A 72,089-nucleotide genomic window follows, 5' to 3' on the forward strand; every position below is an offset into this window, starting at 1 on the left:
AATTTTATTGTTTAGATTTTTAGATTTTTCTTAGTAGTTCAGGTTTTTGCTTTTTATATCTATCTCAAAATTATTTTGTTAGATTATGAAAGACTCTTGAGTTTAATGTTATTTATGGGTTGAAGTTTAATGGATATGAACTACCCATTTCTACTCTTCTCACATAAATTATATTTTGCTTTGTAGTAATATTGCAGTTCAGGGCTTCATTTTTAATAACAGACTTTATGTCTTTTTATTTTCTTCCTACTATCCGATATCCTACTCACTGCCCATGCTGATTTAATCTAAAAATGAATTCTATGTAGTTCTTTTTCTTTCTTTTGCAGTTACAACAAATAACAACAAACAGGGGATAACACAATGCAAATTTATTATCTCATAGTGTTGTTAGTCCAAAGTCCAGGGGGCTCAGTGGTGCACTCTGTTTAGAGCCTGATGAGGCCAATCTTAAGGTGTTGGCTGACCTTGATGGAGGCTCCGGGAAAGCAACCACTCTAGTCTCATTTAGCTTTTCAGAACTCAGTTTCACGTGGTGTTAGGATTTGGGTCCCTGTTTCTTTGATAGCTGTCACCCATGGATCGTTTTCAGCCTCTAGAGGTTGTACACTTTACCTGGCTCATGAGCTCCTTCATCTTCAAAACTACCAATGTGGGTGAAATTCTTTCACACTTTGTATCTTTCTGACTTCCACCTCTGCTTCTTCTCTCCTGCCTCCAGCTGGAGAAATATCTATGCTTTCAGGACTCATGTGATTAGTTTAGACCTACATTAAATGCACTAGCAAAGTCTCTACTGAGTCTAACTTAACATACTCTCAGGTTCCAGTGACTAGGACATACATACCTTTAAGGGACCTACCGAAATCCTTAATCTTAAAACCATATAGATTCATCAAAAAACTTATAATTGTATTACTCTAGTATCTATCCTCTCATGTGTCTCAGAATTCCAATGATTCAGGAAGCTAACCAATTACAAACACCCACAAAATCTAGAAGTCAGGACCAATTGTGGCATAAGCTATGTATCACATCTTTTAAACAATATCATTTTCAAAATAAAATCACTTTTCCTGTAACCCAAGACAACACAAAAGTTAGGCCAATAGTGCTTGATTTGACTGACATAAATAATTGGAAAAAAAAGAGAGAGAAAATAATAGAAAAAGAATGGCTTCATATTTTCACCTTTTCAGTCCTTGTGAAAAGTTGTATAAACTTAAAAATCAAATAAGGCAACACTCCCATCCACAGGTTATATTTTCTATTTCAGTTGTGATTGGGGACATTTTTCATGGAAGTGTCTAACAAATTGTTGTTATATAGAGATGTTATATTTATTTCATAAAGAGGCAACCTACATATTTATTTGTTCAAATGAAGATTTTTATTATTTTAGTGTTTTCAGGCATAATATCATATAATCTGAAAACAATAATATGCATCAACTCCTCACTCTCTATTATTTTATAATGTAATTGCATTCGATGTGCCTAAAAATGTCATACAAAGTGCTTTAAGCAGATATTTTCTTGTTCTTTTGGTTTGAGCAGATTTTATATTATTCTTAGAGTTTTGGGGAGATATATGTAAATTTTATCAAATGCCTTAGGAATCTCTTGATAGTTATTTTTTCCCCTTAAGCATATTAAAATTGATAAATTCTACTAATAGAGATCTCTTTTGCTTATTGGAATTAAAGTATCTTTGTTCGTTGTATATCATCTAGGGAGATTAATTCATTTGGCAATATTTTATTTAGGATTCCTGTATCTATTCTGGAGGCTTCTTTTTTAACTTGTATCTTTGCAGAATTTGCTGTCACTGTATCCAACCCATTTGCTAACGAAATTTTGCTTAAAGTATATATGTGTTTCCTACTTATTCCATGCCCTTGTAAAGTTTGAATTACATGAAAATTATATATTATTTTAAAAGCCTTCGTAATTCAAAGGTGCAGCCCTCTGAAATCATCTGGATTTCAGTCTGGAGATTTTTATCTGGAGAAAGAGCTTGTACCTTAAATAATCCTCTTCCATTTCGTCCATGGCTATTATAATATTAGGATGTTTCCTATTTCATTTTGTTTTGTTTTGACAGAATACTACAGGCTGGGTAATTTAAAATAAATGTATATATTTTTCGGCTCACTCTTCTGGAGACTGGGAAGTCTAAGGGCATGGTGTTGGCTTCTGCTGGACATTTGGTGCAAAACTTCTTATGTCATATATGTCAAAAGGAATTACAGGTGAGACAGCATGTGAGAGAGAACGAGAGGGTTGAGCTCATTTTCATAAGAGTAATTAACTCTCTCAATAACGACATTAATCTATTCAGGAAAGCAGAGCCCTCTCAACCTAACTGCCCCTAAAAGGTCCCATCTCACCAGGTGTGGTGGCTCACGCCTGTAATCCCAGCACTTTGGGAGGCCGAGGCGGGCAGATCACAACGTCAGGAGTCCGAGACCAGGCTGACCAACATGTTGAAACTCCGTCTCTAATAAAAATACAGAAATTAGCCGGGTGTGGTGGTGAGCACCTGTAATCTACTCAAGAGGTTGAGGGAGGAGAATTGCTTGAACTCCAGAAGGTGGAGGTTGCAGTGAGCTGGAAATCACACCACTGCACTCCAGCCTGGGAAACATGAGAGCAAGACTCCATCTCAAAAAAAAAAAAAAAAAAAAAAAAAAATCCCATCTCTCAATACTGTTGCGTTTGGATTAAGTTCTCAACACGTAAACTTTGGGGACACATTTAAAACCATAGTAATACATCATATTTCTTGAATTTTATTGAACCTGAGTACTCATCAATGGCAAAACACATCATTTATACTTTGTAAGAAAAAGATAAATACTGTCAATCAAATATGTTCTTTATTTTTAAAAAATTTCTTATAATGTTATTGTCCATTTAGTGGAAGTTTTTATCTGCTTATGTAGATGTATATCCTATATCTTTTGTGCATGTAAAAATGTAAATAAATGAATTTCATAATTTCCAAAATATCTTCATATTCAAAATCTTTTTTGAATACCTTTTGACCCTGAAACATCTATGCATTTATTTTAATCATATAATATTATCTTCTGGGTGCCTAAGAATATTAATAAATACAGTATTTCTTTACCAAGGTGCTTTCCTGTTGTCAGTAGGGTTTTTTTTTCCAAATGATTGACAAACATTCTGATGCTTTTGTTTCTGGATTTTATTTAATCTTCCAAGAGGTGTCAATGAAAGTTTTTAGAGAACAACCAAGACACACAATTCTTTCTCAAACTTGCTCAAACAGTTGGCTGAATAATAAAAGTAGACAGTGCAGTATTTTAATCACGCCTCTAGGAATAACAGGTAAGTTTGCTCATGCAGAAGGTAATGATAACTATTACAATTATTATTAGGCTTATACTAAACAAACAGATTACAAGATACATCTTGATGGCAAAGATATTAAAATTTGAACATAAGTGCATCTTAGGATTGCTTAAATGCAGTTATTTTGTTTTCTTTAAAATCATGCATTTTCTTGAGATCATCAAATATTTTGTCATATTGTTTTCAATGAATGTTATACATTTTAATTCATGGATTTTCTAATTATCTTTGTTCATCTCTTAAGTTTCCATTGTGCTTATTTGAATTTTACGTGTTTTTTTCTTTTTATTATTTATATTTTAAATTATACTTTAAGTTCTAGGGTACATGTGCACAACATGCAGGTTTGTTACATATGTATACATGTGCCATGTTGGTATGCTGCACCCATTAACTCGTCATTTACATTAGGTATATCTTCTAATGCTATCCCTCTCCCTTTCCCCCACCCCACGACAGGCCCCGGTGTGTGATGTTCCCTTTCCTGTGTTCAAGTGTTCTCATTGTTCAATTCCCACCTATGAGTGAGAACATGCGGTGTTTGGTTTTCTGTTCTTGCGATAGTTTGCTGAGAATGATGGCTGCATTGACCCAGCCATCCCATTACTGGGTATATACCCAAAGGATTATAAATCATGCTGCTATAAAGACACATCCACACGTATGTTTATTGTGGCACTATTCACAATAGCAAAGACTTGGAACCAACTCAAATGTCCATCAATTATGTGTTTTTTCTAAGATAAACATATTTATTTTTTAATTGATTGTTTCAGAAACCTAATTTTGGACTTAGTTTTCAGTTTAATAGTTTGTTTTTGTTTCTGCTTTTTGGTAATTCATTGACTTCTGCCTTTTTACATTAATTTACTCCTCCTGTGTCCTTAGGTTGTTTCTGATGGTTTTTACAGCTACTTGATTTAAACAATTTAAAAACTTATTTTGTATTATTTAATAAAAACATTAAAAGCTACATATTTTAACTTTCTTAACTTTCTGTTTTGATGAAAATTTATTTATTTTTATTCATAATTAATTAGTATTTGAAAAAACTATCTGGTGCAAATTATCTTTGAGGTACATAATTTCATGTTTTAGTATGTTTAATTTACCATGTTTGGGGAATTATCATCTTCTCCTTCAACCATGAAGTCAAGTTATTATATGGTGAAGTAAGAGAGAACTCTGTCTTCTGTGACTTTGGATGAATTATTCAATCCTTTAATATCTTTTTTAAGGTAAAATTGATACTAATAAAAATATTAAATAGCATGATGCACAAAAATTGCTCTATAAACAATAGCAATTGTTATTTTTTGACTTTATTATATGTGGAAGATATTCATTCCTGCTTTCTAGCTCTGATGCTGTGTTTCTCTTGACTATATAGCTATTTGATAATTTGATTAGGAATATAAGATGTACATAAAAGGGAGAAAGTTGAAATTTGTAGTTTAGTTTGTCATTTAGAACTAAATAGAAAACTTGCTTACATATTTTGAGGACATAAATATAGCTTATTGCCTATTGTTTTTAGTCAGATTCTTTCTCCTCTTCCTCCCAACTTTATCTACACTGTTAAAATGTGGAAAGAGACATTAAAGTTCACTTGTTAGTCTCTGCTGTGCTTGGATAGAGTTGGTGATGCAGCAGGTACCCAATGAATGTGTATTGATGATCAAAGCAGTTAAAACAGTAATTTTCGTCCTCAGCATTCATACTGTGGTTGAGTCTCAACCTAAATGAATAGTGCAGTAGAATCATTGCCTTCTCAGGCCTGTTTCTAGGAGGCATGTGAAACATATCAGAGTTTCAACCCTGTTCCCAGTAGACAAGTATATAGATCACAAAACACATTCACATGCCCTTCTAGTTGTCAGTCTATACAAAGGATCTAAGAATGGAATAGGCCCCAAAGGCAAAACGATCTTCTCATTTTCAGTGGCAACTAGGGCCAAGGTTGAAGCAGACTAACAGATGTGGTACAGGGCTAGTGCAATTGTCTTCTGGAGAAAAAGAAATTTATTTTCAAGACTTGTCAATCACCCTCATGAAAGCTATATCTACTCTTCTTAAAAGAAAACAATATCAAACTAGGTGATTTTCAGATATTCGGTTTTAGAATGACCAATTTTCAATGAGTTTGAATATGTGTAATTCAACCAATAAAGTAGCCATAGCCTTAGGAGAAGATGTTATTGTGTGTGTAACTTTGGTTAAATATTACTTCAAATACTGAATACTTGCAAGAATAATACAGGAAAATGTCTTATACATTTCCACTCCCCACAAAATAACCAGTTGTTTACATTTTGCCTCATTTTTTAAATCGTCTCTGCATCTGCATATGTGTGCGTGTGTGTGCGCCTGTGTACATGTACACATATTTCTGTTTAAAACAATTTCAGTGTACAATTATCACATTATAAACATATACCACTAAATATTTCTATTTAGTTTTAAAGAAAAGGGTATTCTATCCTATTACCAATGTACTATTACCAAAATCAGAAAATGTAGCATTAGTCATAACACTATCATCTAACCCACAGTCTATGTTTATTATTTTTAAATTTGTCTCAGTTTTGTTCTCTATAACTGTCCTTCTTTGATTCAGGAACACACATTAGATTTAGTTTTCATGTCTTCCTATATTTTTAATCTCAACATTTATTTTGCTTTCCTAACCTTGATAATTGTACAAGGTCAACTGCTTTATAGAATGTCCCACAATATGGGTATATTGGTCATATCCTGATTAATATATTTAGTGTTTATATTTTAGGCTGGAGAAACACAGAAATGTGATACTTTCTTTCTCATAAATTATATCAGAAGACACATCATATTACTACTGCTACTTTAATGATTTTGTTAAGGTGGGAGTCCAGCTCATTTCTTACATGGAAATTTTGATTTTTCTCTCTTGTAATAAATAATTTTATTACATAATTGAGACTATGTAAACATCTTCTTTCTAATTCAACTTCTGTCAACTAATTTTAACCATTGAGGATTTCATATCATTTCTAGTGTAATTATTAGTTGATATTCTACTGTAAGAAATATATTTCCCTTTCTCCCTATTCATTCATTAATTCATTTATTCATGAATTTATATTAATATGGTCTTATGGATTTCTATTTTGTGTAATGGATCATATTTTATGGAATTATTATTTTATTAAAGATGAAATTGCCCTATATTTGACCAATGCTTGCTGTTTCTAGCTGATTTCTGTTTTCTTCTCATATTGCCTATCTTCTAAGCTTTTTCTTAAGACAGCATTCATTATTATCCTTTTATTTTCATCATTTATCAATCCCTGCTCCAACATTGAAAAATTTGACCCCCACTAGAAAGTCATGCCAACAATACTGCTGTATTATAGGATAGGATTATTACCCTGGCTTCACTACTCCCCATAGGAGTCCAACTAGCATTTATTCACAAGGGATCAAAACATGCTAGTAGAGAAAAGCACTTACCTACAAAGGAAGATAGTAGGAGAAAAATAAAGAAAAAAATGATCTTCAAAACAGCTAGAAAATAATTAACAAAATGTCAGTAATATGTAAGTTTTTGGCTATCACTAATTATCTTGAATGTAAATGAATTAAATTCTCCAGGCAAAAGACAGAATAGAGTAGCTAGGTGCACAAAGAAACAAGATTAAACTATATGCTGTCTGTAACAGATTCGCTTTATCTGCAAAAACAAACAAACTTAAGTGAAGGAATGCAAAAAAAATTAATGCAAATGGAAACCAATAGAATGGAGGAGTAGTTATACTTATATCAAAAAATATATATACTTTAAGTCAAGAAAAAAACTGCAAAAGGAGACAAAGAAGGTCAATGCATATGATAACAAGCCAATCTGACAAGAGGATATACAGTTGTTACTATACATTAACTCAATCTAGAGCACCTAAATGTACAAAGCAAATAGTAAATAGATATAAATGGAGAGACAGACTTCAATAATGGTGGAGGATTTCAACATCTGACTCTCAGCAACAGATATTCAGACAAAAAAAAAATCAACATACACTGGCTCTAAATGGCACTCTAGACCAAATGGACCTAACAGGCATTTACAGGGCATTTCAACCAACGGCTGGTGAATACACATTATTTTTAATTGCATTTGAAATATTCTCTAAGATATATCACATGTTAGGTCACAAAACAAACCTAGTAAATATAAGAAGACTAAAATCCCGCCAAGTATTTTTTTTCTACCACTGTGATATAAAGCTAAAAAAAATAATAATAATAATAGGAGGATATTTGGAAACTTGGCAAACACATGAAAATGTAATAACTGCTTCTTAATAACCAACGAGTTAATTAAAAAAAAGAAAAATTTTAAAAGATTGAGACAAATGAAAGTGAAAATACATATTGTAAAATAAATGGGATGCGAAAAAGCAATTCTAAAAGAGCAAAGTTTGTAACGATAAATGTCTACATTAAAAAAATTCAAATAAACAACCTAACACTGATCCTCCAGTAACCAGAAAAATAAGAACAAATTCAATCCAAAATTAGTAGAAAGAAAGAAATATTTAAGATCAGAGAAGAAATAAACAGTAGCATACTATCCAGAAAATAAAATGTTTTTTTAAAAAGATAAAACTGAAAGAGTTTAGCTAAACCAAGAAAAAAGATTCACATAAATAAATCAGAAATAAAAAAGGGACACTGAAACCTCAGAAACACAACCATAGAAGACTATTATGAACAATGATACTCTAGCAAACTAAATAACCAAGAAATAATGAATGAATTTCTAAACACATACAACCTACTAAGATTCAATTATAAAGAAACAGTACATCTGAAAAGATGAAATAAGAATGAGGAAATTGAGTCAATAATAAAATGTCTCTCATCAAAGAAAAGTCCAGGTTTTTGATGGCTTCATTAGAGAATTCTACAAAGCATTTTAAGAATACCAGTTCCCAAAGTATTTCAAAAAAATTGATGAGGAGGGAATATTCCAAATTCATTCTACAACTCCATGTTTACCTTGAGGCCTAAAGCAGACAAAGACATAACAACAACAACAACAAAATTTACAGACCAATACTCTTGTTGAACATAGATGAAAAAATCCTCAATAAAATGCTAGTAAACTGAATTCTACAGCATATTAAAAAGATTATTTACCTATATCAAGTGAGATTCATTCCAAGGTGCAAGGATGGTTCAACACATTCAAATCAATAAACATGATACATCATAGTAAGAGAATAAAGAACAAAAACACATGATCACTTTTATAGATACAGAAAAAACGTTCGGTAAAGTTCAATATTCATATTAAATTTACAGAATTTACACTTATATCCTTTAATAATAAAAATTCTTAAGAAATACTGTAGAGAAGGAATGTACCTGAACACAATAAAAACCATATATGACAAACCCACAGCTAACATCATACTGAACAGGGAAATGTTGGAAAGATTTCCCTTAATATCTACAACAAGACAAGGATGCCTGCTTTCACCACATTTATTCAGAATAGTAGTGGAATTCCTAGCCAAGGCAATTAGGCAAGAGAAATAAATAAAAGACATGAACTGGAAAAGAGGAATTTAAGTTGTTCCATTTGCAAATGAAAGGATTGTATGTATAGAAAACCCGAAAGACTTCATCAAAAAACTGTCAGATACTGTTAACAAATTCAGTAAATATGCAGGATTGAAAATCAATGAACAAAAATCAGTAGTGTTTCTATATACTCATAGAAAACTATCTTTAAAAGTAGTCAAGAAAGTAATCTTATTTTTAATAGCTGTAAAAATACCTACAAGTAAATTTAAGCGTGAAGGGAAAGATCTCTATTATGCAAATTACAAAACGTTGATGAAATAAACCAAAGACACAAATAAATGGAAATATATCTCTTGTTTATAGCATCTCTTGTATCTCTGTTATATTGGTTTGGACATGGATTTTTGGGATAAGACCTGAACGCACACACAGGTGACAAAAACAAAAAAGGACTAAAGGGATTCCATCAAACTAAAAACTTCTGCACAACAAAGGAAGCCATCAACAGAGCATAGAGACAACCTACAGAATGGGACAATATATTTGCAAAATGTGTATCTGATAAGGAATTAATATCTAAAATATGTAGAAAACTCAAACAACTCGATAGCAGAATAACCAACCAACCTAATTAAAACATGATCAAAGTTCCTAAATAGACATTTTTCAAAAGAAGGCATAACAATGGCCAACAGGTATATGAAAACTTCTCAATATCACAAATCAGCAGAAAAACAAAAATCAAAACCCAAAATGAGATCTCAGCTCACTCCATTCAGAACGGCCATTTTTAAAAAGACCACCTTCCAAAAATAATGTGCTGACAAGGATGTGGAGAATAGGGAGCTCTTACACAACGCTGATGGAAATGTAAATTAGTGCAGCCATGATAGACAGTAGTACAGAGATTTCTCAAATAATTAAAAATAGCAATCCTATGTGATCCACTAATTACACTAACAGGTACACATCAAAAAGAAATGAAATTGGTGAAGAAATATCTGCGTCCCCATGTTTATTGCAGCACTATTCATAATAGCCAATATATAGAAGCAACCTAAGTGTTGATCAGTCTTTGAATCGATAAAGCAAATGTGGAATATATGCACAATGGAGTACTATTCAGCCATAATAAAGAATAAAATCCTGTCATTTGTGGCAATATGGGTGAACCTAGAGGGCATTATGTTAAGTTAAATAAGCCAGGCACAGAAAGACAAACACCACCTGATCTCACTCATATAAGGAAACTAAAAAAAAAAATCGATTCTATAGAAACAGAGTAGAATAGTGGTTTCCACAGGGAAGGAGAAGAGGTTGATCAAAGGATACAAAACAAGATAAGAGGAAAAAAATTCAAGAGATCTATTGCACAGTAAGGTGACAATAATGATGATTTACTGTATTCTTGAAAAATGCAAAGGGAGTGGATATTAAGTGCTCTTATCATGAAAATGATGCCCATGTGAAATAATGCAAATTTTAATTAGCTAGATGTAATGACTCCATACTATATACATATACTTCCAAACATCATGTGTACAAGAAAAATACATATGTTACCTTTATAATTTAGAAAATAAAACAATCGAACAAGTAAACACAAAATATAACTCCAACTAACCTTGAGATATTTTTATTTTCTTAAGACCAGAATAAACCTAAAATAGTTTCCTAATTGTTAAACAATTCCATCACTTAAGCAAACCTACAAACTTAAAGTACTGTAATGGTTAATGTTATAAAAACATCACTTTGAAATTAAAATAGATCTACATAAGCAAAGGGGTATTTTATAGAGTTAGGTATATAAATTTTGCACATGGTTTGTTAAATTTATACATAAATGTTTTATGGTTTTGATGTTATGGTACATAATATTGTTTTATATGTTATTTTCAAATTGTCTATTCCTAGTACATATAATTTTTTTTTGTATATTGTTCTACTATTCTGTGACCTTGCTAAATTCACTTATTTGTTCTAAAGTATTAATAATTGCCTTGTAGTTTTCTTATAATTTTTTAAAATCGTGTTATCTGAAAATAACATTTTTACTTCTTCCTATTCCAAAATTTATGCTCTCATTTTGTTGTCTTTCCTCATTTTATTGCATAGGGCCTTCGGAACAATACAGAATAGGTGTTCCAAAATTAGATAACGATTTTGTCTTTGATCTTAGAAGGAGGTGTTCCAGTTACTATTACTGTTTTATAATCCACTCCAAAATGTAGGATAAAAAAAATATTGTATTACAATCACAGATTTTCTTGGTCAGGAAATTAATCAAGGTACAATGCATATGGGTTATGTCTGTTCTACAAATGTCAGGGGCTTTTGGAGAGAAGACTCAAGGCTGAGGAAAACTCTACCAACAGTGGTTATAATTATCTTGATGTGTTTTTCACTCAAATCTCTGAGTTTAACTTTTAGCTTTGTCAGCTAGGGCCTCTGCTGGGACTGTTAAACTGGGCACCTACACAAGATCTCTTCCTGTTCCATAAGCATCAACAGCATGAGAGCTGTAGAGTAATCAGATTACTTTTCTAGGCCCTCCGTGAAACGAAAGCACAGACTGCATTCAGCAAGGACAACAAACCTTTATGACTTTTGGAAGTAAAATAATATAACTTCTACTTTACTATATTGGTCAATACACTTATATACTGGAACATATTTAAGGGGAGGGATACAGACTTCACCTCTTGGATGATACAGGTCAGGCTGCAGAAAGCATGTGGATGGAAAATGTCACAGTATGCTTAACATATTAAAATGTATAAAGTAAGCTGTAGCTTATTTTACCTTCCCTTCATCATATTGAGATATTTTTCTTCTATTGCTAATTTGTCAAGGTATTTTATCATAAATGCACCTGACATAATCCTGGAATTATTTTCTTTTGTTCCATTGAAAAAGCAAATTCAGTTGATTAGTTTTGAAAATTGTAAATGACCCCTGCATTCCTTGATAAAATCCACTTGTTCACATGATCTTTTTCATATATTGCTATATTTAAATTACTAACGTATTTTAAAGAAATTTTGCACTTAAATTCATAAAAATGCACTGATATATTATTCCCTTATCATATATTTTGTTATCATGGCTCTCTGGCCTTGTAAAATGAATTAGAAATTGTTCCCATCTTTTCATTTTCTGAAATAAAGTGCCTTTAATTTGTTATAATTTCCTTATAAAATACTTTATAGAATTTAACAGTCAAGTCATATGGGCATGAAAAATCTTTTGTGAGAATGTTTTTAATGCAGCCATGCTTCATTTAATTGTGGGGATATATTTTGTCATTATGGCCGGGTGTGGTGGCTCACGCCTGTAATCCCAGCACTTTGGGAGGCTGAGGTGGGTGGATCACGAGGTCAGGAGATCAAGACCATCCTGGCTAACACGGTGAAACCCCGTCTCTACTAAAAATACAAAAAATTAGCTGGGCGTGGTGGTGGGCTCCTGTAGTCCCAGTTACTTGGGAGGCTGAGGCAGGAGAATGGCGTGAACCTGGGAGGCAGAACTTGCAGTGAGCCAAGATCACACCACTGTATTCCCAGCCTGGGCAACAGAGCAAGACACCATCTCAAAAGAAAAAGAAAAAAAAAATGTCATTAGGTGATTTTGTCACTGTGTGAACATCTTAGAGTGTACTTACACAAACCTAGATGGTACATCTGATTACATATGTAGGATACATGGCAAACCCTATTGCTTCTCGTCTATATAAATGCACAGCAGTTACTGTACTGAATACTTTTGGCAATTATAATGCAATTGAAAGTATTTCTGTATCTAAACATACATAAATGTAGAAAAGATTTAGTAAAAATATGGTATAAAAGATGACATCTACACAGGGCAGCTCCATTATAATCTTATGGGACCACCATCATATATATAGTCTATGATGAACTGAAATATCAATATACATTTTTCTTTAAGCACTGCTGAGCTGCATTCCATAAGTATTCATGTTTTATTTTCATTATCATTTCATTGAAATACTTTATAATTTTTTGTGGTTTCTCGTTCGCTTGTAGCTCATTTGGAAGTATGTAATTTGGTTTGCAAATATTTGGGCTTTTGTAGGTGCATATTATTACTTTCCAATTGCATTTTGTTGATGTCAGAGAATATTCTATGCAGAATTCCAAACTGGCCAAATAAATTGAGCCTTATGTTATGGTCTGGCATATGACCTATCTTGGGGAAAACATCATGTGCATTTGAAAACAGTAAGTATTTTTCAGTTATTTTCTGCAAAATACAATATAAATATCAAATAGTTCATAGGGCCTAATTGTGTTATTCAGATATTCAATTTCATTACTGAGAAAGATGTGCTAAAACATTTAATTATAGGTTTGTATATCTATATATCTATATCTACTATTTTCAATTTTATCAGAACTGCAAACCACTGCTCATCGAAATAAAAGAGGACACAAACAAATGGAAAAACATTCCATGGTCATGGATGGGAAGAATCAATATCGTGAAAATGGCCACACTGCCCAAAGTAATTTATAGATTCAATGCTATCCCCATTAAGCTACCAGTGACTTTCTTCACAGAATTAGAAAAAAAAACTACTTTAAATTTCATATGGAACCAAAAAAGAGCCCATATAGACAAGACAATCCTAAGCAAAAAGAACAAAGCTGGAAGCATCACACTTTCTGACTTCAAACTATACTACAAGGCTACAGTAACCAAAACAGCATGATACTAGTACCAAAGCAGATGTATACACCAATGGAACCAAACAGGGGCCTCAGAAATAATGCCACACATCTGAAATAATGCCACACATCTAAAACAATCTGATCTTTGACAAACCTGACAGAAACAAGCAATGGGGAAAGGATTCCCTATATAGTAAATGGTGTTCGGAAAACTGACTAACCATATTCAGAAAACTGAAACTGGAACCCTTCCTTATGCCTTATACAAAAATTAACTCAAGATGGATTAAAGACTTAGATATAAGACCTAAAACCATAACAACTCTAGAAGAAAACCTAGGCAATACCACTCAGGACATAGGCATGGGCAAAAATGTCAAGACTAAAACACAGAAAGCAATGGTAACAAAAGCCAAAATTGACAAATGGGATCTAATTAAACTAAAGAGTTACTGCACAGCAAAATAATCTATCATCAGAGTGAACTGGCAACCTACAGAATGGGAGAAAATTTTTATAATTTATCCATCTGACAAAAGGCTAATATTCAGAATCAACAAGGAACTTAAACAAATTTACAAGAAAAAGACAAACCCAATCAAAAAGTGGGCAAAGTATATGAATAGACATTTCTCAAAAGAAGACATTTATGTGGCCAACAAACATATGAAAAAGAGTTTTTACATTATTTATTTTAAAGCTCTGACATTAGAGCATACATACTTATTATTGTTATATTTTTCTGATGAAGTAAATTTTACTATTACAAAATGTTTCTCATCTCTTGAAATTTTTTTCAATAGTTTATTTTGTCTAATTATTAGTATAGTATATCCAGCTATGGTAGGGATAATAATGGCTTGCCAAAGATGTCCATGAACTAATCTCCAGAGCTTGTGAACATGTAATGACCACTGGGAATTGAGGTTGAGGATGGAGTTAAGGTTACGAATAAATTGACCTTAAGATGAGGAGATCATACTAAGCTATCTGAGTACACCAATGTAATTATAAGAATTCTTATAAGTAAAAAAGGAAGGCATGAGGGTCAGAGTCACTGAAGAAAAAATAGCACTTTTGAAGGTCACGTTGAAATGTGATTGCTGACTTTGCAGCCCAGTGAGAACCATATTGAACTTCTGATCTCCAGAATTTTAATATGCTAAATTTCAATTGTTTTAAGCAACTGAGTTTTTGTTAATTTGTTATAATGATGGTAAGAAACTCACAGACCAGCTTCACTTTTTTGATTGTACGACTTATCGTTTTATTTTCAACCTGTATGTTTCATATTTTCAAATGCATAAAAAACAAATCTTGGTTTGTATACAATTTTGGAAACATCAACTTTATAACTGGAGTTTTTAGCTCTATTACATATTATGTAATTATTCACACTGCTGGATTTAGTTCTTCTATTTTGCCACTTAGTTCTATTTTTTTTCTATTTATCTTTTCTGCTTTCTTTTGGGTTAAACATATTAGTTTTCATATTCTATTTTAATTCTGCTATTGCATTTTAGCTAAAACTTATTGCATTCTTTTATATTTATATTTTTATTTTACTTTAAGTAAATGCATGTGCAGGACATGTGAGATACATGTGTAGAACATGCAGGTTTGTTACATAGGTATATATGTGCCATGGTAGTTTGCTGCACCCATTAACCCATCGTCTAGGTTTTAAGCCCCACATGCATTAGGTATCGGTCCCAACGCTCTCTCCCCCCTTATCCCCTATCCCTCGACAGGCCCCGGTGTGTGATATTCCCCTCCCTGTGTCCATGTGTTCTCATTGTTTGACTCCCACTTATGAGTGAGAACATGTTGTTTGGTTTTCTATTCCTGTGTTTGCTGAGGATGATGGCTTCCAGCTTCAGACTTGTCCCTGCAAAGGACATGAACTCATTCTTTTTTATGGCTGCATAGTATTCCATGGTGTATATATGCCACATTTGCTTTATCCAGTCTATCATTGATGGGCATCTGAGTTGGTTCCAAGTCTTTGCTATTGTAACTTGTGCTGCAATAAACATATGTGTGCATGTGTCTTTAGAGTAGAATGATTTATCTTTTGGGTATATACTCAGTAATGGGATTGCTGGGTCAAATGGTATTTCTGGGTTCTAGATCTTTGAGGAATTGTCACACTATCTTCCACAATGGTTGAACTAATTTACACTCCCAACAGTGTAAAAGCGTTCCTATATCTCCACAGCCTCGCAAGCATCTGTTGTTTCCTGACTTTTTAATAATCGCCATTCTAACCGGCGTGAGATGCTGTCTCATTGTGGTTTTGATTTGCATTTCTCTAATGACCCGTGATGATGAGCTTTTTCTTTCATATGTTTGTTGGCCACATGAATGTCTTCTTTTTAGAAGTGTCTGTTCATATCCTTTGCCCACTTTTTGATAAGGTTGTTTATGTTTTTCTTGTAAATTTGTTTAAGTTCCTTGTGGATTCTAGCTATTAGACCTTTGTCAGATCAGTAGCTTGGAAAAATTTCTCTCATTCTGTAGGTTGCCTGTTCACTCTGATGATAGTTTCTTTTGCTGCACAGAAGTTCTTCAGTTTAATTAGATTCCATTTGTCAATTTTGGCTTTTGTTGAAACTGCTTTTGGTTTTTTAATCATGAAGTCTTTGTCCAAGCCTATGTCCTGAATGTATTGCCTAGGTTTTCTTCTAGGGTGTTTATGGTTTGGTACTTTACATTTAAGTCTTTAATCCATCTTGAGTTTTTTTTTTTTGTAGTAGAGTAGGGGTCCAAAACTTACTGCATTCTTTAATGGTTGCTCTGGAAATTCTAATGTATATTCTTAACTAATAGAACACTATTATTGTAAATACTGTAGAACTTTATGTATTGTAGGGAACTTATAGCAGTATGTTATAGTAACCACCCTTTTAACTTAGACATACACATTACATATACGTAAGTTAGAAACTTTATCACTCACTATAGTGTGATACATATTTTCCTTCAAACAGTTTCATGTCCTTTAAATAATTTTTTAGGCTGAAGAGAAAAAACATCAGTTAAAAGTGTGAACCTATAGAAATTCATAAAAACACTAGCAATGGCAAATGTGCAAAAATATGAGAAATGTAATATATTTGTTAACTTTGTTAATTTATTTTTTAGTTATGTATTTTTATTGACCTTTCTACAAATCCACTTTTTATTTTGTTCTGATTTCATAAGTATACCAGGTCAAGCTGAAGATTTTTTCCCAAACATTATACTTTTCAGTTCTGGGAATTTCCATTTGGTTTCTATTATTACAGTTGCCATTTATATTTGTTAGTGCCCTTTGAAATTCCCCATCTAATCATTCACTAAAACCATATTTTCATTTAGATCCCTGAGCATGTGCAAGAGTTTTCTAGTAGCTTTAACACTCTGGCCCACTAATTTCAAAATCTAGGTCATCTCACTATCGGGCTGTAATAACCGTCTTTCTCTTGACAGTCACATTTTACTCTTCCATCATATATTTAAAATTTATGGATCAAACATTAGAAAATGTGAATGTTTTAGAGACCCTGGGTTCTGATATCTTCTGAAAAATGTTGATCTTCATTCTAGCAGATGCTCAAATTATCTCTTATCTAAATTCCAAACTCTGTCATCCTTGTTGTGGTCAGTAACTAAAGTGCCTCCTTAATTCTTTTAGCTGCTATTTTCCTCTGGGCTCCCAGGTTCTCCTCCGTGTATATGTAAGTAAAAAGTCACTATGGAGTTAGGCAGAGTTCCATGCAAATTTTGTGATGTCTCTCCCTGAAGCTACCTTCATTCTGAGATTTCTTCTTCAATTTCTAAACACTTTGGCAGCCCTGATTTTTGTTTTCAAGCTCATTCCAATAAATGTGTGGTTTTCCACTTGAGTTCCAGCTTCCACTACATCAGAGAATTTTATTATTTAATACCTTAAGGCAATCTAAATTAATGACTACATAACCTCAATATAAAAATACACAGACTAGAAAGTCAGGTAAAGCAATTTAGAGCTGTTGATCATTAATATGGCCAATTTGGTAGAAATAAGCATCTTTAAAAACTGCTTCTAATCTTCCTATATGGCTTCACTTTAATATGTACAACAATTTATAATAAAGTAAAATTTTAAGAATTAGTGGGAAAAAAATCAACTCGTACATTTTTGTAAAGCTAGGTTTTTTCATTTGGGAAGAGGGTGGAAGGCTAGAAAAATGCTTCAATTAAGAAATTTGAGGATTAGAGGACAATGTCTCATAAGAAATCATTTTACTTGCTCAAAAAAAAATGCAATATAGAATTATCATTGAGAGCAAATTGTTAGATTACTTTATTCCACAGGATGCCAATAACTAGGTAATTTGCTCTGTGGTTATACCGTAATTGCCATGTAATTAGAATAATTGCATTTTGGGGATAGGATATGCACTTACTCTATGTTGAGATTTCACTCAATAGTCAGCCTGTGCAATTCGGTTTTCAGATGTCGAAAACCTAAGATTAGGTCAAGATTTCTTATCTTTATGGGTAGACACTTTTCTCATTGCTAAACTGACATTGTTTTGAAAACCTTTTCACCTTCCTAGTTTGAGTGTCCTCACTCTATAGTAACATGAGTCTTTGGTGTTAAATGTACTAAGGGCACATCACTCACTATATTACAGACATTCTTATTTGTTTTCCATGTTTCTGCAAAAGGTCTACTTACATGCTTTCTACTGCCAAATCTGTATATTTCCACTTCGATTTTTCTCTTCAGCTCCAAACCTAAATATTTCAATGTCATTTTCAATGTCCTCCACTAAATATCTAATAGATGTATCAAAATGAACATGTTTAAAATTCTGTATTCCTCTCAACCCACCCTACTCTATCTTTCCTGGTCTTTTCCATAAATACGTTATTAACCTAGATGCTTAAACAAAATATATTATAGATTATTTCTTCTCCTTTTATTCCCTTATATCCTACAACAAATATATATTTAAATATGTCCCAAACCTGAGGAATTTCACCACCTGCAATGCTACTCCCTTCGCTCAAGCCAATTATCTCTTTCCTCAACTACAGGGAGAAGTCTTCTAACTTTTTCTTCTTTGATATTTTCCCTTTTATGTTCTTCTCTCTACCTGAGAGCCAATAATCTGTATAAAATATAAATTATTTCACAAGTAGTATTGTGATATAAGTTATATCACAATACATAATTTATATAATTTTTACTTGTTTTTTTTTAATTAAAAACCTACCATATGTTTCGCAAATGTTGGAATTAGACTCTATCTTCTTAACATAGTCTAGAAGACACTCATAATCATGTCCCCACTAATTCCTTATTCCTCACCTCTTTGCTGTGCACAGCCATAATGTCCTCCTTCAAGCTAGTTATTAGTTTTTAGAACATGTGAACTTGATGTCTATCTTAGCGTCTTTTACTTCTATACTTGCTGCATAATGTGCTCTTAAAATCCTTCCCATTTTTTTCCATTTTAGGTTTTGTGGGTACATAGTAAGGGTATATATTTATGGGGTACATGAAATCTTTTGATACAGGCATGTGATGTGTAATAATCACATCATGGTAAATGGGATATCCATCCCCTTCAAGAATGTATCCTTTAATCCTTTATAACTCTCTTCTTCCCACTTTTTCTTCCTTGAGATGGAGTGTCACTCTGTCATCCAGGCTGGAATGCAGTGGCGTGATCTCAGCTCACTGCAGCCTCCAACCCTCGGTTCAAGCGATTCTCCTGCCTCAACCTATCAAGCAGCTGAGATTACAGGGGGTCCACCACTATGCCTGGCTAATTTTTTATCTTTAGCAGAGATGGAATTTCATGATGTTGGCCAGGCTGATCTTGAACTCCTGACCTCCGGTGATCCACAGGCCTCAGCCTCCCAAAGTGCTGGGATTACAGGAGTGAGCCACCACACCCTGCCATCTTCCCACTTTTTATCCAATTGCTTCATTGAGTTTTCTTTCTTTCAAATGTTTTTTTTTTTTTTTTTTTTTTTTTTGAGACAGAGTCTCGCTCTGTCACCAAGGCTGGAGTGCAGTGGCCGGATCTCAGCTCACTGCAAGCTCTGCCTCTCCGCTTTACGCCATTCTCCTGCCTCAGCCTCCCGAGTAGCTGGGACTATAGGCGCCCGCCACCTCGCCCGACTAGTTTTTTTTTTTTTTGTATTTTTTTAGTAGAGATGGGGTTTCACCGTGTTAGCCAGGATGGTCTCGATCTCTCGACCTCGTGATCCGCCCGTCTCAGCCTCCCAAAGTGCTGGGATTACAGGCCTGAGCCACCACGCCCGGCCTCTTTCAAATGTTAACACATCAGAATCACTTTCACTGTTCAGCCTTCCTGACCTCATCCTCACCCTATCAGGTTTCATCACTGTAGTCTCCCTTATTTTTATTCACAACATTTTCTATGTAGAATTATAGATGTATAAATACAGAGATATATAATTTTGACATTTTTCTTGCTTTTATAAGACTCCTCTACTAGAATGTAAGTTCTGCAAATCCTGAAACTCAGTCTCTATTCCAATGTATCCCCAATTCCAAGCAGAATATCCAATGCATGGTAGATGATCTATGATGTTTCAAAAAATCAGAATGCTTTGCAAAATGTTTTGAGCCAAAATTCCAACAGAGATAATTAATAATATACCATCCTTCATTGAAAAATAAAGAGCATCACTACCCAAATGGAAATCAAAGATGACCTCAGACTTGTTTTGCCAAAAAGTGAAAATAAGAATTGCATGAGCCACCCATGCACATTTTCTTATTGAACTTCTTCTGTAATTACATATTATAAATATATATACATATATTTACACCTATAAGAATGTGTGTATATATACACACACACACACATATATATAATGTTTTAATAATGTTTGTAACTACAAATGTAATTATGTTTGTGGAAAGGGGTTTTGGGAAACGTGAAAATGAGGAGAATTAAGAGGAAGAAAATTACTGATAATTTTAATTTAGAGATAATGAATGTTATAAATTCCTGTATTTTCAGTCATTTTCATGAATTTATTTAGTAAAAATTGTACCGCACTATACACATATTTTAGTCATTTTCCATGCAATTTTATATCATGAACAGTATCTTAGATTGTGTATTCTTGTTTTATTTATTTTTGAGATGGAGTTTCACTTTTGTCACCCAGGCTGGAGTGCAATGGAGCTATCTCAGCTCTCTGCAACCTCTGCCTCCCGAGTTCAAGTGATTCTCCTGCCTCGGACTCCTGAGTAGCTAGGATTACAGGAGTGCGCCACCATGCTCGGCTATTTTTTGTATTATTAGTCGATACAAGGCTTCATCGTGTTGGCCAGGCTGGTGTCGAACTCCTGACCTCAGCTGATCCACTCCCCTCAGCTTCCCAAAGTGCTGGGATTACAGCGTGAGACACCGCGCCCGGCCATTGTATATTCTTTGAAGTACAAGTTTTGATGAAGAGTATTACTCCATCTTATAGATTTCATACACCCATGTTTTTCTGCTCCCTGTATTTTTCTGCTCCCTTATATAGGGGTATTAGGTTGTCTCTAAGTTTTTTATAATGAAAATAGAAATAATATTCTTCAAAAAATCTTTCTAAGAACACGTTTGTGAAAATTTAATTGAAATAGTGAGCTTACTCTGAATGTCTGATATTTAAGTACATGCATGTGGATGTGTATTTTTAAAATATATTATTTTACAATAAACCTCATATTTCTAATTAGCAAGAAGCAAAGATAGATCAATCTTACGAATTTGAGCTTGTCAGAATTTGTTGATTTTCAATTGACTTAAAACTAGTGACAGGACATTGACAAGCAGCATATTCTTTAGAGTTCCTGGTAGTGGGTCTGCGCCTTTTATGCCCCTGAACCCAGCTCACCTGCTGTCTATCATTTAGATGGAAATTTACCAAAGACTGAATACTGAAACAATGAACAACATTCTCTTATATTCCCTATTTATATTCATACATGTCTTACCTTATTTGTAAAAAATCAAAATGGGAATTCTTCTTTCATAAGCCAGTTTGCAATGCTATTTTCACCTTTTTTTATCTCTATAATGTTCTATTTGATTTACACATAAGAAAATGTGAGTAAGAAATAATTTGGTTTCTAGACTCTCAAAGAACAACACTTTCTTATATTTTCTACATGTGCTAAATATGAAACCAAAGTTTTAGACATCACTTCCTCAACTTTGTAAATGTAATTCTAAACCAAAGTCTTGCAAATGAAACGATGCACACAATATATTATGCACACAATATATTATGTGTTTACTGCAGGATGACCCAGAAACGTTTGTTTTCCAAAAACTCTATTGGATTATATATTAGATGATACATCAGTTTTATGCTTTGCACGATGTTTCATGAGTAACAGTCTTTGTTCATCAATATATCAATATTAGCTTAATTATACATGACTCAACATAACTGTGAAGTAAATGAAGAACTAAAGTGTCAACAAAAGATATACAGGAACCCTATCTAGCTAATATATATGTCTTAAACTTTGGGCTATTTTGCAGAATAGACCTTCAAGGGGAACACATACATATTTTCCAAAGAAGTTGAGGAATTATTTTGAAATTGAAACTAAAATTCACCTTTCTAGACATTTGAGGATCTGTTAGATCTTTAAGTTTTGCTTCTTCAGGGAAGGTTTTGACAAGTCACACTTATGACACATTACTAGCAGTTGCTTCTGTATATGATGCCCACTGGCCTATGTTGTGTTCTGGTTATGTGTCTTCCTTCTCATGAATACTACAAAGATGCTGTTTCTCTAGAGTGGCTCAATTACAAGGTAGATCTGCAATTAGGCTGGGTAATATAGAGAATGATGGAAAATTATACTTTCCTTTTCTTACTGTACGGCAAAGACCAACCAGAACATCAAAACCAACCCTTTTCATTGGATCTTCCATTCTCTGAGGGACAGCTTTGGACATCTGAGTAAGACCCTAAAATTTGCAAATCATGGTTTCAGTGACTGCATTTTTATATCGTATATATTTCAAAGAAAAATTAGATATGTCCATTATTTCAGTTACATAACAGATGAATACAGTAAATAGCAATAGTCAAAATAATTTACTGCATTGATTATTGCTTGACTGACCGGCTGACTGAGTTATTCCTTTTTAAAATAGAAATTAATCCAATTAAATGAGGATTTCATTGCCCTAGTGTGTTAAATTAAATTGAAATGTGGGGCCTGTGAGCTTCAGATGTACAGGGAAATGCAGTATTAGTAGTTTATGAAAAAAAAACATAGCGATCTGTCCAATAAAATCCTTACCTCTAACTAAAAATATATTCTACAGTCCTGGTGAGTCTTAATTTACAAATCTACCAAAGGTTTTCACATGTGTTACTGTATTTCCATGACAACAAAAATCCAGAATCAAGTGTAAATAATTAGATAAAATATCAGTCGAGAACCAAAAACTATCTTCTTACATAATGAATGGGCAAGATGAGATGAAACAATGAGCTGCTTTATTATACTGCCAGTATCAATGTAATTAGCCTTTAATTTCGAATGTATTCATCATTTTGTTTAGCTTTCTAATTTATTAAGGTAAATTAAAACCATGGTAATTAAACTTGTAGAAAAGTTAAAATAATTGCAGAATTAGAGATACATAGATAAAGGACATATCTGAGGAAAACCATCAGTTTGAAAAGCAACAACTGCAGTCACTGTGTCTGCTTCTTTTCCTGTCCTACCCATGTTTTCTGCCATGGAACATAAATACATAAGTCAAATTTGTCAAATCATGGAGAAAAGATAATTTATCAAGTTTTATTGACATTTTTTCCTCAAAAAAAACTTTTCTTTTATTTTCATGGCAGTGATAGAAAAATTACTTCCAAGCTATATTTGCAAGGCAACACATTGTGGAAAAATACCTTCAGCCTCACTACTTTTTTCTTGTCTCCTCCAATGACTGATTTAGGCCTCTATAAAGTTATTGTTATGGTGCTGAACAGTTCTGAACTGAAACCATATGGTTAGCCGACCTCCTGGAAAATTGGCCTAACTATGCACTGATCTTTTTCTCCTAGCATAGCCATAGGATCCCAGACAACATTTAGGAATCCTCATGTTGACATCTTCAGCAGCTTCTAGAGTAGGACAAGCATACCAGATATGTCAACTAAATTAATATATGAATACATAGAAATATTACTCATAGAGTTCCAACTGACTCTTAATTTTGCTTAGTTATGAACACTCAAATGTGCAGAATGATTAAAAAACTGACATTAAATATGTCCATCTAGCTACATGCCTTCACTTCATTCATAGTGGCAGATGAACTGCACCTCAGAGGCACCATTATCCCAAAAAGTGACAAAGAGTGAGGTAAGGGAAGCCTCAAGAATCCAGTGCAGACCAGTGTAAGGATGGACACTGAAAGATCTGGAAGGAAAAAATAAAAGCTACATTTGGGGAGATCTTGTGCAGGAGGAGGATGAAGAAAAGAAGAGGACTCCTGTTGTGGGATCCGCCTGAGACACAGACTTCTCTTGGGAGACTCCCCCTATATTCTGTTATACTATCTGATTATATGTAATTTCTGCTTTGTATGTTTGGTTATTATTTTAAATCAAGGACGGTATAATCTCTCCAACCAACCTCAGTGTATGGCAGCCTGGAGCTAAAATGTTTTATTCATGAGTGATCTTTTTTTAAATAAACTATAAAAATGTAAAAAGTGATATATGTCTAATAATGAGTGAACCAATAAACTCACAGGGCAACTTTGCTCTGCAAGTGGAAAAAATTGACTTGGTATAACAAATTGCAGAATTATTAATCCTGTCTGAAACCATTTTTATATAACACCATTTACTTTAATTCTTACTAGTTTGGCCATTATTATACACTTTTGCATTTTTCTTTGTTCTTGTTGGGAGGGAAAGTGGTGACTAGAGTATTCTCTTGAATTTCCAAGGCCTCCGAGCAAGTTGAGGGGAAGACCCTGACCAGCTGGCAAAGGGAGAGGAGAGGCATGTCCCTGGCTGTGGAGCCTCATTTGACGTCTTGATAGACAGAAACCTCCAGTTTTCCTCTAGAAGGATGTTCTTTCTCCAGGCAGGTTGGAAGAGGAGCAAACATGAACACTAAGCAGGTGCGTGCCTCCAGTGGCTTCTAGTAAGTTTATCACCACTTACTGCCAAAGGATATTATTCTATAATCAAATAAATAAAGAACAATCTCAAATCCCTTGGATTTTAAAGGACTTCTTAGCAGGAAAAAAGATTAAAAGACATTGAAACCTTTATTAAAAAGTTATCCTCCTGTACGATGATTGTGTATCAACCATGAATAAATAATAATAATAATAAGTTAGCCTCCTAGCAAAAGATTGCTCACATTAGCAAGGAGAACAAAAGAAACACTGAACACCTACAATGTCAACACACTTTGAGGCAGGGCTATTAACAATGCAAATATGAAACTACCCAAACTTGCATTAAGAAATTAGAATGGTAGAGAAATGCAGCAGATCTGCTGTGTTTTCATTACAAGTTTTAAATGTTTTGAGAGATCTAAATCGCACCCAACTACTTTCAGCAGCATTCTCAGATTAGGCCTCAGATTAAGACTACAGAGGAGTGACACCCTCTTTGGTGAGTGTTCCCATGTGTGCATCAGCAGGGACACATTACACACCCAGAGTGAGAGAAGTGAAACAAGGCAAGAAGACCACAGTCTGGTTCTGCAAGGAGTTTTCTGGAGTGAAGTCTTCAGGCTATTTTTAGAATCTACAGTTATTCTCATATTGCTGTAACCCAAGAAATCTGAGCTACATACTAATGAAGAAAGGGCTGCAAGTAGGAAATAACTTTTCTAAAACCATCACTAGTCCAGATAAGGACAAGTCTGAACTAGAATTTTGGTCTTTTGACTTCATCAGTCTTTCAACACATTCATCACACTCTAGTTTGAGGACAGGTATGTTCAAATCTGTTTGTTCTTTCAGTCACAGAACAAATATTTACTAAGCATCTACTATGTGTTAGAAAGTTCTGGATTCTGGGAAAATTATGACATCCTATGACTTATTTTCTGGTCTAATAAACAGCAAAACAGTAACAGCAACAATAGCACACAATTATATAACACGTTAGGCAGTGAAAAGTTCTATGAAAAAGAAATAAATCAAGCTAAGAAATTTGAGTATCACAGAAAGATTGTTCTTGAGAAATAAATCAGAGAACCTTTAATAAGGAGGTAACAATTTAACGCAGACATGGAAACAGAGAATAAACCTAGTAGTAATTTTGGAGATAAGGTCACTAATCAGTGATAAGTGCACAGATGGGGAAACAAAATGAAACTTGGTTTAACAAAGAATCAATTAGTTAGAAAACTGGCATGGCATGACCTGAGCAGTGTGTGGCAGGAAGTCTGGGGAGATGAGGTTACTGGGTGGTCAGGACCAGATCTCACTGGGTCTTATAGACATTTGTTCTGTGTTTAGATTTTATATTAAGTGTCACAGGAAACCTTGGTAATTTTTAGGAAGAGCTTTGAATGTACATTTTAAAACAGTTACTCTAGCTATTGTGTTGAGAATACAGACTAAGGGATAAAGAATGGAAGTGAAGAGACCTGTTAGGAAGCTGATACAATTGTTCAGGAGGAAGAGAAGGAGATGATGGAAACATATTAGAAAAGTTGCTATGCAGTTGATGAGAAGTGACAGATTCAGGATGTATAATGGGAAAAATGAGCCTACATTATTTGTTCATCGCTTGGATGTGAAAGGAGGTGAAGGTAGTGGTAACAGGGGTTCATCCGAACAACTGTGTGCCTTTACTGGTATATGGATAACCATTTGGAGTCTATTTTAGATATGCTATGTTTCTGATGCTTAGTAGATATCTACATGAATGAATTGCCCATCAGCAAAAATGCTGGATTTCATACACGAGTGATAAGAGGGATTCCAATAATATGTTAGATTATTACCAGAAACATAAATTCAAATGTAGCCAACCTGCACACAACAATATTGACTAGCAGCAAATACTTTATTTTCAGTAAGCAGGACACTTCATTTTTATAGTAACTCAAAGAATGTTCTATTATCATTATTTCTCTCTCTCTCTCTCTCTCTTTCTGTGCTTCCCTTTTTAAACATAGGGGCAAATAGATTGGAAGAAAAATTAGATGGGAAGGAAAATGTGCAATAATATGCTACTACCTCTGGACTTAATTCCCAGTAGGTTGTCATTATAAAATATCTACATGAGATAAATGTCAGTGAAGATTAGAAAAAATAAGGTACTTTATGGGCTTTCAAGTTGGAGATCTAGGCACATTTTGGCTAATTAGCCTGACACAAATGTCTATGGGTGTGATTGTCTATGCGCAATGACTTCACAGGCAATTTAATACCACTTAATCAATCCCTACCTCATCTCCTCTACTTCTCATATACATTGGTAAACCATCTCCCAATACATTTGGGAAACTGAGGCCCAAAACTGATGCCTAAAGGGCCCTAGTGAATACATGGCATTCTGTATATATTACTATTGATCATAATTAATATATTTAATCATAATTTTCTCTTCACTACTTGGTGAGCCCCTTTAGAAAAGAGAATTTGTGGTTTTCTTGTAGGTGTTCCTAGAATTAAGCACAATGACTCACACATAGCATGTGTTCAATATATATTTGTTATACACATGAATAAAAGACACTTGTCCATTATACATTGGCGGGAACCACATTTCGATCAAGACCTTGATGAAGAGAAAGATAACACTACAGTTTCACCAAATGAAACTATCAATTTACTTTCTATTTTAGGATGCAGCATCTCTAATAACTAGAATTGTGAAAGCACGGAGTTTGGCTAGTTCATTGAAATTAATGAGAATTTGCATATCAGCTTGTGGATTACTAGTCTTGTGCTCTTCTTGAAGCTTGGTAGATGGGAAAAATGTTTTAACACCCATAATAGAAATTATTTTGAATGTGTGATGTGTATTGCAATCAGAAATTTGCACTTAGATGGTATATGTTTAATAAACGTATGTTGAAAATGTAAGTGCATATAGAAATAGCTAAATAAGTTAATGGAACATATAATACCATAAATAAGCATTCAAAAACATGCACAAATTGTTAGGGATTTTTCCCTAATACGTGAGAATAATTTAAGGGGAAATATGACATCAGGTCTTTGCAGATATAAAATATTTTTCTGAATGGACCTTGGGTTTGGGTCATTGTCCCATTTCTCTTGTTCTTACGCAGCAGATTAGCAATTTATTTCTGCCTTGTCTTACTGTTGATCAGTATTTTCTCATGCCTCTTGCATTCTGAAATATGCAGCTCCTGAACCCCAGTTATCTCCTTTTTAACAGTGGCCTCTTTGGGTGAAAGGAGATGGAATATTTTACACATACACACACACACACACACACACACACACTTTGCAATCTAATATTACCTATAGTAACATATATTTACAGTTTTATATATATAACATATTTATATATATAAATACTTTGCAATTTAGTATATTACTTATGGCAGGGTTGGTCTAGCTTTTCACAATAGAGTTTGTAGGAAAGACACTATAGCAAATATATTCATGTTGAACAGCAGCCTAAAAGGCACAGATTTTCTCATTTTACTTTACAGCATTCATTTCCAAACAGCTGGGGGAGAGAAACATAAATACCTTCATTTTAATGACTGTCTTGAAAAGGTACTTATTTAACTTTTCTAGAAAGACTAGAGTTGAGAATGGTATTCATTTTCATGAACTGCTGAAGATTTAAGGGTCTGTCTCCCTCAATAGGTTTCATTTTTGCATCTAATATTCTTGTCTATCCTTCTTTGGCCACAGTCGGGGTATTCTGAGGCAGGAACCCAGTTAAACAATTTAAGGCAGTGACTTGCCCCTGGACAGAGATGGTTCAGAACCTTGTACCACCAGCAGCCAAAGTGATTTGCATGTATTTTTCTCTCGATGGAGTGGGCAGCTGGCAGTATCTTATGCATATTAATCTTATATGGCACACTCAGTTTTTCAGTTGCAACAGATGTATTTCTAAAAACCTTTAGTACACCAAGCAGAGAGTAGTCATTTTATATTATTTAAGAAGTAATGATAAGTACTGAGTGATACATTATATTTCTAAACCTGTGTTGAGCAAGTATTAGGGAGTTTGCCCAGCTCGGGGGTTGGGGGGAGATTTAATGCTTTTCTTGCAGCAAAACCAAAATGCTTCATGGTTCTCCAGGTTCCTAAGGGGGTCTTGTTTAAATCCTGGAAATTATTTTTGTCTACATTGCGAGAGGGGAGGAAGGGCAGAGGGTTTTAGTGCTTTCCTTTTTGGGGAAGTTTGTAGCATTTCAAAGCCTTTTGTGTCTCCAGTTTCAACTAAATCAGTATAGCCATAAAAGTGTACCTCCTCTCCCACAAACCTTTACACTGGCTTTTTAAAAAACCTACTGCAGTGTGTAACCTGGAAAATTTAAGACATTTTATGTTTGGACAATGAGCTTTGGTCCAGAGCTTTATAAGGCTAGCAAGGTACATGAATTAGTAACCTTACAATTTTATTGACGCAGTAAGAAAGACGGAGGTGTGGGCCACAACAAGAAAACTCATGACCAAGCTTTAAATTCCTGATTTGGGGATGCCACTCTCACATGGAAGTAAAGCACAGATATAACCTATGGTGAAAATAATATCTTGGTGTTATTTGTGGATTCATTTCTGAACAAACTTTCTGAAGCACTTTATTTAAACTGCATTTTTCCCTCAGTTAGTTCACATCAGTGGACTAAGAGGCATCTTTGAAGGAATAATTAAATGTAGTCTTTTCTTTTTAGTTAGGAAATATTTCCAACATCTTTGAGAAAGGATACGTTTGATGCAACCTGGGTTTTGCTTCTGTTCCTCTCCTGACACTCTGCTCTCCTGTGCCTCTAGATGTGCTTACCCTTCTCTTCCCCACCCCTCCCACAACACACTAATGGAGCACAGACCACATCTGAGATCTCACTTTATCTCATATCTTCTTTATATTGGTTTCTCTCCATGGAGCTCCTTTTCCCCTTAAATTCAGCTCACTCATCACTTCTCCTTGATATCTTCTTAGTCATAATCAAAGGCCTCCACATCAAATACTTATTGATAAACTTCTACATGTAAGCACACAAGTGTATATTTGTAAGGCAGCTATTGTTAAACAAGATCTCAAATTATATCTACATATAGATACATTTATATTCTTCATAGCACTAAGTCCAAGAAAGGACACAGCTTTTCTTTATTAAATAGTTGTTGATTTATAGGATAAATTGTTCTATACATCACTATCATGTTATTATACAAGGAAGGACCATATTTCAAAGCAGGAGCTTTTCTTAACTACAGATGAGGGACATTATTGTGTATCTATGATCTAGAAAACAAAACACTAATAAACACACACAATAATATTTTCCTCAGATTTTTAAAGATTCAAATGTAGAAATAATTTAACTTCAGAGTATGCTCAGATTATGTTATTAATGTCTTGTTTTGCATCATAGAAGGGTACAGTGTACATGTGCTGGTTGTTACCCCCAAATCACAATGGCAAGAGTTACTGGGCAAGCGGAAACATGGTGATTATGGATGTGAGCTATGGTTTACATTGGCAGAGCTGAAATTAGAAAATCCTCTGGAAAGGGAACACATGTTGATATTTATGAATCCTTTCATTTTCCCTTTAACATTGTATCAAATGAGAAACCAGAACAACCGTGTTTCTTGTGTTGCAACATTCAAGCCAAAGGATGGGTGAGTTTAAAATAAAAGTCCTTACCTATATCCTTGCAAGGTACTGGACTGTGTGTGTGTGTGTGTGTGTGTGTGTGTGTGTGTGTGTGTGTATGGTGAGGTGAATGTTGACTTACACATTTTTTAAGCTCCAAGTTTTTTGTTTTTGTTTTGTTTTGTTTGTTTTGTTTTGAGATGCAGTCTTGCTCTGTCGCCCATGCTGGAGTGCAAAGGTGTGATCTTGGCTCACTGCAACCTCCACCTCCCAGGTTCAAGCGATTCTGCTTCTTCAGCCTCCTGAGTAGCTGGGACTGCGGGCATGCACCACCGCACCAGTCTAATTTTTGTATTTTTAGTAGATATGGGGTTTCATCATGTTGGCCAGGCTGGTCTCCAACTCCTGACCTCAGGCGATCCGCTCACCTGTCTCAACTTCCCAAACTGCTGGGATTACAGGCGTGATTTCAGTAGGAAACTCTCACTGAAACAGTAGGAAACTCTCATTGACAGCTCAGAGCTTAATACACACACCGCCCCCCCCACCCCGACAAAACACTTCTGCTCCCAAACAAAGGAAAACCTTGAAATGCACATCATCATCTACGATTACTAAGAATATAGGCAAGAAAAGGAGTCATGTAGAATTGGAATAATCTTGAGGAAAGTATGTGACTAGGATATTATCAAACTGGTTTGTGACTCGTACAAGACGACAGTATAAGCAGGGCTTCTATCATATGGTATCTTCAATTTCATTAAAGGTGTTACTTGGTTAAATTTTTTAAAGCAAATCATGGAGTAATTGTCAAACATTATATTTGCCTTCAGTTTTATTACATTATAAAACTATTGTGAGCCAACATGTTTTCTATTTAAATGCTTTAGTCATCACCAGAGATATCTTGGGAGAAAAATGTCTATTTTCTTTTGAGAAAGATACTTTATTCAAAGAATATATTGGAGGTGGAATCCTGCTGGAACTATCTTAGAAAAGCATTTCTTTTTATGAATTTTTCTGCTGGTAGGTAATCCACAGATCCCTATAAACATTTTAAACATATTTTGACACTTTGGTTCAGAGGACATTACTGGTGTTCTTTGACACAAACCTACCCTTATTTTCCAAGGTATGATATGAGTACTCTTACTTCATGTACTGATCATGACTTTATCTTTGTAAATCTTGAATTTCTGTACTTGCTGCCATCAAAGGTAAGGTAGGTATTAATTGATTGCCTAAGATAACATACCAATCTCCATGTTAAAAACCATATGAAAATTTTAACTTTTTAAATTCAAGTTTTATTATTACTGTAATTGCATCTGATCTTTCATTTCATTTGCATAATGTTGTTATATCCCTTTTTTCAAGAAATGATCATTTTTAACAAAAATAAGTGTGGAAAAAGTATATGTACAAAAAGAAAACTGAAAACAAGATGATAGTATTGAATTTTAATCCATAGAATAAAGTAAATATCCATGAGTTTATACTCATGCATCATAAATGCTAATATTTGTTCATAAATTTTGAAAATGAATAAATGAAGGATAGAGAACAACTCTGTCTTATGGAAGGTTTCCAATAAATAGATGCAAAAGGAAGGAAGGACATAGAAAACCACTGTTGGACATAAACCAAAGTTGAAAATTCTCAGAGACAAGTTTTAAGAATTCTAAAATTAGTGGGCAAGAATTTAAGGTGAAAGAATATATGCATTCTCAGAGTATATCTGTCAATGTATTCACTATAGTGAAAAAGATGATAACTTCACAATAGAGAAACCCAGGGGACACCAGCTTAATAAAATGCTGAAAGTTAACATCACCAGTTCATTGTTTATATCATGAATTCTTTGACATGGAGAACTGAGAAAGACACAACTTAATTTCTGGGGTTTTGTTGCTATAAACACACAATCTCATTCCAATCATAATAAAACATCAGATAAATACAATTTGAGGGACAGTCTAAAAAATAACGGTTCAGTACTTTTTAGTGTCAACTTCCTGAAAGACAGAGAAAGGCTGAGAAACTGTTTACAGGCTGGAGAAGACTAAGGAAAAAATAGTGACAAATGCTCAACCATTACTTCGTATGCAAAAACCGCAATTACTTTTGCACCAACTTTACATGTGGAAGCACATATAGACTCTTGAATCACAAAAATAAAATATAATTAGGAAAAACTGGTGAAATTCAATAGTATCAAGGTCTGTAATTTAATTAATAGTATGATACCAATTCTAATATTTGGATTTTGAGAACTATGTAATGGTTTTATAAGATGTTCATATTAGAAAAACTGAGGCGGGTTATATAGGTCCTCTCCATAATCTGTTAAAACTTTTCTTGAACTTAAGTTTAAAGTAGTTAAAAAATATTGTTTATTTGAACTAAACCATTAGCATAAAAATTGTAGTACTCCATGTGTTTGTATACCTTATACCATTTACTAACATATCATATACATTTGTTTTCATTTCACTGTGGAAGAGCTATCATCTTTCATCAAATTTTGACAGTTGATCTTGAAAGTTTTAAAAATCACTTATCTAATGACATGATAACTATGTTACTTGACTAAGTAGCATGGATTTTTATTCTCTAAGACTTCCTCTTCTTTTCCTCAGCCCTCATCATTCCTCAAGTAATTTCCTATGTCTGATCTTGTGAATGATTAAACTCAGCCCAATGAAGTAACTACAGATCTATTTGTTTTTTTTATTTTGTGAATTTTTCCAAATAGGCAAGAGTCTAAAAATGCATGCAGCTTGAAAGTAGATCAACCGGATACAGAACAAAAATGCTTTTGGTGTCAAAAAGCAAGAAAACTCCACTACTAATCAGAATTCCTAGTATACACTACTGGGTCTACCTCCAATTTGTCATTTAACCATCAAGTCTCTTAGGCCTCTCTACTTTGTGATGCAACTACCAACATCTTGTGACTCTCCAAAGCTGCAGTTTCCTGTCCATGAAGCAGAAATAATACCTAACTTAGAACATTCTATCAAATGAGATAAGGAAAAGCAGTATCTAGCAGTGGTGAATATTCAGTAATATCTGGCTGTTTCTCCACTTGATATTGCCAAAGACAAACTTACTCAGAGACCAAATTAATAAAGGCTCGGAAGACGTTCTAATTCACCTTCAGGCACGTTTGACCATGCTTGGTTGAATGCAAGAGAACAAACAAGCTGTTTGGGTAGGAGGATGTTCAATATTTGGATAAAGAGTTTTCTGTGAATGGTCATTTTCTGGAAGAACTGGGAAATGACGGAGTGCTTGTAGATGGTCAAACTATGATAATGATCCTTATGGACATTTCTGCCATGGCTTGTGATTTCTCAGTTCCCCCTTTGAATCATTCCCTCTATCAGAATCAAGAGAGTAATCTTGGCTCAGGGTGATGACCTTGACAGTGTCATCATCACTAATCAATCAGATGTCATCACAGGTATTGTCCATGAAGATTTTATTCTCATAGTCCTATTTCATTTTCTGGTTGGATGATAGTGATATACACTCCATTGAGACAGCAACTCCCCTAGAGCATTTAACCTCCTGGAAATGACACATTTGATGACTGCTAAGTATCTTTAAGAGCAGTCTTAAGGTATGTATCTTCAGGTTTAAGAGCAGTCTTTCTTTGATGTATCTTCTAGGAAACAAAAGTTTCTGTCTGAAGATCATGAAGAGGCTGTTTAGAAAAATGACGTGGGATGGTAGCTTTACCTTTCAGCAGTAACACTGGAACATGAGTCCCTTGCATTATTTTGCCATGTCTGTACATAACAAAGTCTAGAATGGAAGTGAAATGCTACACACATCTGTCTTTCAGTCACAAATTCATAGAGAGATAACTCATGTGCCCTTAAACAAGTAAACTGGATGGCCACCAAAACTAGGAGCTATGCAATAGACTTCAGAAGTTTCTGAGAGTTTTGATAGCTTCCCCTTAAAATGTTACTTGTCCTTTCAAACTTTTTAGAAGTTTGTAGGTGGTAAAGGGAGTGTAGTTTATAAGTAATGGGTAACACTTTACATAATTTTTATATAATAGTTTCTGTATACTATGTGGAACTATTAGTTGATATAAAACTTTGTCCAAGTTAGAATAATCAGGTTAATAAGCTTTTTAATGACTATGAGACTATAGCTTTTCAGAAAGAAAATGCTTCAACTCATTCAGAGCTTGGGATTTCAGGTGTTTACTAATACATGGATTAATTGAGAAAAGTCTGATAAGGCAGAGTCATAGACCCTGATGGAGATTCTTTAAAATATATATATATATATATCTCTCTATATTTTTTAATTTATTTTTATTTTAAGTCCTGGGATACATGTGAAGAACGAGCAGGTTTGTTACATAGGTATACATGGGCCATGGTGGTTTGCTGCACCTATCAACCCATCACCTAGGTTCTAAGCCCCTCATGCATTAACTATTTGTCCTAATGCTCTTCTTCCCCTTGCCTCCCACCCGCCGACAGGCCTCAGTGTGTGATGTTCCCCTCCCAGTGTCCATGCGTTCTCATTGTTCTACTCCCATTTATTAGTGAGATCATACGGTGTTTGGTTTTCTGTTCCTGTGTTAGTCTGCTGAGAATAATGGCTTCCAGCTTCATCCATGTCCCTGCAATGGACATGAACTCATTCTTTTTTATGGCTGCATAGTATTCCATGGTGTGTATGTGCCACATTTGCTTGATCCAGGCTGTTGTTGCTGGGCATTTGAGTTGGTCCCAAGTCTTTGCTGTTGTAAATAGTGTTGCAATAAACATACGTGTGCAAGTGTCTTTATAGTAGAATAATTTATAATGCTTTGGATATATACTCAGTAATGGGATTGCTGGGTCAAATGGTATTTCTGGTTCTAGATCCTTGAGGAATTGCCACACTGTCTTCCACAATGGTTGAACTTATTTACACTCCCACCAATAGTGTAAAAGTGTTCCTATTTCTCCACAGCCTCACCAGCCTCTGTTGTTTCCTGACTTTTTAGTGATCACCCTTCTAACTGGCCTGAGATGGCACCTGATTGTGGTTTCGATTTGCATTTCTCTAATGATCAGTGACGATGAGCTTTTTATCATATGTCTGTTGGCTATATAAATGTCTTCTTTTGAGAAGTGTCTGTTCACATACTTCACCCACTTTTTGATGGGTTGTTTCTTTTTTTTCTCGTAAAGTGTTGTAAGTTCCTTGTAGATTCTGGATATCAGCCCTTTGTCAGATGGATATATTGCTAAAATTTTCTCCCATTCTGTAGGTTGCCTGTTCACTCTGATGATAGTTTCTTTTGCTGTGCAGAAGCTCTTTAGTTTAATTAGATCCCATTTGTCAATTTTGGCTTTTGTTGCAATTGCTTTTTGTGTTTCAGTTACGAAGTCTTTGCCCATGCCTATGTCCTGAATGGTGTTGCCTAGATTTTCTTTTAGGGTTTTTATGGTTTTGGTTTTAAATTTAAGTCTTTAATCCATCTTGAGTTAATTTTTGTATAAGATGTAAGGAAGGGGTCCAGTTTCTATTTTCTGCATATGGCTAGTCAGTCTTCCCAACACCATTTATTAAATAGGGAATCCTTTTCTCATTGCTTGTTTTTGTTAGGTCTGTCAAAGATCAGATGGTTGTAGATGCGGGGTTTTATTTCTGTGGTCTCTGTTCTGTTCCATTGCAATCATCTCCGAGGGAGATTCTAAGTTTTATATTGAATAGTTTTCTGTCTTTTGCAGGAGTAGGAAAATTCTTAATAATGGCTCTTAATTATTCCTAAGAGTGAGATTCAGTTGTGGAGAATATTCCAGGTTTATATGTTGGCTGGATTCATAAAAGGAAGAGGCAGATGGGAGTGGTAGAAAATTTGTAAGGCAAAGCTCTGGGTAGGAGACAGACAAGGTAGGCCTAAAGGTACAGAAAAAAGAAGTACTGTTGTGTATCAAGAAGTTTCAGACACAGGAGGGTGTGGTTTTAATGACTGCTGTCCCTTGTTTAATATCATCAAAATATTTTACAGAATTTAACTTGGAATTGAAATTTCACTTAGAAGCTTCCGTGTACCAACACAAATTTTACCCATTGGACCTAGGCAATTTTGTACCTTTTTTCCCCTCTCATCTCTCAAAGGAATACTTTCTATTAAATACAATGCTCCCTAGAGCTTCATTGAAGGCCTACTTCGTTTGGTGTTCTCGTTCTCTGGCATTGGTGAAAATCTGACATTTAGAGAAACAGGACAAGGGACAGGATTGTGGTAAAAGTAGGGATAGAGAGTAGGAGTATTTTTTGCAGAGTTGGGGAGATTTTGACTAAGAACACCTCATACAACTGGTCACAATCAGTGTAACGTGGCGTGGTTGTTTGTGCATCTTGTGTCCCAATCTCTGACGTAAAGGCCAGTCACCTCTCAACACAGATCTGAGTATCTAGATCTCAATCTGACAATCTGTATCTCACCCTAGCCCCACCTTGCAGGTTGAAAATCAAAGAGAATGTTCTTTGTGTATTAAGAACAACCTCTTAGAATGAAGTCAGGTTGCAAGGGTATCTCTTCCAGTTTTATTGGTTATCAACAGCAAAGTTTGCCTTCAGAAAGATACAGGTCTGGAGGAAACCCCAAACTTCCAAGTCTGGAAAAGTGGCTAGAATGACAGACTCAGATCTCACAACACACCTCCTTACGATGAAACAGTATTTAAATGCACAGAAAACAAAGGTGAATCACCAAGCACATGAACTCCAAAGGGAACTTTCAACAAATGCAAATACTAGGAATTAAAAATGAATAAAACAGCAGAGGAACTCAGACAAAACAAATAGACCTGGTGAAGACGACTTACTGTTTTGAGTAGTTGAAGGAGTAGCTAAGGTTCAAGGTACCTGTGCTGGTATAGCTCCTGCTCAGGAGCCAAGGTCAGCAGCCAGCCACAAGGAGATATGGCAGGAGCCAAGTGTGGCAAGGACAGAACCGTCAAAGACAAAACGGAGTCAGAGACAAAATTAACAATGGCCTTTTGTTCATAAACCTACTTCCATGGCATTGTCTTTAATTAATTTTGTTTCACAGAGGTGCAAAAGTGTTAGCAAGGAGAATAGGATTTATAAAGCAAACGGTGGAAATGCTGTGATAATCTTAAATGGACAACGGTTCTATTACAGCAGGATTTTTCGAAGTGGGGGAAATTTTCTGATTGGTCATTGGTTGCATTTGGTTGTCCTTGGTTGTCTGTAAAACGGCAAGCAAGCAATTTGGGAACATTTCAGAAGAGGAAAGATTGTTCAATGTTATAGCAGAGGGTTTTCTGTGGCCAACTATTTCCTGAAACAAGTAGGAGTTGATGGGTACTTTTTTGTACTGTCCTAATGGATTCTTTTAGGGGTAGTGGCTGCCATGTCAGATACTTTCTTAATATCCTATTACTGTAAGATTAAATATAGTTACAGGGAAGATGTAAATATCCAGAATCTGAGCTCTTTCACTGAGGATAATTAGAACACACGATCTCTCCTTCTTTAGGCTATACACTTCTTTCCATCTAGATGAACTTGGCACATCCTCTCTAATTAAAGTCTTCCTTTGGATTCCTTTTGATATGAAAAGAGGATGATGATCTGGTTTTCGTGACATCTGATTAGATATTCCTCATATCTTAGGAGTTTGTACAGACTTCTCAAAAAGAGCAATATTACCGAGTTCTGAGAAATCCTATAGCCACAGCTGCCTTGCCTGGATGCCTTCCAGCCTACTTTCAATTAAAACCAACCTGATCATAAATAAGAGAATAAGCTTCTCTAATGTGCTCACTAAATACTCCATCTTAAAGTGATGTACTCTGGAGGCTATATTTCTTGGACAGCATATGCCTTTCCTGAATGATGAAGCCCCCAAGTATAATGTCACAATATGATTTATTCATAATACTATTTTACATTTATTATAATTTCATAAATTTGGGGGACTTTTTTCTAAATAAACAGAGGCTTGTTTAAGTCATTTCCTCTGACAATGTTTAACATAATATCACCTGTCATGCCAAAGAACAATGTATGCGAAGAAAAATAATGTAATTTGAATTATTTTTTCTGTTACTGTTTTCTCTGTCAACCTGATATAACAACTGGCTTTTCCACCCTTATTTAACCTGATAAAGTAGATGACTACAATTAAGATGTTTAAAAAAAATACTCAGGCCGGGCGCGGTGGCTCAAGCCTGTAATCCCAGCACTTTGGGAGGCCGAGACAGGCGGATCACGAGGTCAGGAGATCGAGACCATCCTGGCTGACACGGTGAAACCCCGTCTCTACTAAAAAATACAAAAAACTAGCCAGGCGAGGTGGCGGGCGCCTGTAGTCCCAGCTACTCGGGAGGCTGAGGCAGGAGAATGGCGTGAACCCAGGAGGCGGAGCTTGCAGTGAGCTGAGATCTGGCCACTGCACTCCAGCCTGGGCCACAGAGCAAGACTCCGTCTCAAAAACAAAACAAAACAAAACAAAACAAAACAAAAACAAAAACAAAAAACTCAACTACATCACGGTTTTTGCACCTTCACTGTTGAATTCTGCTTTTCTAGTCTCTCTGTATAAGAACTAAATTTTCACAATCAAAATTGGAGCAGAAACCGACTATGTATCAGGATTCTATTGGGACTGAACAACTCAAAGTCATTATTTTTTTTCCTCATAGAGAACCACGTATTTCTACCTGCCAGTATTTCATTCTTTTAGCTTAAAGTTTTGCTCCCTTTTCAAGTACAAATGCTACTTGCGGAAGTAATAGTTTCAGGGAGAGCATAATATAATAGTTAAGAGACACTCTGCAGCCACACTGTCTGTGGACATAGTTCATTTTCTCTTCCTGCTGATATAAAGTTAGTAAGTTAATCCAAGATCCTAAGTTTCCTCATCTGCAAAGATTCTATCCATCTCTATATGATAGAATGATTGTATACACACACACACACACACACACACGCTTTATGTAAACCACTGAGAACCATAGCTGACATGTAATACGTATTTTTGGCTGGCATTCATGCTCTTTACTGGTGTTTCTAGAACTCCACCTGTCAGGATATACAATGGGATGGCACTTACCTCTCCTTGAATGTAGGACCTGCTGGGTAACTTTCTTTGACTAATGCAATGTGAGCTCTAGTGAAGTATGTCATTTAAAGCAGATGTGTCCTGGAGCCAGTGAAAGAATCTCTCTTTCCATAGCAGTAAGTGTCATGTATGACATGCTTGCTGCATGCTATAAGACCAAAGTGTCCTGGAATGTGGACCCATGATCTGGTTAGTTATCCCAGAGATTTACACAGTGCCACAGGAAACTCAAGAGTTATAAAAACATATATGTATATATATTTAATTATACCACAAAGATTTTATAATTGTGTCACCCCAGTATTACCTAGCCTACTATAGCTAATGTTTTAACAAACAGAAGCTATTATTTTTATATACAGAGTGAGTTTTTTAAAAGAGGGCAAATAGAGAAAGATGTGACTACAAAGTGATAAAATGAGAAATAAAAATCTGGGAACTTCAAACATGAATTTCCTTCATATCAAGATGGTTTCAAGTGCTTGTTCCACTTGTTTTCTGCTCAACTTATATTATCCAGTTAGTAATTAATCTGTCTATCAATAGAAACTGTTGGTTATGTTACATGCACCAAGAAAGATCTTTCGCTTTGCTAGGTTTTATTTCCCCTCTCCTTATGTTCACTAAAATTTCCATCTTCTTTCAGGCTACTTCACTGCTTTCTCCCTGTCCTTTCTTACCAAATTTATATCTTTAGGGACACTCTACATTTGATTTTATTTCTAGGTGAAGAAAATAATGTCCTATTCACAAGCCAGTAATTTTTTACTAGTAATGACAGGGCAAATTCCAAATTCTTCGATATGTTTTTTACAATCTCCAATCTCTAATTTGACTTTCAAATCCTATTTCCAGTTACACCCACCCCACGTCTTCTCATTTAAATTCACAATGCTTGTTACAACAATTTAACTAGTGATAGATGAGTTATAGTCCATTTTGTGCTAACCCTTGTTTTAATGTCATATTGCCACATATTTAACTTTACTATCTAAGTAAACTGTTTCAATACAATATCACTTTTCCTGTCTTATGCTTAGCCAAAAACCATGTATTTAAGTGTGTTTATAATTTTAAAAATATATGTCACACATTAAGTAATTGAACAAATAAATGAATAGGTTAATTAATAAATAGGAGAAATAATGGATTTAAATTTTTTTATAAAGTCTGCTAACCACAATCAAAACATATGTATCAGTCATAGTATTGTCATGTACTCTGCCTGATTTGAAGTACATATCATCATTGAAATTTGCATCACATTCATTTTTTTTTAATTAGGAGAAATTTGGGCAATATTTAAATGAAGGAAACTCCTGAAATGGCTTTAAGGTAAAGAATTTAATAAGAAAAATCACTGACTCTCAGAAATAGAAGGTAAGAAACAAGGGAAGATATGCTTTTTAAAGTTTCAACACATAAAGTTAAATCAATTCAGACTGAAGTATGTTCACTCACCCTCTAGTCATATACTTGCATATATAGCAGCATGGCAAATAGAACCTAAGGCCTTTATTTCAGGCTGGTGTTCTCTGAGTGATACAGTATCTTCTTCTGTAACTGTTTTTCAAGTTCATATTGTCGATTATATTTGCCAGTCAATAATTTATTTGATTTAACTCTGTCCTAAGCAGCTAATATGGAGAAATTTTATTTCAATTTTATTGATCAGGAAATACATATAAGAGATCAAAGTCTTTGCCGGAACATCCACGTGTAACATCCACTGAACATCTTAATTGTTGCACGTGGTATCCTAGAACAGACCTATTATTTGTTCTACTTTGTCATTATACCTTACTTTTCATGACTAATTTTATCCCTCTCAAGGATAAAGGGAATAAATTTAGCTGAGGGAAGAGCAAAATTCAGAATGGAGGGTGCCCACAATGGCCATCATTCTAACATTTCAGAAATTAACTACAGAAAGGACAAATTCTAGGTATTGTATTGTGTGTTTGTATTGCATGATTGTAATTAATGTAGACCTTTTAGTTGAATTTTTCTGTAGAAATTAATTCCCAGCTGTTGGCTACCTAGGAGGAACCACCATGGCAGCCTCTACGGTGGTAGCCTCTCCATCTCACAAGGAACCCATGTTAACTCAGTAGCCAAGCAAGACAGAATGAGGAAGGCAATTTCTGCAGCAGCAAATGTGATAGAATACAATCTGAAGACAATGTGAATAATCTCTCTCTGAATCAGTTACGCAACTGTTCCTATTAGCACACGTAATTGAGGGGGATATGCATGCAATGAGTGAATATTTCAACACTGAAATTCAGATATTCTCAAGTTACACTGTTTTGGAATAAAACAATATAACAACATAAAGTTACCAGCACATGTATAATAAAGAATAGTTAAATACCAATTAGACATAAAGATTTAACTTGGACTTCTGGAAATCTCTTAATACAAAGCATTTACTCACAGATTTTGAAAGCACATTGAGGAACGGGAAGTAATCTGTTCATATTGGTTTTATAGACTAACAGAAAAAAATCACTCTCAACCTGTCCTAAAAATAGGACCTTTAGACCACAGGCATTCAAAAAAAAAAAATTTATGACTTTCTTTTCGAATTTTCTATTCCTCTATTTGTCCTTTTACCTTCAGTTTATAGGACTTCAAGTTCTTGTTTTTCATTGATTAAAACTAGGTTAACATCATTTTAATTAAGAACACTGTAGGTAAGAACAATAAAAACTCTCATCATAACACATGGAAATGATTAACTATAATTTAGTCAAAAGAACTATGTTTTAAATAAATATTATTCTACACCTTTAAAATTCAGAGATTTATTTATAATTTTTTAATTGGAAAGTTCCACAGGGCTTCAAAAGTTTAAAAAATAAAGAGAGAAAAAAGAAAAAGCAACAGCTCAAGGATTATTTTGCATAACATCATACAACAAGCAGGTGTTTGCAAGATCAATTTACAATAGGGACCACAGTATCCACCTAGCTTGGATGACTTCCAACCTATTTCCAATTAAAACTTACCTAATCATAAATAAGAGATAAAAGCTTACTAACCAGCACAATAAATAATAGATCTTAAAATAACGTACTTGAGGCTATGTTTAGAGACAGTAAATGAATTCTCTTTAGGTTAGAAAAATGTTAGAAAGGGATTTGAGATCAGGATCTCCAGGAAGCCATTAAAATATTGTCTTTTTCAGCATTGACTCTGATATTTTACAATATAAACTGCTGAATCACTAAGAAATTTACAATGTGAGTTGTGCCTTGCCAGACACTGCAATGAGGCATCTATTTTTCAGCCCCTTTGAAGGATTCAATTAACATAGTTGACTGGCAATAAACAGGTTTGGAATGAGCAGCATGAAATAGCTTGGTCAAGTTGGACAGAAGACCTGGGCATACTGACGGCTCTAGATCGGGGTGGGGGCCTCATATTTATTATTCCTGATTCAAAATAGAATTTATTATATTATTTTCAAGGAAGAATTCCAAGGAATGCTTTTGATGACAGACCTACAGAAGAAACGTACAGAGAAAACCTGCCTGATCCTCTGCATACGGGAAAATAGTTTTCGGAAGTTGAAGAAAAAATAAGAGTATAAAGAAAGAAGGAGCAGAAGGAAAAGGAAATCTTGCAACTTCCACATCCCTCCTGTTATAGGTGGAATTGTGTCCTCCAATAAAAACATGCTGAAAGTCCTATACCCCGTATTTGTAAATGCGACATTATTTCAAAATAGGGTCTCTGCAGATATAATCTAATTAGGAGGAGGCTTTTAAGGTGGGCTCTAATACAGTATTATTAGTGTCCTTGTAAGAAGAGGAAAATTTAGATGCAGATATACACACAAAGGGAAGATAGCCATGGGAAGATGGAGATAGAAATTGGAATGACAGTGCCACAAGCCAAAGAATGCCTGAGGTTACCAGAGGCTCAAAGAGACAAGGAACGATGTTCCTTTAGAACCTTTTTAAAACGTATGTCTCTGTAAACACCTTAGTTTTGGAATTCTACCTGCCAGTGTCATGATGCAATCAAAGTATGCTGTTTTGAGCCACCTGGTTGTTAGCCCTAGGAAACCAATGCAGCTCACTGGAATCATCCATAGAATTTGGAAAAACGGACATCACAGTCCACTCTGCTTGACTGAAGGAGTTTAAAGCAGCTTGATTCCACAAAACTTGGGTCAAATGGTGACACTGCTTTAGAAGTATGGAATAACAAGTCACCATCAAACAACGCTCCAGCACTGATGTCTCTACAGAGATGCTGCTCTTTCATCGTTTTTCAATAGGACTTAACAATTGAAGACCAAGAGCCCAAACCCCTTATACGCGCCAAGGTGTGATCTTAAAAACATAAACCTTCATGTAGTGCTATCTTGAAAACATAAACCTTTGTTAAATCAAGGGAATTTAAATAAGAAAAACATGTTGCACAAGAAATAGAAGAGCTAATGCAAATCCAGATAGTAATGAGGCAATCCATAGATTGGGAACAGCACTAAATTGCTACTAACTTCAGGCCTGAAGGGACACTTTAAGAGGTGGTAGTACCAGAACTAGTTCTATCACACAGGTCCTGACTGGTAGGAGCTGGAGCCATAAAGGAGGTGCAAATGGAGAGAGATATCCTGGCTGCTCCCTGTCTCTCAACCGTCTATCTCTGGCCAGTGCCTGATACTGGCCAAAATATACTCAGGTAATAGTTTAGTTTGAAAAATGCAGTCCGCAGTGGCAGACACCATGATGAAAAGGAAACAGGGAAAAGGCAACGAATGAATCTGAAAGCAAACAGGTAATGAATGGCACATTCTTCTCTCTTCCATAATGGTCTTGCTAGCTCTTTAATCTTCACATTTATTTACTCAACAAACATTCACCGAATGCATACTTTATGCTAACCATTGACAGATTAGAGTGATACACATATATATCTGTACATACAATATATACTATATATGTGTATGTATATACAGTATATGTACTGTATCTGTATATGTGACATATGTATATAGATAGGGAACAGCACTAAATTGCTACTAACTTCAGGCCTGAAGGGACTGAAGGAAACGAATGCAGTTCACTTGAATCATCCGTAGAATTTGGAAAGACTGGCACCACAGCCCACCCTGCTTGACTGAAGGAGTTTAAAGCAGCTTGATTCCACAAGACTTGGCTCAAACAGTGACACTGCTTTAAAAGTATGGAATAAGAAGTCACCATCAAACAATGCTCCTGCACTGATGTCTGTATAGCGATGCTGCTCTTTCATCTTTTTTAAAATAGGATTTAACAATTGAAGACCTATATATATTATACATATAATTATATATATTTAATATATATAGTATCTTTCCTCATGAATTTAAATGTCTAGGAAAGACGGTAGACATTACATAAATAAGCTCAAAAGATAAACACTTAACTCTAAGGTGAACATGATTTACTCTATAACAGAAAAGAGGGGGCACTATGGAAGTGGATAACTGGGAGAACCCAGGGGGCACTGGGGAGTTAGGGATGTCCTCACCAAGGAAGTGATTCTGAAGGAAGAATATGGGCATGGGCCATCCTCCCAACAGTTTAGAAAAGAGCTTTCCAGGCATAGGAAAGATTTCAACTTGAGAAAGTGTGATCGTTAATTTCATGTATCAACTTGCTTGGATCATTGGGTGTCCATTGGTAAAACAGCATTCTGGGTGTTTCCGTGAAGATGTTTTTGGATGAGATTGACATTTAAATCAATAGGCTGAATACAGCACATTGCCTTTCCTAATGTGGGTGGGCCTCACCCAAAAGGTTGAAAGCCTGAATAGAACAAAAGGTTGACTTTGCTGCGAATAAGGGGAAATTCCTTCTCTATAAGTACTCTGAATCTGGAACGTCAGTTTTTTCCTGCTTCCACATTCATGTTGAAACTGGCTCTTCCCAGGTCTCAAGCATGCCAGCCTTTGTTGGTAAAACTCATGAGTGTTCCTGATCCTCAGGCCTTCAGAATTGTTCTAGCTCTACACCATTGGCCCTCCCGTTCTCCAACTTGCCAAATGTAGATCTTGGGGCGAGTCAGACTCCACAATTTTATTAGCCAAATCCTTGTAATAAATTATCTATCTATCTATCCTTTCTATTGGTTCGGTTTCTCCAAAGAATGCTGAGTAATACAGAACGTAATTGGGGATGTTGGAGAATTTGAAGAAAAGCCAATTTGCTTAAGCATTGTGACCATGGGAGACATAGGCACAAGATGATACTGAAGTAGTATGTGGGACTCAAGCATGCAGGATCATTGGGCCATGTTTTACAGTTTGGATTTTATTCTAATACAAAGGGGAAATCATTTAATAATCAAAGCAGAGTGTCAGGGACCTGAATCATATCCGATTTTAAAGAAAATCATTTCCGGATGCATTGATGAGAAGAAACTATAGGAGGAGGAGGTAAGAGTTAAAGGAAACATACCGTGTCCGGAATTGGTGGGTTCTTGGTCTCGCTGACTTGAAGAATGAAGCCAGGGACCCTCACGGTGAGTGCTACAGTTCTTAAAGATTGTGTGTCCGGAATTTGTTCCTTCAGAAGTTTGGATGTGTCTAGAGCTTCTTCCTTCCGGTAGGTTCATGGTCTCGCTGACAGGAGTAAAGCTGCATACCTTCGTGGTGAGGGTTACAGCTCTCAAAGGCAGCGCGTCTTAAGTTGCTCGTTCTCCCGGTGGGTTCGTGGACTCACTGGCTTCAGGAGTGAAGCTTCAGACCTTCCCGGTGAGTGTTATAGCTTTTTACAGTCAGCATGGACCCAAAAAGGGAACAGCAACGGGATTTACTGCAAAAACAAAAGAATAAAGCTTCCACAGGCGGGAAGCAGACAGGAGCAGGTTGCAACAGGCTAGTTCAGGCAGCCTGCTTTTATTCCCTTATCTGACCCCCCCCCCCCCCATATCCTACTGATTGGTCCATTTTACAGAGCCGATTGGTCTATTTTAGAGATTACTGATTGGTCCGTTTTACAGAGAGCTGATTGGTCTGTTTTACAGAGAGCTGATTGGTCTGTTTTACACAGAGCTGATTGGACCATTTTGAAAGGGTGCTGATTGGTGCATTTACAATCCCTGAGCTAGACATAGAGTGCTGACTGTTGTATTTACAATCGTCTAGCTAAACATAAAAGTTCTCCAAGTCCTCACTAGATTAGCTAGACACAGAGCACTGATTGGTGTGTTTACAAACCTAGAGCTAGACACAGAGTGCTGATTGGTGCATTTACAGTCCTTTAGCTAGACACAGTGCTAGACAGAAAAGTTCTCCAAGTCCCCACTGGGTTAGCTAGATACAGAATACTGATTGGTGTACTTACAAACCCTGAGCTAGACACAGAGTGCTGATTGGTGCATTCACAATCCCTTAGCTGGGCATAAAGGTTCTCCAAGTCCTCATTACACTCAGGAGCCCAGCTGGCTTCACCCAGTGGATCCCCCACCAGGGTTAAAGGCAGAGTTGCCCGCCAGTCCCAGCCGCGCCTGCGCTCCTCAGCCCTTGAGCGGTTGATGGGACCAGGCGCTTCGGAGCAGGGGGCGTTGCCCCTCGTGGAGCCTCTGGCTGGCTGGGCGGGAGCCCATAGAGGAGGCGGGGCGGGGCTCGGACATGGCGGGCGGCAGGTCCGCAGCCCTGCTCCGCGGGAGGTGGCTGAGGCCTGGCGAGAATTCAAGAGCGGTGCACCTAGGCCAGCAGTGCTAAGCACCTCACTGCCCTGGGCAGGCGGTGCCGGCAGGCCGCTCCCAGTGCGGGGCCCGCGGAGCAGGAGCCTGCACCCGCCGGAACTCGCGCTGGCCTGTGAGCGCGGCCCGCAGCCTGGGTTCCAGCCCGTGCCTCTCCCTCCACACCTCCTGGCAAGCAGAGGGAGCCGGCTCCGGCCTTGGCCAGCCTAGAGAGGGGATCCCACAGTGCAGTGGCGGGCTGAAGGGCTCCTCAAGCGCCGCCAGAGTGGACGCAGAAGCCGAGGAGGCGCCAAGAGTGAGGGCTGCTAGTACGTTGTCACCTCTCAATACCAGGTAGGAAATACTGCAATTGTCTAGGAAGGAGATGATGTTGTGTAACTCTATAGAGTGTAGGATGTGGAGAGATGTGAACAGAGTTGCAACATATTTTTAGGTAAAATTAACAGGACTAGAATTCAAATGGGCTTCATAGACTCGTGAATGTACAGTCAAAATGTTCATATTTCTGAAAGGATTCTAGGATTGCAAGTTCACCACAAACTCTAAAGTTGGTGCCTCTGGGAAAAATGAATACTGTTCATTGCACATGGTACCAGCTCCCCAGCTGATCCAGTTTATTTAATCAAATCATTAGTCTCATAAGATGCTGTTTCTGGACTAACCAACCATTTGACTGACTGCATTTAGTTTGCAAATGGTAGACTTTTAATAAATATTTGATTGAACCAAATTAATTTCTAAAATGAATACTTCTGTATACATCCATGCCCACAGGTCCTGAAAACTATCATTAATCTAAGGATTAATCTCACAACAGAATTGTTCAGAAAGCCCAGGTTTTATATAATGGTGAAATCAAACTTGGAGCTAAATGCATATTATTTCAGGTCTCTTCTGACTGTGTTTAATTAGTGAGGAATTAGCCATTTTTGAGTATATCAAAACCAAATATCACAGGCGCATAAAAGTGCTGAATGTGCTAACTGGAGTCAGGGCCCCTACCCTCCTCCAGCCCATCTTCTCGTTCCTTTCCTTGCTGCCATTCCCTCTTCCTACTGGCATCCTTTTTCTTTCTCAGAATTAATTCTAGGCTCAGTGATTAAAACCAGTATACCATCTCTTCCTCCCTACAGGTTTATAATTTTTACACTGTGTATGTGAAAATTCATTGAGAAAATGAATGATTAATAATGGTTCAAAATAGAACAACTCCGTATAATAGTATGTTACTGACTACTAATGTCTTCAAGTAGATGCTGAATGACTTTTAGAGATTTGATAGAGGGTATTCATTACTAACAAAGAGTCTAGAAAAGGTAATATCAACCTTTTACTTCAAAGGCTAATGTTTTATGATCCAATGATTGAGGAAAATTAAGCAATGTACATTTAAACACAGTAAATCCAGTAGTTAAACTAACTCACACTTATTTTAGCTATACCCTTTGTTAAGGAATAAAAAAGTCCAAGAGGGAGAAGCCTTTTTAGTAAACTAGCCCAAAAGCTGCCTCAATTTATCTCTTTTTATAGAAATAAACTTAATTATTTACAATTAAATTAAATTTAAAAATAATTAAATTCAGCCTTAATAGGATTGTGTTGGTTCATTCCATGACTTGTATGAGACATTTTCAGATAATTGGTCTAATTCAATTTTGAAAGCAGCCCTGATAGACACATATATTACAATCTCCATTTTACCTCTGAGAAAACATGCTAAAAATGGTTAAGGAGCATCTTCAATAACACACAGCGTGTACATTGCAAAGCTAACATATGATCTCAGATGTCACATCATGCGACAGCCGTTTCAAATACTATATTATTGTAAGAACAGTTTTTGACATATTATTTAAAGTAATATAATTTGGGTGTAGTGAAATACTGTGTTCCTAAGTTATATAAGGAAACGTGCATTCCCATGTTATCAGACCTGACAGGGTACAAACAATATCCACTGCCACAATTTAATGGGAAAAAAATAGATTAATATATTCTATGCAAGAATTAACAGATAATTTCCTGCTTGGATACCATGGCAAAATCCCATCTCTACAAAATTACAAAAATTAGCCGGGCATGGTGGTGACTCCCTGTAGTCCCAGCTACTCTGGGAGGCTGAGGTGGGAGAATCACTTTAACACCAGAGGCAAAAGTTGAAGTGAGCTGAGATTGCACCACTGCACTCCTGCCTGGGCAACAGAGGTGAAACCCTGTCCCCCTGAGAAAAAAAATAAAATAAAGAAATAACAGATAAAACTTCAGAATTCCTGTGTGTTACCCTTAGGGATTTCTTTAAAAACATCTTTCTACTGATTGTCATTTTCATTTGGATATCTTTTAAAAATCTGCCTTGCTAGGTATTTTTAAATTTCATCTGTTGTTTCTTTTTTAATATTTTCTCTTTCTGCCCCCGGGGCCAATTGAACATTTTTAATATTCTATTTTATTTCTTCTACTGACTTATTATTTATACCTACTTTTATTTTTTAATGTTTACCCTAGGGCTTAAATATTTTTAATTAATTTAAGATTACCTTCGAGTAATGTTATACTGCTTCCCATGCAGCATAAGGACTTTGCGATAGTGAATTTTCAACTATTCTTTATATCCATGTGCTGTTGTTTTCATGTATTTTGCTTTTACATATGCTGTAAACACTATGTAAAACACTATGTAAAAATCGTCTATTTTTGCTTAGACGATTATATATTAGAGTATTTGTATAACATAAATTTTATTTTATGTAAATACAATTTAAGTAAAAATTTATATAAACAAATTTTATTTTACCTTTTCTTGTACCATTTCCAGGCCTCTTTATTTATTGTATAGTTTCTTTTCTCTCTATTGTGTTCTTCCTGGAGAACTTCTTTAACCTTTCTTACAGAGTGAGACTGCTGCCAATAAATTCTCTGAGTTTTTGTTTTTCTGAGCAAGTCCTTACTTCTCCTTTACTTTTGAAGAATATTTTTGCTGGTTAGAGAATTCTAGGCTGACAGGTTTTGTTTTGTCATGTTTCCTTTCTTTTGCTTTCAGCATTTTAAGTATGTCCCTTCGTTGTCTTCCTGTTTGAATAATTTCTCAAGAAAAGCCAGCTATAATTATTTCACTTGTTATTTTGTTGGTAAAGTGCTCTTTTCCTCTGTCTTCTTTCAGGATTTTCCTTCCACCTGTGGTTTTACCAGTTTTGAACTTGATGTGCCTAGGTATATAAGGACGAAAGGGAAAAGATTATTCTGTTTTTAGTTCTCTGAGCTTCTTGCATCTGTGGGTTGCGGTTTGCCACTAATTTTGGAAACTTCATCTTCTCAGTTTTCTACGTCTTCTTACAGAATTCCAATTTCATGTATATTAAAGCATCTGGAATTGCTTGGATACACAAGTCTTGGATTTGTTTGTTTGTAATTTTTTTGAACAACCATTTCCCCTTCCTCTCTGTTGTGGGTAATTTATATTGATATATCTTCAAGTTCACTGATTCTTCCATCAGCTGTGTTGAATCTACTGATAAGGTCATTGAAGATAATTTGTTAATATGCTTTTCATTTTTAGCATTTTCATTTGGTTATTTCGTATGGTGCCCATCTTTCTGCTACAGTTGCCCACCGAATTTTGAATGTTGTCTTTATTTTCCATTAGAGCTTTTAGTATCTTAATAACTTTTATTTAAAGTTTACGTTCTGATCGTTCTAACACCTGGTGACTTTTTTTTTTTTTTGTCTCTTGCAAGTGTGTTTATTTTCTGCCTCATATGGTTTATGATTTTTTTTTAATTGAAAATCGGACAACTTACGTAACATAGTAAATACTTAGATACATTTTTTGTAATACATACAGATGAACAAAACTTCCTGTTGCTGCACAGTTAGTGTGTGTACTTATTTTATACTCCTCTAATGATTTCTTATGTTAAAGGTATGTGCTGTATTCCTAGAGGTGATTTTCTCAATGTCTGCCATCACCTCAGGCTTGTCTTTGGGTCTGTCCCTTTGTACTGTGTTCCTGAAGCGCTGTGCCTCTTGTATCTCTCCCAGCTGTATTCCACGACATTTTTACCCTATGCTTGTTAATCTAGTAATGAAGAGTGGGAGAAGGAAAGGATGTTCTCTGATGTTCTGATTTAGCTTCAGTCTTAGGTAAATACTATATTTCTGAGTCTCAGGGTAAACCCCTCTTGAATTCACCTTCTTTTCCTCTGCTCTATATTGGATCAATGCAGAAAGTTCCCCCCCACCTTTCCTCTTCTACAACTTTGTGTGTTTCTACAAGTGGTCGAAGGCTTTTGTCCTGTAGGGGAGACAGGGACAAGGGTGCCAGCAGTTTTTCTTTAGTAACCTCTGTGCCCCTCCTCTAGCCAGCACCATGTACCACAGGGGAGTTGTCTCAGTGTTCTTCCAGATTTTCCCTGAGAATTCCTGGTGGGATTTGTGGGAGAAAACATCTGAAAGAAAACAGAAACATCCCTTTGCTAAGGCACCTGTCCTCAGTAAACAAGTGCTCAAGATCTGATTCCTGGAGGCGCCCATCTTCCCTAAAATTTGGGGATAGTTACACTACCACCTTAGTTAACTGATGGATTCAAGAAAAGCTATTACTTTATGGTTTGCTCAGCTTGTTTATTGCTCTAAGGGTGGGAGCGAGGATCTTTTTCACTCTCCACATCTCTGAGGTAAAACCAGAGCATTGGATACCTTTTACGTTTAAATTTAGAGAATAAGTGAAAGGGTTTATAGAAACTCTTTTTAAATAAAGAGTTATTGGTATGAAAAAGACACACTTTTAACCTTTGTCCCACTACCTACCTTTTGTTCATATTTGAGCAAGCCAGAAATCACATAGCTAGGTACTAAATTCTTCCAAAAACACTTGTATTTCCCTGTTCCCTAGTTGCTTATCTCCTTCCTCTCTATGAGATCATGCGATGCCTGTCAGTCACAGTGATGGGGAAGGGAAGAGCCAAGAGGGACTGTTTATCTGAAGAGAGCAGCGCTCCCTGTGTTTCAGCATCTTCCCTCTCCCAGATACTGTTTTGCTTTCTGTCATCCCCTGATGACCTTGCAGTTTTCTCTGATTTTCATTCATGTGCCACACACACAATGTCAATGCAAAGGCCAAAAAGGGTCTAGAGGTCAAAAGTACGTCCTGTAACAAAAAGTTTATTTTTTGCTCAGAGTTTTCTGTCAGTCATAGACAGAGACCCAAGTGATATGGTAGATTTGGCCACATAGTATAGAAACAACATTGAGGGTTGTATGTTATATATTTTTTCCTTTGAATATGAAGTTGAGGTGACTGATCCTGTGGCAGTTGTGGGTGGGTTTGGGGACCTTTATCCAGTAATGAGGACAGAATGACCTTGAGTCATCTATACCTTATCTTTAGTGTTGCCCCTGTCATTTGTAAGCCCTATGGTCAGGGGTGATATGGTTTGTATTAGTGAAAGAGAAAAAAACTAAAATACCTGCACAATAGTACTCAAACTGTGAATGTTACTTCATTAGGCTCATAAAAAAGTTTATTTAAAAAATAGATATTGATATAGCTTTTTAATGCAAAATGCCAAACTGGCCACAGTGAGAGTCACATTTCTAGACCCTATTTTTACTTTTGGTTTTAAATGGCTGTATGGTCCCAGAAATTTAATTAATTACTTATTAACTATACGTCAACACTGATAAAATGAAATGTTTATTCTCTCTTCTATGTCTCATACATCTTATCTCCCTCATGCTGGAAATTTGGATGAAGAGCAGGATGTGAAAAACACACATATTTCACACACACAAACTTGTTAGTTTGTAGTTTCATATTCCTGTGTTGTGAATCTTTACGTTATGTAATTTTGGTATTACGGAGACAAAAGTAGAAGCTGGCTATCAGTTTAAATTTCTGAGATGGAGTTTTGCTGTTGTTGCCCAGGCTGGAGTACAATGGTGTGATCTCAGCTTACTGCAACCTCTGCCTCCTGGGTTCAAGTGATTCTCTTGCCTCAGCCTGCCAAGTAGCTGGGATTACAGGCATGCACCACTGCACCCAGCTAATTTTATATTTTATTTTATTTTATTTTATTTTTAGTAGGGATGGGGTTTCACCATGCTGGTTAGGCTGGTCTTGAACTCCTGACCTCAGGTCATCTGCCTGTCTTGGCCTCCCATACTGTTGGAATTAGAGGTGTGAGCCACCACACTCAGCCAATCAAAATTCTAGACTGATTCCTACAAAAGGAAATGAAAATTCTTTAAAAATCTCAATCCCAGCCAAAGTAAAAGAGAGGAAAGTAATATAAAGCAACAAGAGGTAATGTCCTTATTGTCAAAAAGTTATACAGTTCGTGCAAACTTCAGGGAAAGTGATCGTTGGAAATTTAAAATGCTGCATTGTGATAATTTATACCTGTATCCAATTTTCATAAAAATTCAGAAACAGAAGCACATTAAACTTGTAAGTATGATCCTCTCATATTGAATATACTCATTCCAACAGCATTATCACCAGAGTTGCTACCTTCTGGCCTCAAATCTGTTTATGCCATTTAATATTTTATTATCTTTGATGAAGCAAAACAAACAATTCACAAGAAAAAAAATGAAGGTGGAAGTCATTTGTGTTGACAGTATTGAGGCATGATATTTATAGACAAATTCACCCAAAATGACCATGTTTTCTCTCTAGTATATTCACTATAAAGAAAAACCTCCCCTTCACTTTGCACCCGAGCCATGATTGATGGGCAGTGCCAATCACTTCATGGAGCTTGTTGATGTTTGCTGTCATGGCTGAAGCTCTGTGAAGTTTGTAACAGAGTGACAGGCAGCGATTCAGTTCGTTGGTGGTTTTCCTTAAATAAGATGAAATCTAGTAATAAATAGGACATAAACTAGAGAAGGCACCATAAACTACAGTGGGATCTCCCTCAAACCAACTCCACAGCCACACTGAAACAGTATTAAGTTCCTGGGATGAAGAATCTTTTAGGATTTGTTGCTGAATATAAGACTGATTATAAATAGATGAACTGTTTTCTTGGCACTTTTAAGAAATGTGATTCAGGAAGTAAGTACCCCATGACCCTTGTATGTTCCACAGGGCTTAATTACTTAAGAGTTTATGGCATCATTTATTATACCAAGATTAAATTAAAATGTCCATCATCCTTAGTTTTTATTGAACAACTACAAACTGTGTTGATAATTATTCTTAATATATCAGAGATTATGTCAAGTGCTTTGGCATTTGAATATATGACATGATCTTCGCCTTTAAGGCATTTACAGTCCAATAGTTATAAGATGTATTTAGATATATGGGATGATTCAAGCACTTTTTTTTATTATAATTTAAGTTCTGGGATACATGTGCAGAATGTGCAGGTTTGTTACATAGGTATACATGTCCCATGGTGGTTTGCTGCACCCATCAACCCGTCATCCACATTAGTTATTTCTCCTAATGCTATCTCTCCCCTAGCCTCCAACCCCCGACAGGCCCCAGTGCGTGATGCCTCCACCCCCGCCGTGTCCATGTGTTCTCATTGTTCAACTCCCACTTAGGAGTGAGAACATGCGGTGTTTGGTTTTCTGTTCTTGTGTTAGTCAAACACATTTTTATGAGAATAAAGACCCATTTATTTTTCCATGGAAATTAGAAAGGTTTCTATGATTTGTCAGTATTTGAGATGAACTGTAAAGGTTTGGAAAGCTTGCTAAATAGTACATGAGGTATATATATTTGACCTATAAAAACATCATAACTTAAAATGTGAAGGTCAAAAATTGCATGAGTGAAAAATAGTGAGTTAAACTTATGTGAAAGGTTATATAGAATATAAATGTATATTGACATATCTATCTAAGCTTTTCCTAGATTTAAGTGCGAAATTTTATTGTCAAGTAAAATATCATGTTGTTTTTTCAGGAAAAGAAAAAAGACTTAAGGGACAAGAAAATAATGGTCAGTGAGGGAGAAAACATATTCTAGAATTCGATTGTGGAGAAATTTTTACTTTAATTCCAAGGATTTTCTTTGTAACAAAATTTTGTAGCTAATGGGCAGGATCATTAAAGAATAATTTTTGTGTTAATTGCCACTGTTTCCTAATATGAACTCTCTGCTCTTGTCAGTCAATTTAAAAAGAAAAGCACCTACAGCCTCAGTATCTAATGCAATAATAGCTTTCTATGGTTTTGATGATGGGTTTTGCTCTGTTTGCAATGGACAAGTCCTGCTCTTTTGAGATCTGCTTCTATATTCAATTCAGGCAGAAAGCTAGTCTCTTCTCCAGATCCTCCTTCCATAATGTAGCTCCTGCCACCGGCATGTGCATTGACCAAAGAGTAGTGGTTTGTGCAGAGTGAGGAAGGAGATTTAGTAAGTGAACTAAGGTAGTAACTTTATTTTGGCAGAAGAGGTGTCACTTGAAGTATGGTGAAGAGCCAGCAGTGCATAGAAAAAAGACTGCAGTAGAAGATGGGCTGTTAGTGGGCTATCTCTGAGCCCAGCATCCTAAAGGGACTACATGGACTCTGAAAATCCCGAATTCAAACTTGGCCCTCTGGGTTATTATGAGAGTTTATACCTCTTAAATACTTACACACATAGTATGTGGGTCTCCATTTGTATGCTTACTCTTGACCCTGGAAATGTTAGGTTAGTTGTTTTTGTGAATAATGAATTACGTATAACATTTGTTATTACACTGCTTTATTAAAAAAATTCCTTATTTGCTTAAAAAATAAACACAGTTTCTCTGTTATTTTAGGGCATTGAAAGAGTAGAGAGGAATCTTAATAGGATAAATCAAGGCTTCCAAGTGTCAGGAGAATAGCACTTAGATTAACATTGTTTTCAGCTTGATGGAATGGACATTTAGATCAGTAAAGACATGTTTTTTATTAAAATTCAGCCTCATTATTCATAATGCATCGTCAGTTTCTATTAGGACCATTTTATATGTAATAAGAGGAACTAGATACCTCTTTGGAGTCATTTCAGGGACATTTTGAAGGAGTTTCTTTTTCAGCAACATGTCATGGTGTCTAAAAATTTACTATTTCATTCTACCGTTAATCATCATCACCTTTTCTGTGTAGTCCTTCTAAAAAATGCAAAGAAACTAGACAAAAGTATAGCATGATGTTTTTCTTTCCTTGCTTGGTGTTGGTGTGCTTATCACGTGCTCCCAATACCTTGAGGAAATGAGAGAGCAGTGTATTAAGTTCCTGCCATACACAGGCAATGGCATCACAAGATACAGTCAAATGTGGTAGTAAGTCTCAGATGCCATGGTGTGTCTAATTCTAACCTTTGAGACATATGTTAACAGGTAATATATATGCTTAACCGTTAGAAAGTTTTTTTTTTTACAGCTATGACAAATAGGCCACCAAAATACTACCAGCCATGGTTTATGATATTGTAGAGATTAGAAATGAGCATAGTGCCTTGCAATTAATGCAACCAATGTGATCTCACCTATGTGAGCAAACTGGGAGAGTTGTTGCTCTTCTTATAGGTGTTACACTTCTATTACTGCAGGCTAAAATCAGAATTCTGTTTCTTCATCTTCTTTCCTCTGTCACCATAATTACATGGTTCTCCAATCTTTTCCTTAATGCCCCCACCTAAAAATTGTCTACATTCCAGTTATTATATTTAAGATAGTGTTACAATGATTTCTCTGCTGCTTCTCATTTATTAAAAAAAGACTTAACAGGATCCCTCTTTCACAGCAGAAATCACAACTGATCATACCTAAAGGATTTTCAAGTTTTCTGAGTTTTGTTACTTTCTTTTCTTTTAAATGACATAAAAACACATAAATATATTTTGTTCTCCCACATAAGTATTTCACACTGTTTCTTTGAATGATGGTTCTTCGACAGTTTTACTTAAAATTCTTTGTTGCATTTTCATTGGCCGTATCATGCCTAATTTTACGTGACAACTTGTTCAGGTAATAACGCCAGGGTCCCCTAAAGTTGTTACATATGGTTTCTCTTGGGGTTAATACAGTTTATAGAAATGTCCATAGACCTTGATATACATTTATTCATCCAGGTATCGTAGATCGTTTCAAAGACAGGAAGTCTACCACAACTACTACTGAGGGGTAAGAAAACCTCCCATCTTGCCTTATTCTGTCCATCACTCTGGAATGGAGACATTTCCTTCATTCCCCTCCTAGTTACTTGTAGAGAAGGAACATTGCATCCCCCAAAAGAGGGTTACATATTCTTAAGTCTCCTGAATCCAAACCATGAGCTGGATTTTCCTCCTTCATGATTAGAAACCCGTATGTTGGCTATTTTCTGAACCATTCCTTACTTTGCCTTTCCCTTATAGTACTGGTCAGCTGTAGTGTCCTGCTTGGCTAAGCCAACACAGGTAGTTTCTATATTTGGGTCATTTTCTACATCACTATCTTGCCCAAGAGTCAGGTACCATATCAGGTCTTGACTACCTCCTCATCATTCCCTGACCAAATCTCTTGGAATCATGCTTAGAATACCAAGTGCATTAATCTGGAGAACAGCTACTTTTCAAGAAGTATATTGCACATTTGGCATACATTGAGCATGTGGTGAATTAAAGGCTTTTATCTTTTTTTTGACATATTGGTTTTTAAGTCTTCCACCTTTATGATATGCTTTTGTACTTTGTATTTTAACTAAACGTCTTTTCTGTGATTACATTTTATTTGGCCAAGCATTCCAGCCTGTGAAGAGATTTTCTCCGACGGCAGTTTTTTACCATCCCTCCTAGCAAGCTCCATGCTCAGAGGGAAAAATAAAATGCTTAGACTTAGACTCAAGTTGCATGTCCACCACTGACTGGCTGTGAGCCTCCAGCTAGTCACTTCTCGGTGAATTGGATTTTTTTTTTTTTTTTAAGAGAGCTTCCAAGTGTAGTGACTCACACTTGTAATTCCAACACTTTGAGAGGCTGAGGTGGGAGGACCACTTAAGCCCAAACATTTGAGATCAGCCTGGGCAACATAATGAGACCTTATCTCTACAAAAAATCAAAAAATTAGCCAGGTGTGATGGCATGCACCTGTGGTCCCAGCCACACAGAAGGCTGAGGCAGGAGGATCTCTTGGGCCCAGGAAGTCGAGCCTATGGTGAACTGTGTTCACTCCCCTGCACTCCAGCTTGGGTGACAGTGGGAGACCCAGTCTCAAAAAATTAAAAAAAAAAAAAATTAAAAAGAGAGAGGGCTGATACCATAACTCCACAAGGTTTGAATCAAATTTCATATACTACAACATATTCTTAACATTGACCAAAATACCTACTTAATAATAGCAAAAAAAGTAACAAACCAACAAAATTGCATACAAACAAAATAGTTTGTTCTCAAAGTCCACATAGTCCTACAAAATACAGATGGCTTTTCTGATTTGATATTTATTTATTTATTTATTTTTGAGATGGAGTCTTGCTCTTATTGCCCAGGCTGGAGTGCAGTGGTGCAATCTCGTCTCACTACAACCTCCAACTCCCGGGTTCAAGCAATTTTCCTGCCTCAGTCTCCTGAGTAGCTGGGATTACAGGTGCCCACCACCACACCCAGCTAATTTTTGTACTTTTAGTAGAGACGGGATTTTGCCATGTTGACGAGGCTTGCCTCGAACTCCTGACCTCAGGTGATCCGCCCGTTTTGGCCTCCCAAAGTACTGTGATTACAGACATGAGCCACCGTGCCTGGCCAACTTTTCTGATGTTAATGATGACACTATGGTCATATATTGCTTAACGATTGCGAGGAGTTCTGAGAAATGTGTCCTTAGGCGATTTCATTGTGTGACCATCATGTTCCAATCTTATATCAACCTGTGTAGTATAGCTTAATACACCCCAGGCTATATTGTACAACCTATTGATCCTTGGCCCAAACCTATAGAGCGTATTACTGTATTAAATATCTTAGGAAATTGAAACATAATGGTGAGTATGCATCTAAACATATCTAAACAGAAAAGATACAGTAAAAATACAGTATTATAATCATATGGGATCAATTCCGTATTTGCAGTCCACTGTTGACTGAAAAGTCATGTGGCATATCAGTGTATATCCTTTGGCAGTAGGGCTTGCTCTTCTCTTCTCATGTGTGATTTCTACCTCTTTGCTAACATTCAGGCTCTATCCTTTGACATTACTGCTTGCTTTTTAATTTCCCAGCTACTACTATGCAGCAAATTCCATTGCCCTTCAAAAAAAATTGCAGACTTTGTTCACCTTGGATTCCCTCTCCCATCAATCGGGCCTTCGTTAGATATCTCTCATCTAGTATAAGAACAGAAGGCTACTAGATTCTACAAGGAGAGGAAAGATGGGGGACAAGTATGCCAAATAAGTCTCAGATTGAGGATTTCAAGGCCTTAAAGCCACACATCTGATGTCTTATTTTATTACAGTCTAGTCTCACTGATAGTCTTGCTATGACTTCTCTTTCTCATATGTGACTTTGACAAAGATCCTTTGAGCAAACTTCAGTCTACCTGCCGAGTTAACTTAGCAAGAACATCTCACTCTTGCTATCTGAGCACTCTTGATATCTAATTAGTTTTCTCATTCTCCTACAGCCTAAAGTATTGAGTATAGTAACATGCTGTATAGGTTTGTGCCTGTAAAGGTTTCCATATAGGTTTTCAGTAATGGAGGAGGGTCAATAGGCTAGGGGTGTAGTAGACTATACTATACAGGTTGATATAAATATGGAAGATCATCCTCACTTGTCTTCAGCAAGACTGTTGAAGGTCAGTTTAGCCAGAATCCCATTTACCCCTGATGTTTCCTCTTAGTAATTTTCTATCCACTGACCCCTACGCTGCTCCTTGACTATCATTTCCTACCTCCCCATGCTGCATTTGGTGTTGAGACCAATTTCTATGCAAAATCCTATTGCAGTGGTCCCTATACCTATCACTAGGGTCATGAATAAAATCTTCTTTACCATGCTTTAGCAAGTATCAGTGATTTTTTTTGTTGTTGTTGTTTAACAGTTTATAGTATCAGTAATTCCAATAGCTTTACTTTCTAGTTGGCACACCTGTGATTAGTCATGATTGAGAATACTGCATGAAAACTTTTAAATTGAAAAGATACAATAGCTGAACGAATTGTGAACCTCAGTCTCCTCCATTGTACCAGTGCTCTGTCATCATTCAGAGCAATGGTCCCTACCCTTTTTGGCAGCAGGGATTGGTTTCATAGAAGATGGTTTTTCCATGGATGGGGGAGGGGGGGATGATTTTGGGAGGAAACTGTTCTATCTCAGATCATCAGGCATTAGATTCTCAAAAGGAGTGCACAACCTAGATCCTTCACATGCACAGTTCACAATAGGGTTCACACTTTTATGAGAATCTAATGGCAGTACAGATCTGATGGGAGGCGAAGCTCAGGTGGTAATGCTAGCTTGCCCACCACTCACCTCCTGCTGTGCGGCCCAGTTCCTAACAGGCCGCAGACCAGTGTCAATCTGCAGCCTGGGAGGTTGGGGACCCCTGATTCAGAGGGTGTAATCAAATCTGTTTCTTTGTCTGTTTTTACTCGTTGTACACCTTTTTAAGAAAAGAGTATACAGTGTGCTTGTTCAGCCTTTGAAGATAAGGAATTATTTTCTTAAATGAGCATTAATGAAAGGAGAATGCGTCATTCTTTATCAGCCGATGGACTCAGAATTGCTGACTGCTAATGCTAATAAAGCCACATTAAATGGACAGCATGAATTTGTCAGTTAAGTGAATGATTCTTAGTGTCAAGGAGGCCTTATTCTGTTGGATGTTTGGAGAAATTGACATTTATCATATACAGACTGGCAGTAGAAATAAACGCAAAGACGGCTGCTTTTTTCCGCTGTATTATATGTATAGATGGAGAACAAAAATATCACCTGGGAAACAGCTAACTCAAATCTCATTTTTTTGTCATTGTTGTAGCTATTTGTTTCAAAATGTTTTCCCCATGAGAGCCTGCAATGCCTCCCCACCCTGAACTATCAAATTTCAGACTACAAGTTTTCAATGGCAGCCAATCTGGAGAGTTGCATATATCTACCCCTAGACAGCTGCATTATGGAACTAAAAGAACTGCATCTAAATTCATGAGCCGATAAAAAGTAATCTGGCTAAAGTCTTTTTTTATACCAGAATATACAATGATAATCACACCCCCTTGAATTACAAATGTTCCATAACCATTCAAACTGGTACTGAGTTACTGACATTATTTGAAGTAATGACATAATAAAACACATTTTAAAAGACAAACCCATAATTTGCTTACTTCTTGCTTGAAAAATGTTTCAGAAATCTTTTGAGATCATAACTGATAGAACTCTATGATTTCATAGACCATCAAAGACTTGAATAGATTTTAATAAACCAGGAGTATTAAAGTGGCTCTAGCTTGCTGGCTATATTTATTTTCTACCTTCCCCTGGCCTTTTTAACAATCTAAAATTATGGCTAAAACTTAATTAAAACTTATAGTGACCCGGAGCTTTTTTAATTAACTAAGCTTTTTTTTTGAGAGAGAGAGAGGATATAATAAATCACAAGTATCTCTATTCTCTATTTAAATAGTTCTTTTAGGGTAAATTTGTAGATGGACTCTAGTTTAGACAAATTAAGCCTGTTAGTACACAGAAGCATGGATTCAATAAATAGAAATGCAAGAGATTTGAAAAAAATGCATTTATAATTTATCTTAATCCTCACATTTTTCTGATTAGCAATTGAAACCTTAGTGTTGAATTATTTTTGGAAATGGCAAGGCATGGTTTTGTATTACTAGCCACAGAGTATTAAGGAATCTCTTAGTGCTTGTGTGGAATTCACTGCCTGGTAGAGCTAATCAGTTTTGAAGAAATATATTAATACTTAATAATTATGATTCCTGGGATTTATTTTATAGTCTTAAGCTGGAAATTTTGTCAAATACTCCTTCTTGTCATTCCAAATAAACCCTTTTATTCTGATGGCTCCCATTAACAATAAAAAAAGAATAAACTCAATTTAACAAAATTATCTTCAGCAAGGCTTCAAACCTTGAAGTACATGTATAGCTATAGCGAACATGTGTCATACTCCTGTGTCTAAATCCAAAGTACTAGAAGGTAAGCACTTGATACAGGTGAACTGCAAAATGAAAACCTATAATGTGAAAGCTACGAATCCAAAATTATTCATTATACGTAATAATACATATAAACAAATGAAATATATGAGGATCTGGCATCAAAGATTTTGAGCAAGGATAATTACAATAGAAAAGAGCAAATTTCCACTCAACTTCTTTTGAGTAGTGCCAAAACAATAGCTAAGACTTAAGAATGCTCAAAGACTAAATATGATGTGGGAGAGAAAGGGAGAACAAATCAAGATAAAGGAACAAAGGACTAAGACATTTGAAGCCAAAATGAAATGGATAAAAACGTGAATAGACTGGGCATTTAAAGATGAGGTAATCAATAAGCAGCATAGACCTTAGAGGATGCAGCCATCAACTCTGTCATTTACTTTAAGGAAAACAAGCTCTCAACGTCTACTAAGCTATTCTAAAAATTATAGGTTCCCCTCACTGGGCAAAGAGCACTTGAAAGAGTCAAGCTCTTCTCCTAAGTAAGTCATTAGAAAAAATTAATTTTAGCTACAAAATGGCAGACCATTTCCTGAAGAGCTCAGCCTCTGCAAATTGCAATTTATTTGAGGAACCCCAAATACTTTACCAAAAACTTTGAACATTATCTACTATAAACTTTATATGTAATGCAACTAAATAGAGACAATAAAAATGGTGCCTTCAAGATGTAACAAAAACTTGAAGGGATAAATTTTAGAGATAAACTAGTCCAGTTTCCCCATTTCACAAATAAAGTAACTAAGCCTCAGCCAGTTAGGTGATTCTCAATATCAGAGACATGACTATATGTCATTTGGATCAATATTCCAATCATGGAATTTACAGCATAACAGGCCGGGTGCCGTGGCTCACGCCTGTAATCCCAGCACCTTGGGAGGCTGAGGAGGGTGGATCACCTGAGATCAGGAGTTTGAGACCAGCCTGGAGAACGTGGCAAAACCCCATCTCTACTAAAAAGTACAAAAAATTAACTGGACATGGTGGCATGTATCTTAACTCCCAGCTAGTTTGAAAAGCTGAGGCAGGAGAATCACTTGAGCTTGGGAGGTGGAGGCTGCAGTGAGCCAAGATTGTGCCACTGCACTCCAGCCTGAGTGACATCTCAAAAACACCACCACCAACAACAACCAAAACATAAGGTCCCACTCACGTTTTCATGCCACAGTGCAATTGTCCTCTAGCAAAGGCTTGCTTTCTCCAGATAAAATCATAACATTTGTGAATTCTGTATTTGTCTCATATTTATTTTGCATTGCTTGTAGCTAGAAGCTAGGGTAGTGATGGGTATACACTGGAATTCTCAACTATTCTTCAGTAAATTATTCAAAGGAAGGTAGAGGACACTAAGAGATGGGTGAAAATGGTCACAGGATGTAATGCACAGAAAACAGAATATCAACTGAGAACGGAATAAAGAGAATGAATATCCTCACTGAAAATAAACATCAGGCTTAGATCTAGCATCCTGAGGTTTCAAGTAGAATTGTTAATGATTACGTCGGTTTTAACCAAAAACTTTGTATCCACAGCAGTCCACCCTCCTACCTGCCTTCTAGTTCTTTATAGTGAGTCTGGACACTTTCTTACGTTGAAGTTGTTTTCTTTTGTGAAGAGGGAAGCTTTAGGTCATTCTGATCTCCTTTCTACAGCAGCCTGAACACATGGGCTGTCCAAAGATTGTCCCTGAGAGACAATTGGAAACAAGGGTTGAGAGTACAGGCTCTGATACCTGAATCTGACTGCAAAGCACAGCTTGTGACTAACTCACTGTACACTCGGGGACATATTATTTCAAACCCAGGGCTTCCAATTTTTCACCTGTAAATGAGGATAACAGCTACTGCCTCATGCAATTGCTGTGCTAGATTAATTAGATAAAGCAACTGTAAGTCCTCCACAAATGTTAGCTGCTATCTTCCAAGATCTCCTAACATCCTCTGGCATTCCAAATATAACTTTCATTATTACTAGAACTCCTTGGATTGAAATGTATAAAATAAGTTTTCTACCATTTTCAATGTTTTTGCCAAGTGGGAAGGTAGATTTAAATCTTCAGTCTACCATTTTGATCCACCTATCAAGAGAGAAGGAACAGAGATCCTTTCGTCAAACATTTGCATTTGCGTTTGTCTGTTTTTGTTTGTTTTAGCCATATGAAGGAATAAGCCCAGAGATATTTATGACTTGGTTAAAATTGCCCAGTTAATCAGTGACAGAGCTGCTTCTTTTTATAAGATGCAGTTCCTTCTCAGGATCACAATAAATTTCTGAATCCAGTATTCAGTTTTATTAAACATAAGGGATTAACAAAACACAATTTATAAATCAAGTTTAAGTGGAAAGAATGATGGATTTTTGGGAGTTGAAAAGATGGAGTTTTCATTTTATGATGTTAATATAAAAAAACCCTGAAAACTTTAGGTGTTTCTGGCAGCTAAGTGCATTGTCATGGTGATGACAATTGGCACCCTCTTATGCACTTCACCTGGCAAAGGATTATGTACTCCTGGTGTAGGCTTTTTCTGCATATGAAATTCGGAAAGTAAGAATTCTTCATACTTAAGCAAAAAACACTGGGTGAAGATAAGTTGAAAAGGAACAGATAACCCCACCTGAATCCTAAACAGATTGAGAGTTCTGTGAAAAAATAGACCTGCTGGCATAAACAAAAGTGAGGCTCTGACTCCAGAAAAAGCTACAGGAAAGGCAGCATATTTTTTTCAGCAAACACTGGTATCCCTGAATTTACCCATTTTTACATACAGCTAGTCTTTCTCTGTTTTTCACTCTATTTTGTCTTAGGAGATTCAAGTTGTGTATAAAAGACAATTACATCATTTATGTATAAATTTTAGTAGATGTTTAATAGGTGTTTACTCTGTATACAGAACTTTGAGAAATACAGAAGATGAAGGAGTTTAGGTCAGTTGGCAAAGCATTGTGCTAACAGAAAATCTGAATTGTAGCCCCAGGACTGCTAGAATTAACTCAATATATGGCATAGGCAAATATTTCACAGCCTCTCTGGGTTTCAGTTTCCCACTCTATAAATTGAGGAGGTTGGATTACGAATGCCCATTTCAACTCTAATACATTGTGAGTTATAGTGGAGCACACTGTGGACAGCAAGATATTTTAAGCCAGGAACTCTATTTCCAGCCCTCTAACTAAATGATCGTTTGACCTTAAATCAGTTATTTAACTTCTAGCAGACTCTTTTTTTCTCATTTATAAAATGAGGTGTTGAACTGTTTGATCTTTAAAGTTTCTTCAAGGTGTAAGAATCTATGATTCAATTCATGACCCTGTCCTCAAGGAGCATTCCATCCAGTTAGAGAGACAAGATAGGTACATAAAAAGGTCAACAGCATTATCAGCCAAAAATAGAACAGATGTCACAAGGCAATGGATGCCTTAATGCCAAATAAATGCAGCGGATGGTAAGTAATATAAATGTAAGGCAGGAGAGATTATTCTGGTTTGGATAGTAAGAAAATCCTTTGTAGAAGACTCATTCTAGCAGATTCCCAAAGAGTAGGTGAGGTCTATTACAGCAGAGAAGCTGATGTGGATCTGAGCATTATGGTGAGCAGAGCCTCAAAGGTAGGAAAATGCATCTCGGACTGGAAAAGACATAAGTATGGCATCAAAAAATAATGGTAGTATAGATAGATAATTTGAATGTTTACTTTTAGGCATTTTTGAAAATTGTGTCTGGGAGAAATCATCTTACAGTAATGTTTAGTGTAGATACTTTTTAAATTTCCTGATCAAGCAATTTCCTATTCAGTACCTATTAAAACCTGGAGTTTTCAGGCAACTGAATGTAAAAGTTGGAGATCGCAACTTCATTCGTCAGTATGACTGAACACACATCTAATATGCTTCTTGTATTATTTCCCCAAAATACTTAAAATTAATTTTTACCACAAGTTCTATTCAATCCAATGTCATTTTCAGGCAACTTCAGACCAATGCAAATGACAGATGCTTTGAGGCTAGGGAAGTCTACCTTTGAAACAAATTACACTAGGGATTTATATAAAAGTATTTGGCATACGAAAGGTGGTGCAGCCCTGGGGTTTATAGTTGTTACTTCAGAGCCAGTGGCCCCGAAGCTTTACATCACATGAATGGTATAAAGCAATGCTTTATAATGTTGTTAGAATATCACAGTATTTGCACTAATTTCTTGAGAAAGATTATCAAGTCCATCTGGGAGGAGGGCAGCATATTTTTTGAATGCCATATGCTGAAGCATGGTTGTAGCTTGGGCAGATGCTGCAAAGGATAAAAACATTCTATGTACTCCTCTTGGATAACTTGTCTAATACAACTCTGGCTCCAAATCAGGCCCTTGATTCAACAACCAATCTCAATCAGAGCTATCAAAAGTTTTCCTCTGCCCTAGAGTATATGTTGAACTTCCAACCTCGGAAGCTGTCCACTCTATTAACAATGTATTCAAATTACAAGCAAGCATTTAATGAATGCTGAGTTTCAGAGCGACAGCATGAAGAATGGGAAAGCCTTAGGAGTTGCTGAAATGAAAGGGCTCTTCTCTTAATTTCAAATATCAGAAGACTTGAACAGAACATGGCATCTTAGCCATCTGAGCTTTTTAAATGTGACATTGGCAGACATACAATGCTCAGCTCTGTGGTACCTGAATAATTGAGGCTTTGAAACATCAAAGTGTTGACACCTTCAAACGTTTAACTAGCTTTATTTGAAAGATTCTTCTCACAAAAGAAGACTAACTCTGCCATTTGAGATCAATGCATTTCTCAGAAACACAGTGTCCCCGCTTTATATTGAAACAAACTTGTTTACCACATATTGACTATCTGTGTCCCATGTGCAGAAAGTATTTGATTAAATGCATTTCTTTGTGATAACAAAATACCCAGCAGAATCAAGGATGACTTTTTGGGGAGTGGGCAGGAGGATAAGAACAACGTTACTCGTTCTCTGAACAGTGAACTTTCTGCAGCTTTCATTATTTCAAGGAGTCAGGATGAGAATTCAGAGTAATCAAGGTCATATTAAGTATTATATATGCCACAACAGCAGCAATGATAAAAACAACACAATTTCATCTATTCATTCTTTAAGCAAAATTGAGTGAGTGCCCACTGTGTTCTTTATACCACTCATGTGATATAGAGCTTCGGGATGACTGACTCTGAAGTAGCAACCATAAACCCCAGGGCTACACCTGGCTAATTTTTAAAAATACAGAAATTTATTCTTTTTGGAAACTGTGTCTCGCTATGTTCCCCAGACTAGTCTTAAACTCGTGAGCTCAAGTGATCCACCCTCCTCGGCCTCCCAAAGTGCTGGAATTACAGGCATGAACCACTGTACCCAGTCCTCCTATCATATTTTCTATCTCAATAAATAGAACAGAGATACAGCAAATAGCATAACTCCCTCTAAGTCTCCAAATCTCTTCACCTGCACTGCTGTCTTGCTGTCTTCCAACTGCTCCTATTGTTTTCCCTGCCTTTATGGATTGCTGAATGTGACAAAGGAAAATGTAAAGAAGGAGAAGAAAGGTGGGTCTAGGATTTAACCTTGAAGAACGTAAGAGTTTTATGAATGCCCAGAGGAAGAGGAGCCTGCAAATGAGATTGGGATGGACCAGTCACATGTAGTAAAAGAAAATAAATCAGAAATGTTACACGAGCTACAGGAAGAAAGTATTGGAAGAAGGAGGAGACATGCCAACAATGCCAAATGTAACCTAGAAATCAAGTAATGCTAGAACTGAGATCAATACCCATTTGATTCAGCAACAAGGAGGTACCTGGCATTCTTCAAAAGGGTAGATTTATTGGTAGAGTGGGAACAGAATGGAATTTCAATGGGATAGGTGATTATGCAATGGAAGATGAGAAAGTAGAGGTGACATTTTCTGACACCTGGAAAATTCTGACTTTAAAGGGGAGATAAAAAGTAAAGCTTTATGGGGAAATGTGTGAGTCAAGGGAGGAATTCTGTTTTGCAGTGTTTTTCAAATGTGAGACCTGAGGAAATGTAAATGCTTAGGATAAAAATTTGTTATGAAAGAATGGGAGCATATGATGCAACCAGTATGCTGAGGAGGAAAGAGGGCAGGAGTGCAGGTAAAGCGTTAATTAAAGGAGGAAATTTATCCTAACATAACTCTCTTCACCACGGCATCAAATGATACTTCACATAATGAGCCAACCTAGTAGGAGAAGAATTTTGAAGAAGTAATATTATAACAAGAGAACAGTCACCAATTTTGTGTACTGAACTGGACCTGTGTTTAGAGTGGGAAATGTCAAAGGGGGCCTTTAGGAGTTAGCTGTTAGAATTTATTGCGATTACTACTTAACCATTTGCAGAGACAAAATTCTGCTCCCCACTTCATAAGAAAGTTAAAACTCATTTTTGTGCTGTGAGTGGTACATGGACAAACATGTACTCGTGCAAAAAACTGACGACTATTTTTATAATCTGCAGAAAGATCTGCCCAGGAAACTGACTCCTGGACAACATTTTGCATGCTCCCTCCTAGGTACCCTAGGCATCATTTGTCTACTGATACATCTCTTTCTTTCCTTTTGTTTCCTTTCCTTCCTTCCTTCCTTCCTTCCTTCCTTCCTTCCTTCCTTCCTTCCTTCCTTCTTCCTTTCCCCGCCCACCGCCCACCTGCCCGCCCGCCCGCCCAGCGGCGGCGGCGGCGCGTCCGCCTGCCCGCCCGCCCGCCCGCCCGCCCGCCCGCCCGCCCGCCTGCCCGCCTGCCCGCCTGCCCGCCCAAAAAACGATCTGAACGATCTGATCCTCCCGATTTATGCCTGATCCGGATCTGATCCCAGGTAGCTGGGGTTGCAGGTATGTACCACCATGCCCTGGTAATTTTTGTGTTTTTAGTAGAGATGGGGTTTCACCATGTTGGCCGGGCTGGTCTCGAACTCCTGACCTTAGGTGATCTGCCCACCTCAGTCTACTGATTTCAAGTTGAGAATTTTTGCCCTATTTTATGGTTGCTTCCTTTGAGCGCAGAAAAAAAAAAAAAAAAAGATAAATTTTAAAAGACTGGATTAGTTGTAAGCATATATGAATAAGATAGAGAATTGTGAAGAAATAAAAAATGCAATAATTGAATTAAAATACATATCCAGTATAATAGAGTACATTTAAATCTAAATAATGCAAGGAATTGCAAATTCAAAATTTTTTTATCATTCACTTTTTTTCATGAACATGGCCTGTTTCTCTTTCTAATTTCCTAATTACTTTAATGAGCATTTTTGTAAACTTTGCAGCTCTTACTGTTGTACGGAGATTTTTGGTATTCAGAAGATGCTTCCGTAGGCTATAATGCAATGAAATACTAAATTGAGGGTATATGCCAACACATTAAAAAACCTCAAATAATGTTTTTCTTGTCAGTGTAGAGACCATTTTCATCAGTAAGGGTGTAAAAGACAAAAAAAAAAAAAAAAAGTATGCTTTACTTTACTTAAAACTTCAACTTCCCAAGACAGATTAATATCATTTTCTAAATTCTTATCTAAACCACAATTCAAGTGTTCATCAAAAATAACATTTATCCACACAGACTTCTTACTTTCTTATGGTTTCCTCGTTCATAAATCTAATCTCTACTTATATCCTCTGCAGTTTGCTTACAATTTTTAATCTGAAATTTCTTTTGCTTCTCTTTCTTTTTTCAATATCTGTCACCAACGCTTTGGTTCAAATCACTATGATCTCATATACAGAATACTGAGTTAATGCCCTGTCTTCTCTTTTTAGCCAATGTATCCATTAATCTTTCTAAAGCACTAATGAGTTTAATTTTTATGAGATTGCTCCCAAATAATAGGTTTCGCACCATCATTCCCAAACACACCGTCAAGCCTCTTATGCTTCTCATGAAATGAATCCCCACAGATAAGCTTACTTGGACTATGTATAAGTCCACAAAAGTTAGCAGCAATCCTATTCCCATTCTTGATTGACGTAAGAAAAACTGCTCAGAGCACATTTCCTACATTTGCCATACAAACATATGCAAGTTTCACAGACACGTATTTGGCATCTCTGTTCTCTAAAACATACATCAAATTTTACCTTTTTCATGATGCCTCTTTGAGTCTTCCCAGGTGGAATTAATCTTACTTACTTTGAAGTCCATGGTACATAATTTCTCCATTCCTATGCCATTTATTAAATGCTACCTTGCATTGACATACAAAACATGAATTGCTTTCTTTCTTAAATATTATTGCAGTTTTTCCACTGAGAGGATGCTTTTTATGCATATATTGATAGAAGGCCGTCTTGCTTCCATGTGAATATGCTAATACTAATGAGGATTTCTACAAAGCAGTTGCTATTCTTGGTGCTAGATATCAGGCAGCTCTCCCAAGAAATAAGAGCCAGGTAGCTGACTTTGGTCATTTGCACTCAATTCCATCCCTACTACGTTTTAATTAAGAGCTGAGTTCAAAGAACATTTCTTGTGGACCTACAGTAACAATGGGATCATGGAAGCTTTATGTGCTTTACTGCAATATTCTACTTCCAGGATGCTGTTGACAAACAGATGGGATACCCAGTAGACTCGCCAAGAGTGTCATGGGTTGTAATTATAGCAACAGTGTGCTATTGCACAATGTCTAGAAACTAGATTTTCTTGTTATTGTGGTGGGAAATTGGGTGATGGCAACCTTTAAAAAAAATAGCTATTCCCAAGTACCCAAGTACACATTATGTTATGTTTTATAGACAAAGTGCTGTCATGAATCAACAGTTTACTCTTCTTGGCTTAAGAACTATTCACAAAAGAATTGAGTTTCTAGTATTAGAGGTTAGAGATCACTCTGAGTCACAATTAGTGACTTTATCTTCATTTTGATTGATTTTGTAGTGGTACTTTCTTCCATTCACAGCAAGCTGAAAATAACACTTTATCAGTATTGCAATATTTTACAAATAAGGTAACTGAATAAAGAATATTTTTTACCACTTCTATTAATAAAAAAAAATGATTAGAGACAAATCCTATGCCTTGTGACCAAATTCATATGAAGTTTTAACATTTGGAAATTTTGGTGTTTTCCCCTTTCAAATTGCTCTTCTCTCATAAACAAGGCCATACTTGAAGTGGAAAAGTACTATGGAATCCAGCCACACATGATAGACACGTGAAATCCATAATATTTTTTACTGTAACGTTTTAAGAAGTGACACTGCCAAACTTGAATGTGAGTTTACTGTGTAGTCACGTATAGCTGTTCTTGTATGGATGTCAAGGGTATAATGTTGCCACCTGAATGATGTCAAGGTCAGCCCGAAGATGTTGATATCTTGGGAAGGCTATCTGTGCTGTAAAACTCTAAGGCTGAAAACTCACTGTAAGCAAAATTTTCAAAGACCTTTCAAAGCAAAAGTCACTGAAGGGAACAAGGTTGAGGCATTAACCTTAAGATACAGCATTTTCTTACAAGATAGGCACTTGTGCCTATTTGGGATTTATGACCCCTCCGTTTTTTGAACATTTCATATCATCACTATTACCATCACCACCAACAACATGCACAAATATTGATTCATTCTATTCATAATTGAATGAAACTTTCTTTTTGCTTTATATACAGAACACTTTATTGAGTA

Source organism: Papio anubis, chromosome 19, assembly GCF_008728515.1.
Source record: "Papio anubis isolate 15944 chromosome 19, Panubis1.0, whole genome shotgun sequence".
Classification (NCBI taxonomy): domain Eukaryota; kingdom Metazoa; phylum Chordata; class Mammalia; order Primates; family Cercopithecidae; genus Papio; species Papio anubis.